The 51,935-nt window shown below is 39.3% G+C and overlaps 1 long non-coding RNA gene across 1 annotated transcript; it reads right to left on the minus strand.

The window, feature by feature from the left end:
- Nucleotides 1–347: 347 nt before the first annotated feature.
- LOC112981710 (uncharacterized) lies at nt 348–50,185 on the minus strand. Its single transcript, XR_003258785.2, has 2 exons — nt 49,951–50,185; nt 348–1,232 (listed from the first exon to the last, which is right to left on the minus strand). It is a non-coding gene; the product is annotated as an uncharacterized LOC112981710 (long non-coding RNA).
- Nucleotides 50,186–51,935: the final 1,750 nt, after the last annotated feature.

The raw sequence follows: 51,935 nt of genomic DNA on the forward strand, positions 1-51,935 counted from the left end.
CAGAAGGCCTGACAGTGTGCATGCCAGAAATGGCAAGAAGGGGAAGAAAAGAAGAGATATTCCAAAGATCTGTTAAATGGGGGGAACACTAAATACCTATTAGCCATAGGTATTGTGTGATTTACTGAAATAAACATTGCTTTCTTTCTGAAAAAAATGCAGAGCTGGATGAACGTGAAATATCAGCAGAATGTACCTGAAGTACATTCTGTACTTCTAGTACCTGAAGTGAAAGGTGTGATCAGGTCAAAAACAGAATGAGTGACACCAAAGCAATTTTTTTATTATTATTTCTGCAGTTTGTATTTTTGGACTTAGCACTTCATTTTTCCTGTTCGAGCATTGCAGCTAAGAGGGACTCTGCAGTGAGCCATAAAGCGAGGATCAAAACACCTGGCTGGATGGGAGGGCATGCATCATTGTGACAGATACCCAGAATGAAAACAGGTTTTCCTGTGCAAAGAAAAGTCTTATTGTCCTACAGTCTGTTGCATTAATAGCATAAACAAATGTCCACAATAGCCCTCTATTTTCTGCTTTGAAAGAAATAACGAAAGACCTTTATGAAGCTTCTAGGGAAACAGACAAGAAGGGCAGAATAGCTTCGCTCTCGCTTCTCTGACTGATGTCACAGTTCCTGTGGCCAAAACATGTTTGTTGCTAAGCAACTATGTATATATTACACTCTTCTGCTTCCATTTGGGATTTAACATATGCATTTTCACTTTCATCTCTGATGCATAGTTACATTTGTTTGCTGTGGGTGCCAGGATGAATGGAAGCTGTCCGGTATGGGATATGCATAAGAAGTGAAAGGCGCACAGAATGATTTACCAATGTGCATCATTGTTTTGCAGCATGGTTCAATGGGAAACCTACTGAGTGCCATTCACCAGTGGTTGGGCCAATTTTTTCATTCAGGAGTGATGCTGGTTGCTTTATAGCGGCTATTGGTTCAAGAAGTGCAGCAGCTCTTAGTTCTTAGATGTCATGAAGTAACATAGTGTGCAGGTAGTCTGACTAGTAATTATTGCAGATGGATTCTTTCTACGATGATAAAAGAGGTCCGTTCTTTCATCTGGAGTTTTGCGTTTTATGCATAAATCCACTTTTCCCTACACCTCTCCCACTTACTTGGCAGGCAATGAAAAAAATCACCTTTTCCTTTTGAATTGTGTGCAGAAGACCCAAATCAGTGGCGTGCATCGCTCGCATTTTTCTGTGAATCAAATCTAAAAAGAAATGAAAAGAGAGGATAAGGAGAAAAAGAAGGCAGGATGTGAGAGTTCATTTGTATAATAAACACTCTGTAACAGAGGAAAAAAATCAGTTTTAAAAAACACGTCTATTACCCTGTAATGAAATTATAAGAGAATGCTATTAGTCATGTCTGTACGTTTATTCACATTGTGAGTTCAACAATTAAATCAGAAGATCTGACATGGAGTTTACTATACAAAAATCCACGCTACACAAAAAAGAAAAAGAACAGGATATTGCTAGCTTCCTTTTGGGTTTAGTATTGTCTCTATTAATAAGCATTAAAGAATAAAACACTGGAGGAATTTTTGCAGTCTAGATGATTTGGGTTTTGTTATGCTTTTCAGTTTAGCTTAATTTCCCACTGGAAGCTTCTCTCTAAGTGCAGGCCTAGGATTACCATCACATAAAGGAAAAAAAGAAATCTTGCTACTGGAATCTGAGACAGGAGAGGGTGTGCAGAAAGGAGGCAAGGCAGTCTTTACACCAGCCACAGTTGTTACATAACTTTGGGGAAAATTGAAGGCTTTTTCTTTCCCCTGAAGCTCAAGAAAAATAAGCCTATAAAAAAGGATATTGTATGAAAGCAACTGGCTTGCCCATTTTCTCATGCATTGATTCATCGCTATCTCAGTTGAAAAAAAACCCTTATCTCTGGGTGTGCATTGGTACAATGAGTTAGGATAGTGTGTGGAAGAGAAAGCCACAAGAGAGAGTTACAAGACAGATGATGATAATTCAGGCAATGTTATTTTATGTGATGGCCCCCTTTGCTCTGTGAATTTTCTGCACCTTGGGATTGCATTAGGGCCACTGAAGGATCTGTGCAGACCCACCAGCTGTAGCACCAGTGGCAATGCCATTTCACTGGGACTTCCCTTTACACTGCTCAAATGCAGAAAAGCTGTAGTTTAAGCAAGAATCAGGCCGCCCAACAAAAAACAAAATTTGCTTTATAACTGTGATAATCAATTAGAAAAAACCACCAACTGCCCTACACCTTTAAATAGGCCCGTCAGGAACTATCTGCTGTTTGAAAACTGTTTTTATGTTAGAGAAGATGGATTTAGCACTTCCCTGCTAGTCTTAGTGCCACGTAACCAGCTATTGTCACCAGCATTTGTGAAACACCAAGGTTTGCCCTAAGCTATCACTTGCACAAGTTAAATTGTTATCTAGAACCACAGAAATGTAAATGCTTGCCCCTGCCATTGTGCACACATGCTCTCCAAATTTTGAAATTCACTGCACAGCTGAAGGACTGACAGCAGCTTCTACATTTAACTTTTGATCTCTGGATATTTTGCCATCCTTCAAAAAGCACTGCTTCTCTAATTCACATTCCTGTTGCATTTGAGTCTGCCCAGTTCTAAAAGAGAGTGTGGCTTATAGGACGGCTTATGATAATATGTACATCTATATTTCTGCCACTATCTGTAATAGGATGATCAAGAGTCCATTTATTAAAGTGAAATATATTATTGATCTTGCAAAATATTTTATATTCTTTAATCTTCTTTAAGATATAATAAACAAGAAGTAGCTTAAGTCCATTTTACATAATTCAATGATTATTTTTTAGCCAGCTGAGCTGTGTCTTAGAAAGCAAATTAAGTTGGTATCCACAGTGACATAACCAGCTTGCAGGACTAGTGCCTTTGGTCAGCAACTGAGGCAGCTATACCATAATGATCCTGAAAATACATCAAAAACTACCATCCACAGTTAGCGAACATATTCCCTCTCTTCTTTGAATTAGCACATCACCTGCTAATAAAATGTAAAAGTAATATTTAAAGCACTGGCATAGAGTACTATTTTTTCCATTTCAGAAGTCATCCTGAAATGCTCAGCTGAAGGGATGATTTTTCATTGTTTTCCCCCAGAGTCTACATTTGGAGAATATTATGAAAAGCTGAAGCTGAGACAGATGCACACATTCCAGGGATTCATACAGAGTCCTGCCACTGCAGGTCCAACTGAGGCGATGAACCTTTGTGGACCTTCCAGGAAGCTTGTGAATTTTGTTGCCAAGTTCAAACAGCTCTAAAATACATAAGGAAATGAGATCCCATGGTATTTATACAAATTCCCATGTCAGACATAAATGAATACCTTTGTCTACTGTTCAACAACAACAAAAAAAACTTGCATGAATCTTTCCCAAATGTAAAAGTGGTTATATCATTACTGTGCTAAATCTAGCAAAAGGTACATAAAGTATATGCACAGAGGTTTGTTTTGGGGGGCTTTCTGTTGTTGTTATACTGCCTGTCTTGGTCTGTTTTATCTGCTATTACCTTCATTTATTTTTATTGTAAATATTTTTAAATATAGTCACATGCAATTAATAACAACATATTGCTATAACACTAGTTGTAACTCACCAGACATGCAAAATAAATTTTTTTTATTGTTTCTTATGCTTAACTTCAAAAAAAAAAGCCAACAATCCATCCTGCCTTTAGGAAAATATTCATGAAGCAAAACTGGCAATAGAAAAATAATTATTTGAAAAACATTATATGAGGTGAGTTGTTGCTTCCCTACTGGATGCCAGTTTAAATTGAGCTAATTTGTTTTACCAGTAGCTTAAGAAAACCCCAGCACAGCAGCATGACAATTATATCCAGGTGCAAGGACTTAATTCAACAAATTCTAGGTGGATCCTTCCAGTCGGCTCTGTGGGCCCCATCCTCAGCTGTGGCTAAGAACAGATGCCCTTGAAAAAAAACTCTGTAATCATGATCCATTCAATCCTTGAATAGTGAAGCTGAAATGTGTCCAGAAAAAAAAAAGGAATATAAATGATATTTCTATGTCCAGAATATCAATTGAAGCATGATTGAGAAACAAGAACACTTGACATAAGAAGTAAATCTGAGTAAACACGTAGATACTTTTTGCACAGTTGTTACGCAGTACATGTAAAAACAATAGCTCATCGACAAAATATAAGCATATGTTTCACTGGTTCTCTAGGACTTAGTAATGGCACCTGAAAAATCAAAATCATAAACCTAGCATTCTTAATTTTGTGAACATATTAATAAAAAGATCAAATTGCAGGGTCTGGTTTTTAATTGGTCTATATCTTGATATAATAAAAGTTAAACCATTACCTTCAAAGCAAGAATTCAAGATAAACAAGCTCCATATATAGATTGTAATATGTAAACTTTAGATGCATCCTTTAAAGCCAATAATTACACAACTACAGTAATTTTCAAGCTACATTTCTTTGACAATCTGCAGTAAGACAAACATACTAGCCATCTGGTTCTGACTCAGGCAAAACTTATATTAATTTCAAACAGAAAAATATTTTTATAACACTTTTCTTATATATCATTTATTACAAATGTGTTAAGCCTAGGAAATAACTTATGTCTAAATGCAGTGGAAAGTGTCACGGGTTTATTTGATAATTGCTGAAATACTCCCAGATGTGTACACATTTTACTGATTTGTGCACAATGTACAGCTATAGTCAATTATTAGATTAGCAAGACCAACAACTAAAGTTGAAAAATGTGTCTATCTACACATACTATATACACAAGTATACATGTTTCAATATATGCTTTTACATATATATGCATGCCTAAAGGAACAAAGATTAGTCTTCATGGCATTTTTCAGGAACTTAGGCTTACATTGTAACCTTTGTGTTATTGTCCACATAACTCATGTATTCAAATTTTTGAATAATATTGCAAATGATATTTTCCCTCCTACAATTTTCCATTCAAGAGTTTACTTAATACCTCCCAAAAATGCAACATTTTGTGTTATTATGAATTTCAACTTTAACTAACACTAATTAGAGGTGTACCAGATGACTCTGATTAAACTAGTGGGTAGTGCTTATTCAGATTTAATGTGAGCAATCTGGACATTTTGAAAAACAGCCAAGCTGGGCTCAAATAAAAACCTGCCAAAAATCCAAACTCTGAATTCAGCCAGGCATGTAAGACTGGTTCCCATGAACATTAAAAATAAAATTAAAATCAGTTGGAAGTCTTGGTTTCCTTCAAACAAGCAAACATCCTCCCCATACCCTCAAGAAATATTTCTGCCTTATAGATGCTGCCCTTTTAAAGCCACCTCTCAGCACCCCAAACAAAACAAGGAAGATGAACCAAAGAGAGGTTATTGTTTTTGTTGAGAATATCAGCTCCTATGTCTCTGAATACTGGTTTCTTGGTGAGGGTGGAATAAAATAGGAAGAGGGCAGCTGCTGGTTGAAACATTTTCCAAGACTGTCATCCAGAAATCAAGAGACATGTTTTTCACTAGCTTTTAATTTAAAACACACTTTGCAGAGACATATCTTATTCATCTGAACCTTTGAACATCTGATGTAAGGTGAGATTTAGGAATCAAATATAGTGGGCTCAGTTTTCTGCTGGTGTAAGATAACATAACCACTTCAGATAATGGACTTGTGGCTGCTTATACCCACATTTGGATTTTATGGATTCCCCCCCCCCACCCCCATTTTGTTCACTCACAGAGAATGTTTTCCATTTACACTGGTGTTAACCTGGAAGGTAAAATCAGAATCTAACCCACTGTGAGATACCGTATCTTAAGACTGCAACTAGAACTAAATCCATTAATTTGGATGAATTTAAGCAACCTTCAGGTCAAAATTCAAATGGTCTCTGATTTTACCTCCAAGATTCATGTTTTTAAAGAGGAAAATACTAAAGGTTTAGGGAAAGGATTGCTCTCACACTGCCCATTGCTTTGTGGTACAAAGAGCCGCAGAACTCTTCCTGGGCAGCTTATTTTCAAAAGCCACATTTCTTCAAATCAAGATGTCCAGAGAAGTGTAAGGACAGTATGGATTTTAACTGAAACGACCCAGTTTTCTAAAAAGGAAATATGCATGGTAAGGCCAAAGACTCTAATATTTAAAATGTTTAAGATGTCTAAGTCCTTTTGGGGAACAGACAGATCATTGGGAGGAGGGGAACGGCTAGAGAGAAAAGTCCTCATTCCTTTACCATTGAGTTTCAACAAGACTTTCCCTAAACTACACTGGTTGGAAAAAAAAAAAGACTCACAATAGATTTAGGGGTTAAAAAAATTACTGGATTTTTTCTATTTTTAAACCAAATTGCATCTCTCAAAAAAAGTTTTTTTTAATGTATTTTATGCTTAGTTTGAACAGCAAAAGCATATTAGTCTACTGGAAACACACCTCCAATAGACCTTTCGGTTCTGTATACAAACATCAGTCCTTACATTGCTAAAATTGAACAGAAATGTGTGGTTTGTTTCATCTACAGTATTTTGTTTTACACAGTGAAATAGACCAAAATAATTTTGGATTTAAGCTTCTCAAAAACTCATGCTTACAATAGACTGAATTTAAGTTCTGATTTTGGTTTGAAAATTCATCTTTAAAATAAAAGCATTTAACAACAAGCTATAACATTTTAAAAGTAGATTTCTTCAAAAAATAGACTGTGTAGGATTTTTACTCCTCAGTGTAGCAGCCTGTTGAAGAAATGTTTTGGAAATAAAAAACGAAAAATGACTAGCATTAGCATATGGCTAGAAAAGAACATACTGTAGATTTTTCCGATCAGTTGCTAAAATAATTTTAGCATTGTTTAACAGCACAGTTTAACAGGTTTTTTTTTCCTATATTTCACAATAGATAATTACATCTATAACCATTATAGGTCATTGGTCATTAATTTATTTCAGACTATGTACCTCTGTGGGCAGTAATTACAGCACATCCTTCAAAAAGGATATCATTAACAAAATGAGAAGAACAGCAAAAATATGTTAATTACTATAAATGTTCTACTGGTTTCTCTGGAAAAAAACAAGCCTAGTGATTAAGATCCCACCTACTTTTTCCTAGACAATGTCACATAGCATAAAAACACATAAGAAAAATAAACAATGTTACAGGGGCAGGACTGAGAACTTATCCTGGTAGCTGCAAATTTCAGTTTAAAAACTTACAATAATCTTCATGAATCAAAATGAGAAAAGCCAGTACACATCATTGAGCCAATTTTCCAATACTTTCAGGCAAAACCCCTTTTAAATCAAAGTGTTGTAAAAGCAAGAATCTTCAAATACTTGTGTGCTCAGGTTTAATTTTGTTTGCATGATTAGTCCACCACCACAAGTACTTGCAGAATTGAGTCCTACATGCTTATGCGCCCTCTCCTCCCCACTGAATCCACTATATATACATTTATCTCTAACAAGTGGTATTGGGTTGAATGGTTAGCCATGATTAAGGGCCTTGGTTAGCTGTTTCCTATAGGTAGCGAGTTTGGTTCAATGGTCCAACAGGTCTCTGGCCAAAGCTGTTTATTCATAGAGCTTACAGTGAAAATCCTGTTTGCTGGAACACAACAAAAACAGCTTTCAAACCCAACTTTCCAGCAAACACTAAGATTCAGTGTGAAGCATCATTTGTAGCCGGCACATGAGGCATTGCTGTTGCATAGCTTCAAGTTCAGAGTTGGCTCTTTTCAAAAGGCTCAGAGCAGTTTTGGCAAAAAAACAAGGCTCATTACACTTCCTGACTCATTGAGTCTTAAATTCAAGATTTTTTTAGTCAATTATTACGAAAAGACAGGGAATATGTTTTCCTTATTCTCCTCTAAGATACAGCAATAGTTGTTTCAGTTCCTCCAGGAGTACTGTCCAAAATAGCTGAATAGTGAGGGAAATATTTTGACTTAAAGCTGAACTTCTCCAGGACAAAACACATGCACAAACCATGGTCTAACCAGGCTCTTTTCCTGCATGGACAAGAAAGGTCACGAGCAGCGAGGCAGGTGCCTTCATGCCACCAATGCCCTGCGTGCATTCTTCGCTCTTAGCATGGTGCACCAACTTGCATATTCATAACCAATAAGGCAAAAAACCTGCCTATTTAAAACATGTGGATATGTGTGGTGGGGGAGGGTGCTAAGAGAGAAAATAACAATATTCAGCTAAAGATCTGGTCATTGCCATGATCCTAAATCTCTTCAGGCTTCCCAAGGAAGATATTTATATGAAAATGTGTGGGGAAGCAGGGAGGGAGATCTGCTTTTACACGTGGTCAGGAGCACATCAGCAGGGACAGAAAGGCAGAGGGTGACCTTGCATTCACAATAAAGTCGGAGAAAAAAAACTAGAGTCATTCAAGATTTATGTCAGTGGGACTACACAGAAACTGGATGAGTGTGAATGTCCGTAGAAAAAAAGCAAAGTGTCATGATGACTGACATGTATGTGCAGGATTCATCTGAACCAACATTTGCCAATGTTGTTTTTGAGGTATTTACCCAGCTCTGTATGAGACACTACTGAGTGAATGAGCTAAACTGAAAAAAATAGTTTCCCATACAGCAAAGATAAATACTACATGGATATCTGACTAGAAAATATACCATGGCATAGCACATAATGTTTTGTAGGCCATTGTGACTCCCTTAATGCCCTTAACAAATTCATAAATTGACTACTTAACTGTAACCAAGATCAAAAATTTAACTTCATACTAAGAGTCTAACTTCTCTTCAAAACTGAAAAGATTAAGTACCATCCGCTGGTGTCCTTTCTGACAGCTCCACACTTGAGTGGATCATATTGACTAAACATCACAGGCTAGACAAATTCTCAGCTTTTGAAATAACTTCAGCTCAGTTTTTAAGCTCTCTGACACAGCAGTCAAAACTCTGCTAACATGATTTATGGTTAAATTAAACATAAAAACATCATCATTAAAATAACTGTGATAAGGTTAAGACCTAATGCCACATACGCTTTCTAAAGGCAGCCAAGGATATAAACATTTTGGTCTGCTGTGCCCAGTCAGCACAGAAACATAACCATGTACACTGTGCTTATGCAGCATCTATGAGTTGTAGGCTTTCAATATTTTATAAAATATTCCCTTTCTTCAGGTTGACTCTTTTTAGTACATCCACAATTATTCATGCACTTTATCTGTTAATGTTTTATTTCAAATGTAAAGCTCTGGTAATTTTTCTGTGCCATTTCTATGTAATAACATTACAAGAAAGATCAGTTGTAGTTTGATTTTTAGACTACTGTACAGCCAATAACATCAATCTATTTTAAGGGAGTGATAATACACCATCATTTGCAAAAACAAAAAAAACTTTCGTGCTTTTCACATAGCGAAAAACACTCCACTAAAAAAATTTCTTCTTCCAGACAGTTTTATCAAAAGGTGCATGGAGGACATTATAGTCTCCCATATTCACACCTCACCAGCCACCTGCATTATTACTAAGGCACCCGGTACTATAACCCTGATTAATCAGATCAAATTTTAGTGATCTGAAATCATTTTTAAAAAATACTTAATTGGCCCCACAGACATTTCAATCTCACCTCATGCACGAAGATTTCTAAAACAGAAAAGCAAAAGCCTTGAATACCCATTTACTGTCACAAATTATCTTTTCACTAATATCATCTCGACAATATCTTGCTTGTATCCTTTGCATCTGGTGAAAGTGTTTTTTCTCCACTTACACTTTGTCAACAAGTCCAGTACTTTGTATATCATTATTAAGCAAGAATGACCAGACTTGGAAATAAATTGCTTCTTCCTTCCTCATATCTCAAATCTTTGCCCATTTTCAATAGGTAAAGTGCCTGGAATGCTCACGGATATTATCAGCTAGAAAAATCTGTCATAATAATAAAATACTAACCTCTTGTATGTATTTTTCATCAAAGCATTTTACAGGTGTGTCATCATTCCCATTTCCTCTAACAGAGAAACCAAGATGCAGATACGATAAAGATGACCTTCTTATATCGAAGTATGCTAGCTGAGAATCTCAGATACCCTTTAACTTTTCTAAATAAAAGTGTAACTGGGAATCATCAGATGAGAATGAATGCTAAGACAAGCTCCATATAAGTAGGATTTGAGACAAGTACCAGTATTTCAAAGGAAACAATGAAGTCAGGGAAGCCTCTCCTGGAGAAAGTAAAGACAGGAAGAGAGAATATCTTCCATGGGGCTCTATTAATGAGTGATGAGGATGAGGACCAGTTCTGATCTGCCCTCGTGAGGAAGACAGATGATAGCTCTCTCCAACTCCCTCAAAAGCACTGACAGATGTTTTCCCACCTTTCCAGTAGTGCCCAGCTCATTGGCTGGACTTTCTAAAATGCCTGTCTTTACTAGCAGATAACATTTTTCTGGTCTCTCCAAATTTCCACAGCCTAACCTAAGCATCAGACCTTTCAGCATTAATATCATCGCAGTAATGTTGAAGGACCCCACACAATGAGAGGCACTATTTTAGTATGCTACATTTTTATGCTCTTATCTGTGCTTTGGAAGACTTGGAAAATACCTGAAAAATTATCCTAAATCTGCTTCCTTCCTGATCAAACCAAGAGGTATTACATCATCTTTCCCCACTTCTCATATTACAAATTCCCCTTCAAGTTCCTTCAACAGCTTCCCCTTCACCTTTTGTATCGTTTTTTAGTATTTCATCTTTACTTCAAGGCACTGCACTCCACCAGTCCTTCCTGTGTGTCAGCCCTCCTTTCCTCATAGTAAGCCTCCCGCTGGCTGTGCTCTTCTCATACTGCTCTTCCTAATGCCTCTTCATAACCTTCTCTCATGATTTTTCTTAAATGCTGCCACTTTTACACGGAAAATCTGTTCTAGCTCTTGAGCCCCAACTACCCTTTCTTCACTGAATTATTTCTATAAAAAAATTCCTTTTCAAAGCTTAGGATAAAGGATTAGATGTATACTGCAGAAGGACAGTTGGTTTTTTGTGTGTGTTGGTGAGAACTGGGCTTGATACACAGTTTAAAACAAGAAATTATGGAACTACTGAACTTATGAAATACACTGAAAATGAAAGGCAAAGAATGAAAGTCAGGGTAATACTTCAGGAAAAAGTAACTAGCAACTGTGAGGAACTGCACTGCTAGTATGTAGACAGAGGCGAACGAGTGCATGCAAGGAAAAAACAATCCTAGCTTCATATATAAAATGATTGGCTTTAAGCCATTACCACTCGGACATGAAATCTTGGAGTTAGGACAGTTCCATGAAAACATCAGCTGAATGCTTGGTAATAGTGAAAAAGTTCATTCAAATGTTAGAAATAATCAAGAATGGAACAGAAAAAAATGAGACATCCTTTATGTCACTGTGCAAATCCACGCTTCTCCTACGCCTTGTATATTGTGTGTACTTCTAAGCTCTCCACTTCAAAAAGGATGTTTTAAAATTGGAAGAGATTCAGAGAAAGACAATGAGGAAGAATGGTTTCCATATTAGGAACGGCTGAGCAGGCTAAGACTTTTGATCCTAGAAGAGAGACAGATTAGGGGAAAAAAATGATAGAGGGCTACAAAACCATGAGTGATCATGACAGCAATGCAGAGAGACTGGTGACTCATTGCCTTTTCCAGTACAAGAAACAGGCCATCAGATGAAGCTAGCTGATCCAAGTTCAATATCAACAAGTGGTTACTTATTCATGTATAGCAGAATTATATAAATCCTTGCCAAAAGGTGTAGAAGCAAAATTTACTGGGTTCAAGGGCAGACCTCATAAGTGCTTGGAAGGGAGATCTATGGAGGGTTACTAAACAGAGAAGCCACAACAGGCTCAGAGTCCCTTAGCTGGAATAGTTAGAGGCCAGAAAGGTACTCAGTGGAAATACTATATACAAGGCATGTATAAATGTATAAAAAGGGAAGAATTTATACTCTTCCACTGACACCCAATTCTGACCACTGTTAGGAACAGAGTGCTGGCTGAACAGGTCCTCAGCCTGAACTTGTACTAATTGCTTATGAAATGATTTCTGAACATTTTAACAAAAATACACAGGACACACCATGTTTCTGAGCAACATCAGCTCTTTAAAGAACATAATCACAAGGGGAGAAAAGAATGAGGGTGATACTTCATCAGGCTTTTCTATGATCCAAGGATGACTAAGATTTTAATAGCAGGAGGCAAACTCAGAATATAAGTCGGTTTAGAGATAATCTCACATGTACAAGACTGCTTATCTAAACCACTCCTGTATGTTAGATCCAATTTGGGTTTTACATACTTTAAAGCAGACTGGCTCTCTCTCAATTTTAAAATGGATTACATTTGGGATGATTCAGAAACATACTGAATCTAGGTGAACAATCCTTGGCTCTGAGGGGAAGCTGCAGGGCTCTGAGGGAAGGTCGGAGCCTCCACTTACCCTATGTCCTTAAAAGCATACCCAAGAGATGCTGGTATAATGAGGTGCTGTCAGTAACTTGAAAATCTTGACCAATAAACAAATACAGGTCATCAAGAGCCATGCCTTTTCTCAATGTTCTGTTTGCCACTTAAGTGAACAAGTACCATCTCGCTTTCTCATCACATACATCAGTGAGGCAGCCTGTCAGGGATTAATAAAGAATAATCCAGCGATAAATTATAGCCAGAGAATCTGGAACAGATTTCATGGAATGATGAGACTTTGGCTTGCGTACAACACACACAACACTTGGAACATCTCCTGTGTCAATGATTAACACTTCACTGAGTATTCTGAATACATAGAGTATTTCATAGGCAATAGCTGACCTTAATGAGGGCAAAAGATAAGTGAGCTTTTCAAATCTTAGGGGGGAAAAACAGCCTGGGAAGCTTTCAACCATGACAATATCCTGAGTCAACACATTGTCTCTACACAAGCAGGACTTCTTACAAAAATCCTTTGTGAAAGATGGCAAAAAAACACTAATAGCTAACTTGTATGTTCTTCCTTGACACACACTTAGAACAGGCTTGGAGCATTCATGTTGCTGTGGCAAGATGAACACATCCAGACCCTCACTGCGGTAAGTGAGGGGAACACACCTGTAATGCTAAAGGTGCTAACTGGAAGTTGTTCAAGTATGACACATTGCATCAGCCTCTGAATGTATTGCAGAACACACAGGTGAAGCTAATGGCTCTTTTCTACATTTGCTCAAAGCATCACAGAGACCCTTTATCACTTAGACAAGGGGCACATAACTACCAGAATGCAGCAATAAAAAAAATGGCATTGTTTTAACTATAAGCAATCCTTCCTTAGACACAGTGTGCTATTTGGATGGACACTGCTGAACGAAGCCTGTGACATCTTCTCTGGAGCGTGGTTCAGAGAACCTGATTCACACTGCAACAAGAGGGGAGTTATTGCCAGGGGAGAAATGAGTGGATGTAAATCATGGCTGAAATATGCAGACCATTTCTAAAGTACATTAGAAGCAGAACATGTAACAACTAAACATATTGCAATATTTGAAACGAGGTGCTGCTTTGTGTTACTATTTTACATTCATGTAGAACATCGTATCCAGACCAATCCCTACCTCCTCAGGTAAGTTATCATGCTGAAACCTGGAAAACCTTAGGGCAGATATCAGCAACCCAAAAGTGAGGGGAGAAAAAGATGTTTGAGGCTCAAATCAATGCAGTCAACACTAGTTCTTACAGAAGCTACTAAAACATCAGTGCTGTCCATGTGGAATGAGTTCTGGTTTTTAATCGCACAGAATTTTGACAAGAATACTCTGATTCAGAGATAGAGAAAGAGGAGGCAAACCCACCCTGAGGATAAGCCAGGCACTAATAAACCCTGTTAAAGACATTCAGGTGTCTAGAGAGAGTAACCAGTCCTTCTAGTTTCCAAACAGCCTTCAAATGAAAAATAAGCTTTTTAAAAAAAAAGAAAAACATATATTGCAGATATGAGAGCCAAATCTCCTTATTTAGTTGTCAAACCTGCCCTCCTGCATATACACAGACAATAAGATTTCCTCTGGCATCCCACATCCATCCACTGAACTTGATCTGTTGTGCTTGGCTAAAGCACATCTTCCATTCACTGCTTTCCCTCTTCAGGCCAACTAGATAAGCTTTTCTACTGCCCTGAGTAAAGATCCCAATGCCAGGAGAGAGCATAGCAAGGTTCTACTAAAAGTTAGAAAATAGAAAGAATAAAAAAAAAAGAAAGAACATCCCACTCCCTCAAAGAAACATAAAAGGCCTTCCTTTTCTCACTCAAAGCTCAGAAGAAAACAACAATATGCAGTATTTATTCCTTTCAAGTAGTTACCTCTGCTGAGATCTTCCCAGAGCTACAGTACCCACCCCAGTTTACCTCCCCCTCCCCAAATCACTACAGGATTTAGAGTTACCCTGTGGTACCCCCCTTTATAGGCTGGCGGGTGAATCAATTAAATCCCCACAGCTGGCTACCCTGAAAATCCCTGCACTCAGTTCAGGCAGCTGTGGCCCTCCTTCTAGCAAAAGGGAGAAAATTAACTCCTTCCCTACCCTCTCCTGGATGTAGTTTATACAACCCATTATGTACACCATACTCATCAACTGAGGACTCAAAGATCTTAACTCTTGAATAAAATAGAAGGGGAAAAAATATCCAAAACCCTATGTTATATCTAGAGGTTTTTTGTTTTGTCTTCTGTTTTTGTTTTTTTACTGCAAAGACCTAATCTATTAATTTCCATTAAGAAACTAAATTTGATAAATAGATAACATTATAAAAAGAAAATGTAATTAGCGTGTAGCCTTGGTAGATGTAAACTTACGGGTACCCAGGAGTAATAGCAGTTTATGTGAAAACGAGAATGTTACTATAATTATGAAAATGAATGTATAATTTATGCACAGAAGATGGAAAATATGCAAGGTGTGTAGAGGATATGATTATATTACATTTTCTTGTTTCTATTGATAGATGATAAATCTTTAGAATATGTTGAAACTGTGCATTAGTCTGCATGATTTTTGGAGGGCCGTGATTTCTGATAAAGTTTTTTTTCTTTTGTTTTTAATTAAACTCCATTTTACAACAGCAGCCCTTCCTCTGCTTTATTATGCCAAAGAAGCATATGGAAATATAAACTCTGAGATGTTACTGATTTATTTTGATGTTGGAGCATTTTGCTCTTGTGTAAACATTTCTTGTGACATGAATATGGATAGTTTCAAATCTTAGAAGAGTTCATTACTAAAGGTAGCATATGTTTTTGACTCCTGAACCATGAGGGAAATGAGAACACCCAGCTTGCCAAACAGTAAATTGTAAACAGTTGGTACACCCCTAAGCAAAAGACTGAAATAATTACTGTATCTGTGTTTTAGAGTAGCCAACTCATTTTTATGTCTCATTTTTGTTTGTTTTTTTTTTTTTCATTTTGCTGATTTAATGTTTTTCTGCGAGGTTTGTAGATGCAGACTAAATATATACTTTGGGCCTGCAGCATCGTGATTCTAAGTGTGCAGATGTCAGTGTGGATTCATGGATTCTCGGATACCCTATGACCATGTACAGCAGTCTATGCTGAAGGAGGCAGTCAGCTGTTTCACTCCCAGACCTACTCATAAAATATGTATTTGTTAACAACCATGGACTCCATCTTGTGATGTACCAGGCTTCTCCAACCCATTGAGGAGTTCTGAATACTTTCCCCAGTTTGACAGTCATCAGAAACTGAGGCCACTAACTATTCTGGCACACTTGCAGAACTTGCAAGAACATGGCCAGAGCTGAGTGACATGAATAGTTATTTCATGTGTCGTGTAAATTCTTACTGAGATTTTCCAAGGAGCCTGGCATGCCTGTGCTCCCGCCTCCTAGGGAGTTTCCCTAACAAATGGGGAATTCATGCTGGAATTGTTTCCCTGTTCTGCTGCAGCATCCAAGTCTTTTACTCTACTGTGCTTGGGGACACCCACACACAAATACCTGCCTCCTCTCTCCTCCACGAGGTGATGAAAAGCTGGGAGGGTAGAAAAACACAGAGGTAGTTCTTCCAAGACAGATAGACATGACAGCCACAGCCTTGAATACAGCCACAGGCTGGACCCCCAGGTTATCAAGGTAGTGGGGTGTCTAACTTGAGACTCCTCCTTCAGGGCTTCCAGTTCCCAGCCATAGTAGAATTATATCGTTTTTCTACATTCGCAGGAGAAATGTATGTGCCCTTTGGAACATGCACTATTTAAGGATTTAGATGTATCTGAAATGGTGGACTTGGAGGAAGCACGGATATGGATTTAAATGTAGGAGAGAAAGCTGCCCAGTCACCCAGCTGCTACTTTGTCATGTGACTGCTTATGGGTTGCACTCAGCAGTCCAGATAAGTCTGTCCTGGGCGTCAGTATTTAAAGAAGATCTTAGGTGCTTATCTGTCTTTGGGGATCTGGGTCAAGTGATTTGCCTAGGTCCAAGCAACGGGTTGACAGCATAGCCAAAATTAGAAACCCTGGGTCCTGAGTCATGGGTTGTTCCTCTCTCTAGTGTGTGGCACAGCCTCCTCAATGCAGAAACCAGAAACACCACATCCACAATATATGCTGGCCACAGACAAGGCTTGAATTTCAGGAGACGCTACTCTGTGCATAATGGAATAAGCATGTATGGGTGCATACAGTTAAGAAGAACAAAAACCCTTCCAAAAGCAAGACACTTCCTTATGCTTACTTCTCCCCCCGGAGAGAAGAGAACAAGCAGCATGCTACAGATGTGATTGACACTGTTTAGTACATTAAATGGAATTCAGTCAGACATTATGATAAAGAGCATAGTGTGAGAACAGGGACAGATTTACTGCTGAGACAAAAAGACTGTAGCCCACCTCCTCTGTTTACACTGGTTGATGCAACACACCCTCATGTCATGTGGCCTTGCCCGCCATCCATCTCCCCCATCCGTACCACAGCTGCGCTCAGCCCCAAGAACCTGTGCAGAGTCGAACAGATTCACGTCAGTGGTATTCACTGAATATTCCTCCTGGACAGGATCGGGGTGCATTTACCCAACTTTGTGTTTCCTTACAAATATCAAGAAGCACTTATCAGGAGGAATAAAACCTTGGCACACCCTCAGCACATGCATAATCAAATCACTTTTTCTTAAAATCAGCTTGATGGTCTAACACCTGGGCCTGGTTTCACATTAAGTACTTTTGAATAAAGGCAAATGGGCTCTAAGATTCAAGTTTGTAGCAATATACTGTCAGGCATGTATCATAAACCTTTCACACAGCTCTAGAAAGAATTCCTTTTGTCCCTACAAGAGTTATATATTTGGCAAATTCATCTCTTGTGTAACGTTATTGTCTTCCAGTGTAGTTACATGAAGGATGAATTTATCCTGTTACCAAATGATTTTTTACAAACAAATAACTGAGGCTTACTGAATGTGGAATAAATAGACTCTGCTATTTAAAAGCCAAAGCGAGACAAAAACTGCTTCCCATATTAACTCCTTTAAATCTGTGCAAAAAAAAAGTGTCAAAGGTCAGGAAATATAACACAACCCTGAACTGCAACGTTCCATGCTCTTTCAGCAAAAGAAGGAACTCAAGTACTAGTGAAGGACAAGGAATTGATCAAGCAGCAACAAGTTCATTCTTCTGACATATAAAGAGTAGAACATAGCCCCTTTGTTCCACATTTGTTCCATGCAGTTATCAACCAGAATTTACTTAGGCTTTCATTCAAGTGTCATTGTGTGGACTCATTCAAAGAGTCGGGACAGAGCAATGGCACAGAGATAACTGCCACATTTCTCTCTCTCATCCACACAACATATGGACTCCATTAAATGTGATCCATCTGAGATTTTAAGTAAAATAAAACGTCAAGTAGAAAAGAAGAGGTAAGAAACATTTTAAGAGAGATAAGGTGGGTGTAAAATGTCACGAAGTGAAGAGCAGTGAATGTTGCACTCTCTTAGGCACTGCAAGTTTGAAAAGTCCTCAGAAAATATCCAGCATGCTTGTGAATTATGTTGGAATTACCTGAGTACAACAGATTTTTATCATACTAGGTAACATTTGAGTGACAGCTCAGGCCAAAATTCATTCTACTTAATGGGTACAGAATAGGTATAGCATAAGGGGTGACCTTGAGAGAGCTCGTTCATCTCTGAACGTTTGATGAAGCTTTTTCCTTTGGTCATACAGCCTTCACCCTGCTTTAGCTCTTTTATTCTAGCTGCTCTTCTTGATAGCTTCAGTATCGTCTGTCTGTACATTTTAACACCTTGCAGAGAAAGCCTTTTCATTCCCACTTGCTAATTACATGGTACAAATTACATCACTGCCTTGTATATCACAAAGGTGTAGCACAGCTCTGGGGGCGCTGGCAAGGTCCTGTGCAAGCACTAGGGCAGGACTGCCCTGCTCTGAGCTCTCCACCAGGACAGGAGGAGAAAGTAATCTCAAGGGAGAATTGCGGAAGAGTCCGATCATTGCTTCTCATTTGTTCCTCATCATTTGTTCCTCATTATATTTCAGTCGTTCTGACAGTCTCAGGTACATCCCTCCCCGCACCATCCTTTTGTTTTCAAGCAATACAGACCACACTGTGGAACACGTCTCTCATACAGCTCTTTTATAGAAAGATTTTTTTTTCTGTGGAAAATGCGTTCTGGAGAAAGATGATAAAAGCTGGCATAGCACAAGGCTACATTTGGCCAGTGGCTTTGGTATGCTTTTCTTCCAGTTAGAATAGAGGTTATCTATCCAGTCCCCTTGTTTCTGTCTTGAAGGAAGTTTTCATCTTCATTAAAATTCATTGTTCCCTATTCTCCCTCCAGGGTTTCTTATTGTTAATTCTATCTTCAGTATATACTCAGTATAGGATATATATTCTATATATACTATAATTACCCAATGTCCTCCCCGTGTCTGTCTTGACTTGGTCACAGCCACTGCCTACTACTTACGTTTTGCTGCCGACCAACTTTAAAGAACATTTCAGCATTTGTATCTCCCTGGGGAAAAAGAACAGGACCATGGCCTTATCCTACTTTTATTGACCTTTATTCAGATGCTCCACGGTCCCTTCCAGCCTCTTCGCTCAGAATTCTCTTGCATCTAGACCCTCGTGCCTCATCACCTCACTTTCTGTTAAGTAGTTTTCCATTTTACAGATAGGAAAGTCCAGGGAGGGCAAGCGACTCGCCCAAAAGCACACAGAGAGCTGAAACCAGGTTTTTCTAAATCCTTGGTCTGTTGACTATAAACTAAACCACTCTTCTTTCCTTTCTGATATCCTATACCATAAAGATGTTCTTCCCCTTGTCTATACACCCACATTCTCACCCTTCTTCTGAAACGCTTCTGTTCTTAAATCTCAACTGAAAACTTTTCTATTCCCTTTCCCTTTTTTCATTGCTACACAACTCATTTCCTTTTCATTCTTTCCTTTTTCTATTCTTCCCTAGCCCTTACACTGGATCTCAGTTTCAAGAATAATTTTGTTGGTATTTCTTCCTTACTTCTGATTTTCTTACATTCAGAGTACTCTGTCTTCAGAGATAGTTTTTCATTTTTGCCTCTTTGAGAATCACTGTGGCAATCTGTGTAAAACATTCCTTCTTTTCTTTATCTTTCTCTCTGCAAAGCATTTTGCACTACTTTTCATGGAGGATGCTTTTATATAAATAAATTAGATTCTGATTGTATAGAAAATGAAGAGACTATAGCAAGCAAGCTCTGAGGGCACTGGAAGCCTCATAAGTAGCAAAATTTATTCTTTAGCCATCCTAATTAAAAAAAAAAAACAGAGATAACACACACTTTAAAATTTTGGTATACAGAATATAATTTGTGCCTCCTCATTATACTTAGTGTTAATTCAATTTTATAACTAGGTGGCCCACTTTGGGAAACCACTCAGAACAAGTACTTAAATAAGGAAATTCAGGGAGAGAGAGAGAGAGAGAGAGTACCATCTGCAGTTAAAATCCAAGTCTGTACTTTCAGAAAATTCAGTATTTTTCCTTGTCCTCATACAGATTTTAGCTTCCATATTATGCCTTATTACATCCTGTCTTTAACATATAACCTTTCAGGTATAGGTGCTCAGTTGCTTCAGTGTCACTAACAGGAAAAGAAAATAATACTTAAATCTATAACAGCTGCATAAACCTCCCCTTAAACGGAATGCACTGTAGATGTGCAAGACTTCACTATTAAATATTTTCAGCTGCTTATGTGATGTACACATGCGGCAAGTTAGCAAAGCGTTAGCTTGCAATGCTTCCAGCCAGTCATATATCTTTTTTCCGCATGTGTTGTTGTCTTCTATCTTATGCACATCAATATAATCTTTACTACCCATCTCCACTTTTTATAATGTTCCTAATATAAATCTACCTGAATGTTTGCATAATAGGGAAAAAGATGTAGCTTAATATGTAGAGTTAGACAATTAGATGGGGAAATCCATTTTATGAAATTTCCCTTCAATGAAGAAAGGTGTATGGCGTCCATTTGGTTTTTGAAGGAAAGGAATATTTTTGTCCCTTATGATGATTTCTGATAGTTGAGAAATGAGCCAGCCCTGCCAGCTCTCACACTTAAAAAAATAAAACTCGCGTTAGTGTCTTCCAGATCGTAAAACCTACTCACCCTGGCTGCAGCACCTCGCGCTGGGGAGGGTGATGGGCTGCTCGAGGGAGGCAGAGCTTCTAACCACTTGGGCAGGAGGGACACACCTCGCACAGCACTCCTTCCTGCAGTGCACGGATACAGTCTCTAGCATCCTCGGAGCCATCATCCTGTCTGCCTTGCACCCCTTCACTTCACTATGCATAAACTCCAGAAGACAGAGCTTGTTCTGAGCAAAGACTTACAATCTTCACTCCAGAAGCACTAACATCCGCAAACGTCCACAGCAGTCATTCATACTTGTCTTCTTGTCGTCTGGACAGCCGCAACCCACTCGTTGTTGCTATACAGTGCCTACAGGAGTACTGTGGGTTAGGATGATGGTTTAAGGATATGAACAAGGAAAAGGAAGGACAGTAATCTTCTTTTTGTCAATCCGGCATAGTTGATTAAGGCTGATTAAGGCTGACAAGCCATTGGCACACAAGCCTTTCTCAGTTCTTACAGAAGAACAGAAACGCCTATGTTTTTCCTCATGCTGTTATTCAGTCTAATAAGCAATATTACTTTTTTCTCCAGACCCGATCTCAATAATTTATGGTGCTTCTACATAAAAAACTTCATTTGTCAGTATCCCCCCATGTACAAAGATCCCTCAGAAATGATCACAGCAGTTTAGTAGCTTTATATGCAGGGAGCAATGAAGGACTTTCACTCGGGGGCTGGTCTGCTCACAGAGCTGATGACATGGGCACACTGGCCTGTCCTATTCCTTTGTGCCTATTAGCACTCACAGGACTGACTGTGTTTCTTGACACAGTACAGCAATTATCAAGTTCTGCTCTTCTTATGTGGAACACAGTAAATTTGAACCAACTCCAGCAAAACATGAAGAAAGTTACTCTGGATTTCCATTTGTGATGGAATATAATTTGACTTGTGTGGCCCACAACTTCTACTCCTTAATCATGAAAATCCCTTGAAAAAGTCAATGTGTGAAGTTATATGCAGACCCATTAGTTTTTTGCCCCCATTATTACACCAACAGACAAATTCAGTCTTCAACAGGTACAAATAATTGAAGAACAGTGTGTCCTATAGATAGCTACTTGTATTATTTCATGTATGACTATAGTTAGAAAATTTACTGTTCCCTGTGAGAAGACCCCAGGTTAGCCAGAGCTTTGAGGTAGCCTTGTCTAGACCTATTTCTTACAGTGAGCCCTCAGAATAAGACAAGAGAGCCTTTAAATGAAAAAGGCAGATGTTATTACAATATAAATTAGAAAACTTAACTTTTCATATGGAGAAACATGCAAATAAAACAAACACAATCATAGATGCCTAAGGTAGTAAGACTATTATATTCAGACTCAGGCTTCTATATAAAATTGACTGACTGTTCACAGGCAGGGACCAAATGGAACCTCTGACTTCGGCAGAAAATTATGAGTATTGGGTACAAAGCCATTTATAATTAGGAAACATAATGTCAATTGAGGATCTAATTTTCATCTTAAACATTTGAAAATTTTAGTCTGCATGTGCGAATATACTGATTTTTCTTGTGTGGCTTTGTTCCAGTTTGTCCAGATACATATCTTCAACAGTTCTGCAAAAATGTAATTTCAGCCATGTCCCAGTGGCTTACCATGTTTCTCCTGTTAATAACAAACAGTTTTAAGAGTTACCCATATGTTTTTTGTCAATCTTCAGCTTTCTAGGATTACCTGTGTACCACATCTTGAATGACAGAAATATCATGATCTCGTAATTTATACATTGTTGAGTCACTATGTATTGTGCCCATGTGAAGCACCTTAAAAACTGGTATTTATGTATTAAAACAAAGCAGATCTATCTTGTGTCGTTCTCCAGATGTAGAAATCTGAAGGGAGATGGCAGTATTAGTACAGATGTACAAAAAAGCAACACTGCTGCTGGTCAGAGAAAGTCACAATTATACATCGTAGGTAGTTTTGTACCTAACCTTAGGTTACCCCGCTTACCCAAACTTATCAGTGCTATGGCATTGAGAATGGACTTTTCGTCGTTTGTTTTTTAGGTGCTACTGGTTTGTATAACAGCAGTTAAATGTACAGATTTAGTAAAATCATAAAAGCTGTACAGGTAGTATTGAGATAACGTTTACCTTTTTGCCTGTTAACTCAGTCAACCGTCTGTTGTTGACTTCAAAGTGAAAAAGATGTGGTCATAAATGTGAAATTAGTGCAGTTCAGCACTAAAACTAATACACTATAAACATGCTTCTCCATCTTTAAAAGTCACAAGGATGCTTTCTCTATTACCTGTTAGGGCTCCTAACTAAATCTCTCCATTCATTTCCAAAAGGGCTTTAGTTCTGTGCTATATATCGAGAGATAATGTTTAATGTCAGAAAAGTGCCATTGTCAAGGGATGAAAATGTGATGGAAATATTGCTATTACTTATACAATAAGAAAGAAACGTTCTATAAAAGTATATAAATTCTTCTAATGAGCCAGGTATAGATCATATTTTCATATAATTGTTCCCTAGTGTGAACTCACTGAACTAGCATTTTCATTAAACATTTGTGCTAAATTTAGGTCAACATTTTCAAAACCAAGTAGTGCTTATCAATGATTTTGAACCACGTCAGAAGGCTCAAAAAATGTCTGCTCCCAAACCCCTTCAATGGATCTTAGCTTGGTCACCCCAGAACTTCAGGATCATGCAACTTTAATCAGTGTTTTACAATCTTGGGAAAAGTGATATGATTACAAGCCAGTTCTGACTTTTTGAAATGTATTCAGTCTTCTTAGCATTCGTAAGTACCAGTGCTAGGGGTTTTGCACATAACTTATGGATTGCATGCACAGTGTTTACATTTTTCATATTCATTGTTGGCTTTCTGTGACGAGAGTCCTAATTCACATAGCATCATCTCTGTCCCATGACTGGTTGACTAAAATCTTTTTGAAGGGGTTAAAATCAGTTGTTCTATACATAGTAAGTAACATATATTGAAACTTTTAAATGTAATTTCATATTCTGCCAGTACCATTTTTGAAACATTTGGATTTCACGTAAGTCTTCACACATTTTTGCAGAACCTGTAAATATTCAAGCATAATGAATAAAATAAGCTCCAAATCATATTAGGCCAGTCCACGATTATTTGCAGTTGAATTCATTCTTTGCTTTGAAATGTTTTTCACCTGATATCATTAGAAATGATTATTGTTCTTCTAAGCTGCAGTCAAAATCAAGGTTTCATTGTGTTAAGTACTGAATATCCAGAAGAGACAGTCCCTGCTCCAAGGAGTCTGCTAGTTTAAGAGATAAAAAACCAAAATCCAAATGGGGAAATGTGATATAACATATAAGCACAGTAGTTAAGGTGATGATAGCTTCACATCTTAGCCAAGAGCCTACAAACTGCATAGAACTGGTTGATACCCACACCCCTACAGCAACCCATTGATTCCAGTGGGGCTCTGACAGGCAGCTAGAGCTTCCTTTAAAGCACTGATGCCAAAATGAGGGTGCACTAATTCCTTTGCTAAGGCTTTTTTTACCCTTCTATTTTATTAATTCTATTTTTTTGTTGTTACTTTTTCTTATTTAATTTTAGCCCTCTGCCTATTCTTGTAATCAACCAAGACTGCTTCTGTTTTCATATATAATTAAAACTATTTGATTTAACCTCACTTTTTTAATTAAAAAATAAACTCTGGCCATTTTCACTTTTAATTTTCAAACATTTCTTTCATTCTTTTAATTAATCCCTTTTCAGTTGAATAAACTTATGCCTTTGACAGTCTTCTTTTACTACTTAACTCCCTCCCTCCCTCCTCCCCCAGTCTCAGAGTTACTGTAAACTTTTAGTTCTTGTTCCCTCCTACTCACCAAATTCTTAAAGAATCAAGTCACTTCTTCTACAGTCAGCACAATGTCTTGATTATCATTATGTTGTCTAATTTGATCTTTACTAACCCATTCAGCAATATGAATTTCAAAATATAGCACTATATGAAAAATAGTGTGAAAATAAACTATCTAGTAATGATTAGAACTCCTGCTGATTGCCTGGCTTGATGTGAAATGATGGCAATCACATGTTCAAAGCATGCCAACTGAAGTGTGGCTACCATACTTAGCAGTTCAGTTTCTTATGTGACAGTAGTATGAAATACGAAAAATAACCTTTCTGGGGCTGTAATGACTGATATGGTGCTTAATGAGAAAGCTGTGTCAGAACTTACGGCTAAGATGGATCTTTCCTCTAACAGCAGGTAAACTAATAAATGTGAGAGGAAAAGGTTTTGTGGTGAAAAGCAAGCAAGTTGTTTGTTCCTATAAGAAAACTTGCTATTTAATGGGGCCTGGTTAAACTAGACTGTTCCAGGGTTATTGCATTTCAGTCCAAGACTGGAAGGGTCAGAAACCTTTTCAATGATGATTCAACAAAATATAAGTTGCAGAAATTAAATGGGTGTATATTTAAAAGGTGCAAACGTCTGTATCAGGTTGACCACAGATACCTCAAAGGGAAGAGTTAACATTCTGGATGTCAGTAACTCTAACTCAGGTCCTACTCTTCTGTATGTCTTTCAACACCCTTCTTAACATTCAAGGAGATTTAGGTGGTGTAGCGTGGACGGGGGTCCATATCAGCTGGCTCTGCTCTATCCCTTCCTCCACTACAAGGAAAGGACCAGGTGAAGTGCAGGATTTTGGTTTGGGGGCTTTTGCTTTTCTCTGACTTTACATGGCCAAGTGCTCAGTGTTAGGCATTTATAGGAACAAAGACTAGGAAAAGAGGTACCTCTTACTCTTGGAAGGGGAAGTACATTTGTGGAGCTTCCTACTTCCAGTATGAGCTCACAGAAAAGTTAAGACATTTTGTCTTAACATTTTGTGCTGTATCTCCATCAGACTGGAGTTGTAATTTTGGTGGTACTATACTGGCAAACATTCCTGTTGTCAAAAAATGTCCTTTTGTCAGCATAATTTTTCCACTTGGGGAACTAGTATAAATTATGCTGACAAAAGGACATTTTTGCTGGTATACAGTGAATCTACCGGAGGAAAGTCTGCTGATAAAGCTACTCTAACAAACATTGTAAGGGTAGTCTAAGCCTTGAACTGATTCTCAAGAAATTTTTGCCTTCTTACAAATGGGTTTCCTCTCCTAGATGATACTTTTGTTGCTCCTCAAGAGTCACAGCAGATACAACTTTCATCCCAGAAATTAAAACAGTCTAACTGAACTCTGAATTTGGACTAATGATAAAATACCTACCAGATGAGTGCATTTCAGAGTTTCTGTAGTCTAGTCAGGAAACAAGAAGCAGAAAAAAAAAAAAAAGAAAAAAACCCTCAAATGATATAGGTGATTGCAGTGTGTTTACAACTTGATATTGAAGTACCATACACTGTGTTGAACGCTGTCCCTGTACAAACCACAGTTTGTTCACCCATATACACTAAGCTTCAGAAGTTGCCATTTTTGCATGTTAGAGGGTCCCTTGAAATTCTCAAGGAGCCTCTTCCCGGAGGTTGTCCACGCAATGATTTGCAGGATCAGGGCCTAAGGATACCGAGAGGAATTCATACTTATACAATGCATCTTATAGCTGTTCTTAGGTAATTCAGTGGTAAACCATTTCTAAAGCAAGTATAAATATCATGGTACAAAGAGAAAGATGAGAAAAGTTATATAAAGAGCATTTGACATGTGCCATTTTGAAAGGTTATTTGAACCGCCTAGAATTTCAGTTTGTTTTACCCATGTAATTAAACATTCTTGACCATTTGTTTATACCATACTTAAAATCAGCTTTCCAGCTTCCTTATTAGAGGACTGCATCCTGCTTATGGGTTGGGAACGACACAACATCTAACGGATCACCTCTGACTTACAACTCTGAGACAATGCTTTAGTTGTTAGCATAATTATTGGTTACATACAAAGATCTTAAAGAACAGCCTAGGCTTTAGCTATGCGACTTGCATTAAAAGCAGCTGGAAGAGTAAATCTTGTCTGACTAAAATGTAAGGATACATGTTTGCTAGTAACATGCCTCTCAGTCTTTGTGACTAATCAGTCTCATCTGTGACAGCATGACACAGTGAACTGTGAGGGGCACACTTTCATTTTACTGTGATTCCTTATGCTGTAAATTGATCACCTTTTTGGAAAGTGACACTGTGATAGTGGCATATAAGAGTGCTACCTCAGATGCCCCCAAAGCACTCACGCTACAACCCCATTTCACACAGTCCACATAGAGGTTATACCCTGTCCTCAAGCTGTACAGAAAGTCTTAACCATCCTGAAGCTCTTCCCATGCTCAGAGGAGGAACCACAGGGAGAGAATTAAATGAGAAGGTGGAAGGAATGGTTTCTGTTGTATTTTATTTTCAGTGGGGTGTCCCTCCTTTAAGTCACAGAAGTCCTGGGAGATGCTTCACAAGGGGTAAGACTCCAAGATCACCCATCATGTAGTGTCTGTCGCAGAAAATCAAACCTTGGCTCAGCTAGTGCGTGAAAGTACAATGGGTAATGTTATTGCAGTCCTTACAGAGTGGGGACTGGCATCCTTACAGAATAATCACCAGAAAAAAGTGTCAATAAAAAAAAAAAGATGAATGACAATTATTTGAAATGACTGTTTAAACCCAGAATTTCTTGACGCTCAAAGTCTGACAAGCACATACACCTTTGCAGAACTAAGTGGAGATTTTGACTTCAACAGCACAAATATGCTGCAATTGTATGAGTGCTTCAGTACAGAGCACAAATGGTCAATTTTTAAAGGTATTTAGGAGTTTTGATTTAGGAAGGGAGTTAAGAGGCTAAGTACCTTTAAAAAACTGCCCTGAGTTCTAAAACACCAGCACTTGTGGGTTCATTCACCCATTTGAAATGTATGCATGGCTCTAATTGAGTTAAGTTCTACCAGGGTAGAATTTGGGCTTGACTACATCAGGGATGAAGCTTTTCAATATTCTGAAAGTGGTATCAGTCTCTTCACATCAGGCATTTTGCCAAGATCATTGAACCAATATATTTTTTCAAATGTAATAATCCTATTGTTGGACATTTGTATCATTTTCTGTGTCCATTTTCCCAAAACATAGATTTGCAACCTGAAAAGTTATAAATAATTAACATGATTTAATTTTCAATACCACTGAGAAGGATATAGTATCTATACCTTTACTAAGGTACATTACAGCAAAGTGAACATATGAGATTTGACTGAACAGAAGGTTAAGATACCCTGTAATATTTTCCAAATGTCTAAACAAAATGTATTGGTTGCCTAGTTAGAGTTGTATAGTGTAGCTATTAATTTCAGTGGGATTATGGCACAATAGAATTGACTCAGCAATTTTAAATATGTTTGCACACAATGACCCCAGCAGCTGAAAGAATGAATCATATTTTGTTCCTATAAAATCTAGTCCAAAATTAATATCTATGTATAAGTGATTGTACTCATCAAATTTTGGAATTTATGTACATAGTCATAAATATTTAAATATATGTTTCTATTTGTAATTTCCAGTGTATTATAAAATTACATAAAGTCAAATGTCCATAATTATGACTGATATAAGTTGGGTAGTTTCATCAAAATCCATAGTTATGCTGATTAACACCAGCTGAGGATCTGGCCCAATAAATAGCAAACTACATAATGAGCAAAATAATCCACTCTGCTATTAATTAGAAGAAAGAGCTGACAAATACTTAATCCAAATGTTGGGGTTTACAGAGGGTGTTCCAAAGCACGTAGGCAGTTGTGGGCAATTTGGGAGCGGATCAATGTGTCAAGATGTGGAGTTCCCACATTTCTCTTCTCAGCTCTAAACCCCTTGCATATTTTGGAAGTAAAGAGGACTCTACATTTTTTACAGATGCTGGAACCATGCCAGATCCTCCTATTACAAATATTTCTATATACTGCCAAATATTCCCATTGGGCATACTCCTTGTATCCCCATAACTACTGGTTTTGCTCAGTCCATTACTCAATAAAACTAGCCACTAGTCCAGCTGGAATAATCTGGTCAGAGAAACAGGGCATCAGAAACACAGACACATCAGGCTGAAGAAACTAGGCTGTTAATAAATCCAGTATGTAGAGATTTATTGTGTAATTTTTGCATGAGAAGAAAATATAAAGCACTGCCTCACAGGTGCAAATATGTTTTACTAAGGATCATGTAATGACATGACTTGAAATGATAACAGTATTTAAAAGTATGATGTGAGAGAAACAGTCTAGTGATAATAGCTATAAATTTCTTTTAGACCTGTATTTTCCACTCATTCATCTATCACTGACTTCAGTGGGGCCAAGAGTTCAACCCTGATGTCCTAATGATTTGGGAAAATTTGAAAGCATCTCAGCTTTAAAAATTTTTATTTTCCACCTATAAGCAGTACCTGAGATCAAGCATGTTTTCCCTGGTGAATCTGAAAAAAAGGGAATTCATGTATTTGCTACCTTCTACATGCAATTTTTCTATTTTCTTATCATTCTGTAACAATGAAAGATGCCACATTAGTGCACAGAGCCTTAATCTTAACCTGTCAGATGCATTCATTCCTTTCACTATAAAAAATTGCGTTTCACATTTTCTTTCCTTAGACCCCAAATTTGCAAACACTTAAGCATGTGCTTAATATTAAGTCTCATTTGGTACAGAATGGGAAAGCAATGAACTGTACTTAAGAGACATCAGTGCTCTACAGATATATTTTAGAGCTGTTTTTCTAGACTACATTTAATTATTTTAATGCCAAATTGAACTGTTTCATCTCTTCTGCAATATACGAGAGAAATCTTGAGGCTGCTCTTTAGACTTCTTTTGATCTGGTGAATATTTTCTGTGTTTTTGAGAATTTCTTCGAACAACCCAATGATTTAATTGCAGTCTTTTTCCTCTAGTCCAGCAACTAAGCCAGAGTTATCCCACATTAAACGCAAGGAAAATAGACTAGATTGATTTACAATAAAAATATTTATATTTAATATTAGTGTTCCTATAGTAGGTCACTAAAGGAATAATAAAAATGGTAGACTGTTGTTACTGCTTTAAAAAAAGGGATTTTTATTTAAGCAAATCATGTCAGTGTCTGAAGCCTACTGGATTATCTTCTAACATATGGTAAGTATTGGTTATGTGGTGTGCTGGCTTGCATTTCATTGTTGGAAAAGCATAGAAAACTGATTTTAGTATGCCTTTGCTCTTAGCAGCAGGGTATAATCATTTTTAAAAGAAATTATGGAATCAAGCATTAGCATACTGTGTAAATTTAGGATTTATGGAAGGATGTCATATATCACACACATATATTGCTTTGGGATGCTTAGGAAATCTCCAGTACCACATGTCACTGTTTTGTAGTTGTTTAAAATGGCAACTAAGCACATGCAAAAAGATAGCAGTGCTAGGATAGTCCTCTAAAAATTGCATTGTTAGGTATTTAATAAACATACTGAAATGTTAATATATTATCCATTTATATTATCCATTATATTATCCATCCACTGAACTTTAAAGAATTTTTTTCTGCTAATATGTCAGTTATTATTATCCCTGAGGGTATTAGTTAAGCTTCAGATATTTAGCACCTTGCAGCCTTGTGGTTTTTATAGGCACCTTCAGGTGCCTAGAGGTGGGAGATCCATGTAGCTGGAAGTGGGGCCTCGCACCCACAGAAGAGAGAATTGGGCTCTCAAGAAGAGCTGCAGACAACCCAATTCTCTTTTCTCAGCACAAAGCAAACAAACCCTTGCCTTTCCCAGCCTTCCTTCCCAGTGATCCCTTCTTTTGTGCTCCCGCTCTCTGGCACTGCTGCGAACGGGAATGAGCAGAGCCAGCCATCACAATTTGTGCTTCTTCCCATCCCCTCAGCATTAGCTCCTGGCTTCCTTCAGTAACTTCTGCAAAAGCTTCGTCCTCTGAGCCCTTGACTCTGCTACTGCTGCAGGCACCTCCCGCTGCCTCCCTCGCCCTCACCCTGGGTGTCACCCCGCGGACGCTCGCATTAGCTCTTGAGTGCAGTGGGAAACTTCCCACGGGCTTTGGATCAGGCCATGGTGCCACTCCCCTGCTGATGGCCTCACGCCTTTTCTTTCATGCCACCCCTGGAGTCCACCCTGTTTCAAGAAGTGATATTGTCTTGGTGGCCACCTTCATACACCACCTGCTGCCCTCAGCCCTACATGGTGCAGAGCGAACACACAGGCCTTCTACCCAGCAAAGCACTGGAAAACATCAGTGGTTTTTGACCACATGCTGTAAGACCCATACAGCAGATTAAACAGCTTGCAAATTTTCATTCTAGATAGGAAAACAAATGTGTAATTAAAAGGTGAGAGAAAAGTACACATTAGATACTTGCAAGCTCACACTCACTGCTAATGGTGGACTTCATTTTAGATTTCAGTGGCATAATTAATCTACTAATGTAAAAAATAATAATAATCTGTTTCAAGCATCTGTTCTAAATACTTGGTAAATACTTCTGGGTTCTCTGAAACTTTGTTTCCAAATCCATCTCACCTCTATCAAAACAAATGTACAATTCAAAAGACAGACAAAAAAAGAATCTTGTCTCGTGACCTTTCACTACTGCACCTTTTGGGCCATTGAATCTCTGCAAGTTATCCCATTCAATCATTGGTATTTGTTCTGTTGGTATATCTAAACAAGGCTATAGGTATGTTCTTTATCCACACAGTGAAAGCTGAGCTGCAAAACCCCAAAACTAAGGGGATTTATCCTACTCTGTTGGATTATGGCTATATGGAGGTTTGTAGTGAAGCCACTATGGTGGAGGGTCCTGGCAGCAGGCTACAAAGAGAGGGCAGAAAGTCAGGATATGCCCCTCTTTGCTCGTTGCATCATGACCCATGTTGTACTAATGAGAATGAGCTGCCTGTTTTAGACACTCGGCAGTGAGGGACCAAAGTCCTTTGAAATACGAGACTAACACACCTCTTGGTTGTCAAGTGATAGGCAGAAAATGATGTCGTATGAATAAAAGCACTACCAATGCCTGGAGGACAGGTCACAAACACTGAGAATCTAGGATGAGAGAGCAGGGAATTTGGTTGTATAAGGCTGTTCCATTCAGAAACAGAAAAGACGATATTGGTGGAGATGTTATTGATGCCAGTGTAGCCATGTAGGAAAGACCAGGAGCTGTTGTGTTCAGATAATGACTGCCCGAAGGCGATTGCTTAAGGGTGACGAATCTCAACATTTCACTATGTGTCAGCCCTAGTCTCCTGCCCTCAGCTAGGCACTTGCTTGGTGTAAGGTAGAAAGATAAATCAAGAACCAAAATGCTCTCCTGTTGGATCTCTTAAGCTTTAAACTGCTAACTGCTTGTGGAAGAAACTGGCACAGCCAGAAGTAGTATCAATTATTTTAAATTATAACATGCAATGCCAGAATCGGCGATCACATTGGCCACTTGTCTGAGCTGCTTGAAATTCCAGAGGTAAATGTTTAAGGGTGAAATCTTCTCTAATGTCTCATCCTGCACAATACTAGCCCACCAGGTTTACAGTGACCGTAGCTCAAATCCCCTAAACAGCGATCAGCAGACTTACACATTTAAAATAGTATTAGCATCAGGATATTGAAAACCGTTGGTCCTTCTGGGACACTAAAAGGTGCTTTTACCTCTAATCTTGTAGGCAGTGAAAGAGGAAAAAATCTGTTTCCAGTAACTGCTATTTTGCTGAATTGCCTTTTTTGCTGCTTCATAGGTAGTTATCTTTGTATGTGTCCAGTAGGTACCAAATCTAAAGAATTGGATCAGCCCTTAGATATAAGCCATCAGATGACAGAATCACCAGGCTCTGCATAAAGGCTGGTCTAGTGAAATTCCCTACTGGGCTAGAGAGGGAACATTTAGTTCTCTAACTGCCTTTGCTCTTATTCCCTGTTGCTGTTTCTCTCCTTTCCTGTGTCCAGGCATGGATCTTGTGTCCTGCACATGGTTTCCTCCTTGGGAATGAGGAGGGAACATTTAGTCCCTTCACTGCCAGATTTGACCAATGGTGTTCAATAATTACTGAAGTTAGCCGTAAGGATCACTGCTGATAAGAAATCCTGTAAACGTGTATGATACATGAACTATCTGTATGTATTAGATCTAATTACTGTTCAAAATAATTACTCCGTTCAGTAATATTTTCTAGAATGGTAATTTCTATACTGTGGTCTTCCAATGAAAGGTGATTCATTAATTTGCGGTCTGTGGAGATGCCAGGAGGTAGTTACATTTCTTTGCATTAAAGCACAGCATTTTGTTCCTGTTATTCCTCAAATGCCTTCTAGAGTTTTTGACTAACATCATCTAATTGTTACACTTTGTTAATTATGCCAGGCTTTGGCACTTCAGTGTCCATTTCAAGTCTTTATCTGACTTATCTGTGGTGTATGTTCAAATGAATTTCATTTACTCAATTTTGTTAGGCGACACCAGTATTAGACAGTTGGGTATCTCGTGAAGAGGAAGACTTGGCCTGCAAATTCACTCTCACAGACCTACAGATTTACATCTATGGTCAAAAAGGAAAAAAGAAACACTATGAAACCATTTTGAATTCTACAGCTATAAAGCCAAACTCAGCAGGGCAGTGGAGGCAGCAAATACAAAAACACAGTGAAAGCAGTCAAAGCCATTTCACAATATGCATGTGTTTTCAGTTTTTCTTTTACATGTCATATTTTTTAAACAGCAAAGTGCCACAGCTGCCACAGAAGAGGTACAAAATCCTGTCTGTGGAGGAGAAGGGAGGAAAAATGTCCCAGAGCAGAGTCTGGATCAGATGAAGGAGTCCACCATCTGCTCTTTAAGATGGAGATTTCTGGGTGAATATCCAATGTTATGCAGCCCTAACATAGCCTGTGACCTACCACCCAGCAATGTCCCTGCATTTACATTGTCGCATATGACATTAATTTGTAATAACCTAAAGAAGTCCCAACCTCTGCTGTTGCTCCATGGCCCAGCATCACACCTCCCCAGCCAGATTCCCTGATAACACAGCTCTCCAGATATAGCCATGCAGGACCATGCAGGACATTGACCCAGTTGCAAGAAAGGGGACCCCCAACTTGCAGCTAAAGGAAATCCACCTCTGGAGTCAGATGTGTACCTCCAATGTCTGCTGCTCACGAGAAGGGGTTTGCTTTCTCCTTGTGTCCCTGAAGTAGCCCCTGGCTCCTCAGGCACATTTTGCAAAGTCCTGCTGGTCTGAGGGCAAGTTGACAGTGTCTGTCCAGGAGGGTAGTGCCAGTGCATGGCTCTCTGATCCATTAAATCATTTTGAAAATGCAATTATATCTAATTTGTGTTTAGCGTTGGCTGTCTTCAGTGTTTACACTGGTTTGTTTCCATGAAGTGAGATTTCAGGGTTATTTATTACTGCTACTATGTTATGTCCTGCTTTGACGGTCACCTTATGTTCACCCGTTTTTTTTTTTTTTTTTTTGTCAATTATCCAATTATCCTAATTTCATGTATGACTCCTGATCTTTATCTACACATTCTCTTCACTGAGTCCTCTCAGGACAAGAGTTTGTCCTTGCTGCTGGATGGGTTATACAGGCTGGACCACAGAATAACTGCACAAGAAGTAAGGAATAAGCTCAACAGGGTAAGTTTGCTCAAGCACACAAGCTGTCCAAATTTCACATAAAACAGACCTCTTACTTGAAGGAGAGTAAAGAAAAGCTGTGGCTCATGGTTGGGTTTATAGTTGCATTTTCCATCAAGGGGAATATCTGATCCTCTTTGCAGGGAGCAATTACTTGAAAGATGGGTCTCAGCCACAAAGTGTAATTCAATTTTACCCTTCCAAAAAGTTTGGGGTTATTCAGAACTCCCAAGTTTTGATCCTAGTCCATTCCAAACTTGGTTTAGGGAACAAGAGCTGTCTTCCTTTACATTTCAGCTGTCTCTTTAATATACAGTCCTCTCCTTCACTGTTAATCATGTCTCAGCCTCTTGCTGGCATGTGACAACATCAGCTCAAGCATATGCAACAAACTCATAATTCAAAATTACTTGGCTCCACAACACAAGATAATCCTGAGGAACAACAACTGCAAATTATATACTGTAATAGAGTATTCATATATATGTTATCCAATGGTATACACTGTGATTTAATCCTACTACTGTCAAATTATTTGAATCATTAAACTGATGATAACCAATGGATAGCCCATTCATTTTCAAAATGTTTTGATATTTTGGATCAAAACAGTGTTTAGTGTGGTTAGTTAACTTCTTTAGAAATTGTTTTATGGTATGCTGCATAAACTAAGAACACTTTATCCATTAAAGTGAAATCCAATTTTTAATTCAGGACTATTGGAGTATTTTAAAAAATACATATTTAACAGTGGCAGTTCTCTAGAAAAGGATAACTTTTACAATTCATTAAAAACTTATGATTGTTGTATCTTGACATTATGGAAGGCTGAGATATTATGATTTCAACCTTTCTCAAAAAAACCTTTTTTTTCTATTAGAATGAAGTAAAAAAACCAGATTTGGCTTCATGAAGCTACCAAGGTTGCGGATATTCCAATGTTGAGTGAGCTGTACAGCTGGATTAGATCAATTAGCACCAAAACAGAACATTAAATAAGCTTTTATTAATATTAGTTCATGCAATTGCATTCTGTTACATAAGCAATATTTTAAGGGTGAACAGCAACACATTTTCAATTTCCTTGTAGACACTGAGTACAAAGTCAGAATCTCGAGCGTAACACATTTAGTAGTGCAATCAGTTCATCCTGCTTATTTTCCTGAAGCTCTAGTAACACTTTATTCTTACTTTTTTATATCCTTACCTAGTAATGGTTGCTTAACTGCTGTTATATCATCTACAGCCAACACTTCGAAGGGATGAGATGAGGAGAGGTGTGAAAAAATTGCAGTTTTATCGTAGTTGTGTAGGTAACAGTTGTATTATCAAATATTTTCTTTACCCTTTTTATTAAAGCCTGCTAATGGTGCAAATGTGCATTCACCCATATGTTATGAATTCAGGACAACCTCCCAACATGGCTGTTTTTATTTAAATATAGGCTGATGGAGCCAGCTACAGTCTGGACCCTGCACCCCACGCTGGTTCACTTTTGAAAGTGGGCACACCGGGTTCTGCCTTACTGTCTTTGAAAATAAATGAGAACTACAACTGATGTAAATGTGAGCAGAACTGGATTTTGTAAGGCGAGCACAGCTGGCATCTGCAAAGATCAAGAAAGAGGGATAGGGCGGTCAAGATTCTGCAAGATAGACCATGGTTTCGGCCACATTCTGCTAAAGTTTAAATAGTCTTCTTCTGTCTCAGCAAAACTCCTTTCTGCACCAGGGAGATATTTGTTTACAGGTAGACTGCAAGACTAAAGATTTTAATAGTAAAGGTTGTTTTTCAGGAAAGACTGAGACAATACTGATGTTTTAATGGATATTTCTTTTCTCCCATATATATTTACATTGTGCCTCGCATTTCAGTGACTTTTATTCAAACTTGCTACAGCTGAGTTGCAAAATGTTGTCTTTGTCCTTAAGACCATGACAGAGAACTTTATCTGCATTCAGATGCCTACTGGTTTGTGGTATTTCAATAATAAAACAGCAGGATTGAAGGCTCATGATGAGAAATCTGACTAATTACCTGTTAGATGATAGATGGTTGTAACTCGGCAGTGCCAGTCACTGAAAACAAAACACTTCTAGATATCAATCAGCTTCCTGACAAATTCAATTTCCATCACATTCAGTGGACAATAAATGTGAATTTTACCTCAGCAGCTCTATGGCTTTGACTTTTAACTTTCCAATATGCATAATGATGTTTTAATAAAGTAGAGATTTTTTAAAGTAAATTAGTATTTAAATACCTGACATATTCATATTTCAGGCTCAAAGCTGGTGGAAATAATTAATGTTGCAAATCTGTCTTGTGTTCTACTGAAGACAGCAAAGGTGCATTTAATAGCAGTTTTTCTGCTTTCCCCATATATTTTTATTTAAGAGCAATTATTTACAATGCCTGTAATGGGTGTATTCACCCCCTTTTTCCAGCATCTTTATCTGTATGTCAACGAGTTGGGTGTATATTCTACATATGACTTGAAAACGAAAATGTCCAATTATGACCATGACATACCAGCATGTGGGCAAAGTTAAAACAAAGCAGGATTGAGGCATAGAAATTGAATACGGGCTTGGAGAAACACCTCTCTTTCTTTCCACATCGGGCCAAATTGCGTTGTCAACATCTGGAAGGCATGGATAAGCTTGTCCAAGTCGGAATGAATCTGAGTCCACTTACACTGTTATAAATCAGGAGAGGTCAATTACAGGGTGTTTAATATCCAGATGAACTACATGAGATGAGAATTAGGCTCCAGAGGTCCTCGACCTCTTTGTTACATTAGACACAGTAAACTGAAAGCTGAGAGGAAACATTAATGTTGCCTCACACTGCTATTTGCATCCTAGTATCCTCACAACAAATCACCTGGATCAGAGATCCTCTGCCCCGTGCATCATACACAGGTCAAGTAGACATGACAGGCTCTGTCCCAAACTTCAGCAATCTTCACATATGAGAAGATACAAATTCAAATTAAATCATTACCACTGCTTTATTATGAGTGGCATCAATGCAACAGAAAGAGCAGCAAAATCCCCATTTTAGAGCGCTGTGGCTCCCCCATTCTATTTTATCTAGTAAGAATCAGCAAAAAATAAAAACAACCCATTGTGCAGTGGCATTTCCTGGAGGTGGGGACGTTAGGTGCAGTTTTAATGCGCTACCTCCACTGCCAGTGGCGAAGCGTGGTTCAAAGGAAAAACAGCATAGGTGCCTCGCCAGCCCTTGGTGCAGGGGCTGCAGGAAGCTTTATCCTTGGGAAATAGGCTAGTTATTAACTAGGCAACATCTGGGACTGGCTTCTCTCAAAGAACATAGGGGAAAGATAACTATGTTAGTGTAAATGCCTGCCGAGGGTTTCCAGGGCTCGCCGTTTGTCTGCATATCCCATTTGATTGATTGGTGGGCTCCAGAAGAAGCCTTGTCTGCTCATTTCCCCCTACCAGGAACAGCCTCATCCTTCATCCCAAGCTTCCATCGACAGTCCCCACTCCGCATGGGAGTCTTGGGTGGCTGCAGGGCCAGGTACCAGCGGGCAGGCAGCCGCACGCACAACCTCCCACGGGCCCAAAACAGGCAGCCCAGTGGGAAGAGTGCTCTGGACGCAGGCGGGATCAGGCTGCGGGGAGGCCCATGTTCGAGGTAAGCCTCACTGGAAGATGCGAAAAAACAGAGGAAATGGTTGAGAATTTTTCACTGAAGTGAGAGTTTAATCAAGAAAGACCCCCCATGGCGCAGCCACTGCTCCTGGGCAGGGGTCTCTGTTTCTCTTCCAGGGCCACCTTGCTGTGGTGCCATGAGCACCCCATCCCTGAGCAGGTCCTGAGCCTTGAGGACTCACTGCAAAGGCAAAATTTCCTTCAACTTCAGTGGGCAAGGCCAGGGTGCCAGCCCTCAAGCCCATCCAAAGCACGCACCATAACTTCTGGTTTCCCAGGACCTTGCAGGTTGCACACATATGGAGCCGATTTGGCTCCCTCAAGTTATGTTTGGTTTGAATGGTTTTACAGTGGAAGCTGTGGCCAATTTGCCCTCCAAACCACATCCCTCTCTGGAGCTGCAGCCTGGGATTTTGCAAATAACTGTTATTTTCCAATTTGCAATAATGCATGTTGCTGTTTCTGAATATTCAAAAACTATTTCTACTTTCTGTTGAGAAAGATCCTTACTAGTGCTATCAGGGTTTTGTCTCTTTTTGTACCTAGTCTGGCTATCGCTCTAGAAGGCACCAATATATCTCTTAAATAAGAGATTTAGTGCATCAATGAGACATGATATTCACAAATGGAGATTATTAAAGACTATGGCACCAAACTGTGTACTTTTATATATATATGCGTGTGTGTGTGTGTGTGTGTGTGTGTGTATCAGGTAATCAAATTACTATATCTTATATAATATTGTCTGGAAAACAGTGATGGTTGTACTAACAAACACTTCTGTTTCTGATATCAGTCATAAATCACTAGGTTCATATACTACATTTAATTATATATTTATACAAGATTTTGCAGCGATTTTTTCTTGATCAAACTGCTCAACAGAGAAAGTCTACTTAGGCTTTTTTTAAACAAGCCTGACCTTAAAAGATTTCAAGAGGACAAATATCGATCTAAAAAGCTAAAATACTATTTATGATTTTAAATGGCTGAGATATCACTTAGTCTGTTTTATTACAGATGCTATAAGTGATGTTTCATATAAGAATATTATTCTCTCATTGCTTTCCAGGTAGAATTTCCCCCGGTTTCATTGAAAGACCTGAATGTAAAAGAGCTGTGGAACTATGAATTGGGTCCTGGCAAGTGAAACCACTGCATTTTTATATCAGATCATTTGACGTGGCAATGTGGCAGCTATTTAATTACAGACATGCAAGAACAATAAATAAAAGTCACATGGCCTATGTTTCAATAAAATAAAATCCACTTATTCTCTTTAACTAAAATGTCATTTCCCATTTATTTTCCTGTGATACGGTTGCCAATGTCCAATTTTTAGGCTCAATGCACAACAGTGATAAGGTCAAAACCTGAGACACAGTGATGTGATTAGCCCTGTCCTAGGCTACCTCATAAAACTGTCTTCCAGACCGCACATGCTCTGTCATGCAAGAAAAATTGTTTACCAAAGAGTTCAACTGAACAGAGAGAAGTACGAAAATGCAGATAGTGCTACCCTTAGTTTTAACAGTTTCCTCTCGATTGGTTTATACAAGGAGATGTGAAGGAAAAAAAAAGATTTTAAGATGGGTAAATAGAAAAGAAAACTAGACTCTCAGAGAATCAAAAACTGAGGTGGGTGGTCTGGCAGCTCAAATAACAGTTGCAGATGACCTTATGAAGAAGAGGTGTGATTCATCAATCCCATAATACTTGTGATATGCGATATATTCTCTACTTCAGAACAGGCAATAACCCAAGCAAAACCTGGCCTGATGAGGTTTCGTTCGCAGGGGTCCCATCTCTCCATGAGAATAGGTGGAGTTACAAGCATCAGTACCAAACACTAATATGGTACCACAGACGGAGACTTTATTTATCACGCAGAGAGTGAAAACAAAGCTTTATAATAGATTTATTAGTAAAAGAGAACAGAAGAATCTAGTATGGACAAACTGCATGTTCCCCACGTCTCAGCTGCCAGGACTTCCTGCCCTCAGGCTTAGATATATTTATCTGGTTATAATTCAGTAAAGTTGTGTGATTTCAAGCCATTCCAAACAAACAATACATCTAGGATATTATTCAAGGATGTCCTGACAATGCAATATTTCACATTTCAATTTAAAATAAAAAATGGAGATGCTAATTGAATGTTCTTGCAAAGATGAGTTGCTCTTCTGAGAAATTGTTTTTATTAATTTTATTTTTTTAACAGTTTAAGGACTGTAAAAATTAAAATGATGACAGTTTTAGCTGCATGAAATTACTGTAACATGTACATCACTGGGAGACAGAGAAAAGCATATGGAATATATATATATTCAGAGCTTGATTGTGCTGTTTCATTGTATTCAAAAGCCTCTTTGACTTCACTGGAAATTTTACATATGTGACAGTTGCAGAAATGAGTCCTCAAATTGTACAGAAATCAAATTTCCATGTTAAAGAGACCTCGTTTCTAATTTTACTTGGAAAATCAGTTTTTCATATATTACCCTTGTCCCCCCAAATCTCCTTATTTTTTAGCCTTTCTAAACATTGGGGCTTTTCATAAGTAAGGGACACTGAAAAAAAAAAAATCACTTTGTATTTACTAGGGATGAATATGCCACTGGAACAAGTGTTTGGTGTCAAGAGTAGTGTCAAGAGTAGAGAGAAAAACAGGTAATATCATTTGTGCCCCAGTGCTCAAAATAAAATATTAATGGCAGCATTTCTTGAGAAATTAAATTACTAGGAAAGAAATTCTAAAAAATATGCATTCTGCTGTCTGGTTGAAAACCCTTGCACAAATTATGGTCAAATTAATGTCCTTTTGTCTTTGGCATACATACTTTATGACCTTGAGAGAAGTTCCCATGTAAACGTCTGATGTTTTCTTATTTAAAAGGAGTCATATTTTACATGTACTCACTGGCCTATTAAAAAAAATATGACCGTCAGCAAGGTCTGAATAGTGAAAGTCAGTTGTTTGCAGGAGTCACGAGAAAGTCCATGTTCTGTTTAGGCTCCACTCAGACCTCCAATACAATCTGAATTTTAGTGAATCTTGAAATGATGTTAAGTGCACTGATGCCAAAGGGTTAAGTTTGATCAGCTAAGCCAGTTTGTCTCTTTTTATTCCACCTCTTCACAATTCTTTTAAATCCGTCGGTTTCTCTCCTCATTCTTACTTTCTTCTTTCTTATCTTTTTTCCTCCTATAAGGTTTAGCCCATGCTTTCTGAAAGAAGACCCTACTTATGAGTCAAAGAAGACTTGTCTCCATTCCTGCTCAACTATTAGCAGTGGTTATTAGATAACTTCAGTTCTCACTACCCTGAAAATAAAAAAATCAAGGTCCATTCTAATATAATTTCTCCATATGGGATAAATTGTAGCTGCTATGCCTCTAAGAAGAGTATAATTATCTTAAGTATAATCCATTATCTCAAGTTTCTGGTATACACTGTATGATCAACATGAGTCCAAAATAAAAAGCAAGTTTCTATATTACTACTGTTTCAAAAAGACAATCATGAATTAAAGGAAGGGAATATTATGATTCATCTATCAATTTTCTGTTAGTCATATTCAATTCTATCTGAACAATTTTTCATTAAAAAATTCAATGACCTGCCAATAAATTTAAAATGTTAACATATTTTAGATACATTTAAATCATGTTTCAAGCAGGTTAATAATATCCCACAAGCCTCATAAGCAGTGAAGGAAGCAGTCTTCATTTGATACCTTGACTGTGTGACTCTATAAACAGGCCTACTCCAGCTGGGGCTATGAGGAGGCTAAAATGTTTCTTTCTCTCATAATAAGGTCACCAAGAAACACAGACATTTTGGACTTAAAACAGCAATTGGACGAGTGCTATTAAATGAGGAAATTCAGTGTTCCTCACATGGTGCTTAGATCTTGCAAGACGCTAGTACACTGACTTAAGGTCAGACCATGAGGCTATCTCTTACTCCTGTCTTTACCACAAGGTCACCCATCTCTACCACTGTTCCTATTAAAATGATATAAATAAATGTCTTCCATAGCCATAAATATTTTTTCCTAGCAAGCTTTTTAGCTATTGTCCCACATTTGCAGATATAACCCACTCCGGTAAATTTTAAGGACAGTTTTCCAGAATTGAGGCAAACATGGTTAAATCCAAGATCCCACAGCAATATAATAAATATTCATCAGTACTGCCTTTGATTTTATATACTTCCCAAGCTTCAAAATAGCTAAATGACACAAATTTATTACAGTGGTAGCAACAACACAATGATGGTTAGTGGCCTGTCGCTGCTACCATCCAAACTTTGGCTCACAATAATATGAAACTCTTGACAGGCCATTCATGGATCAAACTTAAAATATAAAGAAAAAAGAGAAATGATTTTAACAACTGAAAATTTAAGAAACTGTCAGATGACAAACCAACATATGGAACAGAAAAAGAAATGTACAATGAGAAAAAAAGAATATGTGCATTGCATGTAGGTTTTCTACTTATACGTATAGTTATCTTGACACTTCTGAAAAAGAGCACGTTTCTTAAAGGAATGGTAAGAACCAAAGAACCTGAGGGAGTGTCCTTCTACATGTCACCAGCTCAAACTGAGCTCGGGAGAGAGAGGTCAGTCCAGCCTGATGGCACATTTGGTGGCTGATCAGCAGGCAACACCTGGGGCTTCAGTGGACATCTCAGAGGAGGATCTGGGCACGCGGTAGGCAGCTAACGCTACTCTCCTCGCCAGGACCAGAGCTGCCTACTAGGGTAGAGAAGCTTGTCCTCCCTCATTTGTTATTAAACATTACACTCGAAACAAAATGGGTAGAAAGATACAACTTGGGGTTATTCATGCTACTCCCTCTAGTCACCTAGTCCAGCTAGGCTTGCTCTACAGACAGGGAAAGGAGGAAGAAGGTGGGGGAGAGAGAAAGAGAAGCAGAGGCAGAAATTTCCTTCAGAAAGTGCCTTACAGCACCCAAGTTAGGCTCCTGCTCGAACTTGCACGGGGTAAGTTTCTATCTCTGCCTCAGCTCTCAGGAGGTCAGCGAAGGTGGGCCCAGCTGTGCAGACCTTCCCGAGGTGACGAAACCTTCCCCAGGGTTTCCCCTAGGTTGGATCAAGCTGACCCTGAGCACTCAAGGATGTTTCAGGGACTATCTGTGAATCAAGGGCCCCCACTAAAGGAAAAACAACTCACCCACCTTCTCACAAAGGATTTAGTATCAGAGTGCTACAACAGGAGGTTGGGTTACTAAAATTTAATTTCTTTAAAAAATGCATTCCATACTTCCATCACCCAATGAATTATTAACACAAATAATTAAAACTAATATATGGTTGCAAAAATAAATGAATAAAGTATATTTCATTATGCAGTATCCTTGATTTTTATGATGTTTGTTTGATTACTCACTAATTTGCAAAATGTGGTAATCTGCAGTATGCATCCCAGTCATTAATGAAATCATACTGTACTTTAGTCAACAGGCTGATGAACTGACGTGTTGCACCAGCAACCAATACCCCTTATAAAAAAGAAGAAACAAATTCAAGGGACTGATTCTTGTTTTATATAAAAACTAGCTTACAACATTCAGACAATGAAGAGTAACCCCTGAGTTGCTCAAGAGAGGCCTTCAGTATGATATGGTGATATAAATGAACATTTAAGCAAATAATAATCTGATCAAAGTCTATTCTGAATTTTTTTGCACATATTTTATATTTTAGAATCTCTGATTAAAACTGGTGAGAAAATCTAGGTGACACCCAGAGGGTAAATATAACTCAGTATGGATCAACAGCCTAAGTTCCAACACCCAGTTTTAAGAAACATGTTCTCTTCAACAGATGTACGAGTGTTATCATTGGCATGGCTATAAATAAACATTAAATCCTCATCAGTCAAAATAAGGAGCACTCTAACGTTTCACTTTCATTAGATAACAATAACACCTCTGGAAAAACATTAAGTCTAAATAATAGCATATTTATTATTTGACAAAAACTATCTCACAAAATATTTTGTTTTAATTCCCAGATGATTTACATAATAGATTATAACAGCTACTATAACAATTTCAAAGGGTTTTTTTTTCCTGAGAACTCTTTGAATCCTCTCACACTAAAGTGTTTTTCCACATCTTATTTTTTTAATTAGCATGTCATGAGAAAATACTTACACATATTTTCCTATAACCACGCTAGCCCAACAAAAGTGGAAGAATTCATAGGTCACTTCTAAGTCACCTGTTGCATTACAGTTCAAGGCAGAAATATTTCTTCCTCACCAGCCTGGGACCTGCCAGAGGGCAGTACAAAGGCTTTGCAGAGCGCGCATGAGTCGCAGCGCACGGCCGGAGCAGAGCGTCGTGGCAGATACAGCTGGATTTCAGAATTTTAGTCAGAGCCCTAAAATAAATGGGCCTATGCTTAATTCATTGTCAGGCAAAGCTCCTCTTGAAGCAGCATAGGGCCTTCTGTTTAATTCTGCTCACGCGCAAATTTATTTGGGGATGAACAAATAATTAATGTATCAAAAGGTTCCTTGGGACATTCCGAAAGTTGCCATGTAAAATTACTGTCAGGGCAGAGCTGAGACGCTGCATTATAGAATTAACTCATAAAATAATATCATGTGTAATTGCATTCATGTTGTCACTGTCTCTTGGTAAATCTCTAGAGATTTACAGCACCACACACTGGAGCAAGACTATCTAATATTTATAATGTTTCATTATTTTCATCTACTTGGAGCAAAACCTATAGACTTATATCAAATCCAGCATGATGTGTCAGAAATAGCAGTGTCCACTCGCAGGATTTATAGGAGTACACAGAATGCAGGCAGACAATACCACAGTAATTGCAAGCTACCAAACAGCTGCATGGCATTTACTCAAAATACTTTATGCATTTAGCACACTTATTGAGTGGAACTTGAAATAGGCTCCTTGTTTATTGGGCATGGCAGAGGGGAAATTTTGTTTCTTTACTAGACCTTCAGAATATAAACAGATCTGGATTGTAAAACCCTTTCATCGTACTTCTACAGGTAAAAATAATATTTTAACTAATGGCAGCTTTGGCTGGGGAAAAGTTAAAAGACTCCAGAACTTTTCCTACAGTTTAACTCAAAGTCCTTTTTGGAAGAGGACAGCCAAATTGTTCTTGCATAGCTTTCATATCAGAAGTAAATTGTTTACAGCGTTTTGAAATGTTTAGGATTTCATATTAGTATTTTCTAATTTATGACCAGAAAAACTATGAGCTTGTAGCTTTCTGATTGCTATTGTCAGTCAGCATGCAAACACTGCACTAATAGTAAAACAATTTCCTTGTGATTGGTGTGACCTTAAAGTATGTGTCCAAGCTTCGTAAAGAACATAGCATTGATGTCAATGGGAGTTTTGCCAGAACAAGAAATGAAGAATCTGGCCCTTTCTCTGCGACTGCTGACAACACTGTACCATATTATGGTGGTAGGATTTTTAAATTAAATGTGCTATCGGACTAAGTACACGAAGAACCTGAAAGTAGTGAGTATCTAAATATTGGGCTAAGTTTGTAAAGGAGTCTGTAAGTCCTGTGTGACAGAGGGGAGAAAATTAGAAATTCTAGCGATAGGAAGACATGCTAGATGAGCAAGTTGATATATTTTTAAGTGGTGTGTTTGGTTTGTTTGTTTTTTAATAGCTGTGCTTTTTACTACAGACAATAAATATCGTGAGAAGGAGAAATATGATATTAAACAGGGTTTGTTCCTAAGCTTATGACTCCAGTAGGAACAGACTAAAAGCCATTTATAGCATTTCCCAACAGAAATACTCCATTTGCTATAGGAGTGTTTACTGCACCTGAATTTTCCTAGCAGAAAACATCATTTTCGCAGTCAAATTCCAGTATTAGCAGAGAAGTAATTATTAAGTGATATTTGTGAAAGAGTGATAAGCCGGGGGGGGGGGGGGTGCCCTCATTGCTGTTACTCCTTCACAAATAAGAAATTAGGTTCGATAATCTGGTCAATTTTCGACTTTCAGTCATGTGCCTGAAAGAACCATTTTACTGGAAAGGACCTGACCAACTCTTTTAGGCAGCTGCTACACGCATACGAAAGCACACCTTTATCTAAAAGAGCATGAATTTAAGAAATGTCCTAAAAACAATCTGTGCCCAGATAAGATGAGCCTTGCTTATATTTCCAGCAACTCCACACCACCAGCCCAGACTCGCTATGGGTACTTATATCTAAATAGAGATCTCTTTACCCTGAGATGAATCAGTACATTTTAATCTAGCTCAGGAATGCTAGCTGCCTGTAAATAATGTGCTGTAAACCAAAGCAAAACTGGAAAGAGATTAAAAGTGCTGTACCTGTAAAGTCCTTTATACTGTGCCTGAAGCCTGTTCCAGCTCAACAGGAGCCTCCCATTGATTTCAATGGATATTGGTTCAAACCCTTCTTTCAGAGCTCATGTGTTTCACCAGTTTAATATAGTTACATCTCCTGGTAGCCTTTTTCCATTGCTGTTTATAGGCGCATTCGACAATTTGCTGTATGATAAAAAAAGTCTGTGGAAGCACAAACCGTGTTGTATACAGATCAAATGTACAGACTAAAGAGCTGCTACAAATAACAGTGGAAAACTGCTCCAGCATCAGAAAAATTATTTTTCTTTTGGTTTTAAAAATTTTCCTAAGTTTTCTAAGCCAACTAGCCAGGCAGTTCTAGGTGCTCCTATTAGGAATACTCACCTCAGTGGAGGTCTTCCTATAAGCAGAAATGGTAAATAAAAATAAATAACTTAATCTATACAGATCTGAAAATGTGACTGACACTAAAATTGCTATAAGTTAATAACCTGCTTCACTCATCCACATAAAAGATAATGATTTTGATTTAAATGGAGACACTAAAATTAGGTATGTAACTGCCTGTATTATAGCCTCACTTCCTAAACCAAACCCATCAATAATCCAAAGTCTAAGGGTTCAACAGCTTTCAATAAAGCGTGAAGTCAAGACAAGGAAAACCTAGACTTGCATAATAAAATATATTATTTTGCAGATATGAAAAGCTATCTTAAGTATCATGATGCTGACACTGTATTTACAAATTATTGATTTATCAATAGTACCAAATATTTGTAATGTGTCTTGATTTGTATTGCAGAGTAGGGGGAAATGAATTTCTCTTCAGTGCTTATGTTATCTGGTAGATGATTGTTTTCAGGATATTTCTTTTAAATAATAAGCAGAAACTACACTTGCTCTTTTAGGACTATTTTTCTAATTCATGATACTTTAAAACCTAAAATTCCAATGTAATCGCCCTCCCTTACAATACTTCGTGCTGACGGTGGTGTAAATTTTCGCTGTCCAAGTATCAAAGAAAGGTGAAATCTTACATTCAAAATAATAGCTGTTTCCAGAAAAACATTCTTCTTTCAGAGACCTTACATCTAGCCCGAGTTTACTTCTAATGTGTGAGCTATTCGAGGTCTGTTGGCCTGCAACCTGCAAAGGTATACTATTAGGGTAGCTCTTCCATTTTTTGCTATGAATTGTAAGTAAAACGTACTCGAAATAAAATGGAGGAAGAGATATTCAGTCACATCTGTGTGGGATTTTTTTAATCGATATCTGAGGTGACCATTTTATGTTCTGACTGTAAATTGTGGACAGAAAACGGGCCTTATAAGGAATTCCGAACCTCACACCATTTGGTTTATGTTTTTTGAATGGATGTTAAGTGTCTGGCACATCACTCATTCCCTTCTGGAAGGTGCAGATTTGAGGACATGCTCAACCCTGCTCTAAGTTTAGAAAGTTTCAAAATAAAAGAGGAGTATTCCCGAAGTCCCTGCCCTCTAGTCTGTCCTTTAGATAACGAAGTTTCTGAAGGTATTGCTCAACACAGACCAACTGAGGAGGGGAAAAAAAAGGAGGGGAGGAAATGACAGAAAAGCATATGTTGTTGCATTTCTTCCGAGTTTATTCAGAATTATATCCATCTGGGTGAAACAGCCAATTCCCCAGTAAATTAATGGTCTGATGATTCAGGGAAATGTAGAGCTAGGTTCTTAGCTGTAAAATACATGTAAATGAAGGAAAGGAGTACGCAGAGGTGAATCTAGTTTGGTAGAACGCACACTTTCCATAGATTCAAGTATTGATTTGGAAACAGGAACCTCCAAATAAAATGCCAACCTTACGGCACTTTTATCAGAACCCACCTTCAATGCAAGCTCAAATTCGGACCCTCAGCGGCGGAGCGCTGGGGAACCTGAGCGGAGGCACCATTTACGAGCAGGGGCGGCTCGTTAGGGGGGCAGATTGCTGCCGGCTCGGCGCTCGCTCCCGCTTGGCGTGGGAGCCGCAGCCCGGGGAGCCCGGGATCGGGCCCGCCGCTTTGCCCCTTCTTCCTTCCCGTCCCCGCCGCAGGGAGGGTCTGTCCGTCCCCCCCTCCGGCAGGGAGAAAAGGACATTAGGCTGCACTTGGGAGACGCTCCGCTGTCTCTAAAACAGCAGCCCCCTGGCCCGCCTGCGCGAGCAGAAAGGCGATGTCAGCAGATGCTCAGCAACAGAGCGGTTAAAACCTGCAACGCGCTTTGAGGGGGGGGGGGGTGTCTTTTTTTTTTTTTTTTTTTTTTTTGGACAGCAAGTCCTGGGGATTGAGCCCTCTCCGGAGTTTGCCCGCGCCTTGTCATGAGCGCAGCGTCCCGCGCGGCTCGCCGAGCTCGTTGGCCGGCGCCGGGCCGGGGCAGGCGGCGGAGCGGCCGCGGAGCGCCCCGGGCTGCGGGCGGCGGCGGGCCGCGCTTGGCCGCTGCCGGGCGGGAGGGCGGCTCTGCGGCCGGCGCTCATTAGCGTGCGATTATCGGGCTTATTTATAAGGGGCGCAGCGCGGCGGGCGCGGAGCGCCGTGAACTTGGAGGTGCCAAGCGGCTCGCGGCGCCTCCGCCGGGACCTGCCGCCGCCCCCTGCGCTTCGCGGGGCTCCCGGGGCTGCGGGGGCAGCTCTTGCCCCGGCTCCTTTCAGCGGAATCTAGACGCCGGGGATCGGTTTACTCGGACAACTCTAGTGTCTAATTTATCCAGTCCTCATTTGCAAACAGTCTCCTGCTAAATTATGTCAGCCAAAGGTCAGCCGGACTCAGCAGTTCTCTTCATTTTCTTAATTTTAAAACAAAAAAGGGGAGGGGGAAGGGTGGTGGGGGAGGGCGGGGGAAAGAAACCAGCAAGTTATTCAAATTCAACCTCATCTGAATAATCGTGAATTTGATCCAGTCAGAGCTGCAGACTGTACATTAAAAATAAATGTCCAGGAGGCATTTACTGTAGTTGATTCTTTTTTTAAAATACAGAGGTTTCAAAACTGCAACGTTTCTCCAACCCCTCCCCCCAAACATGGAGTGAGTTTTCAGGTGCTGCACAAACCTTGCAGAGTGGTATCAGCGTGTTTGCAACGCTCACGTTAAATGCACGAACCCCAATCATAATTGTATGTTCACAAAGCACATATGGCAGCTGCATTCTTTGTATAGTTTGTTATGGTCTAGTGTGTAATGTAAATATAAAGATCAGACTCAAAACATAGGCTCACTCTCCCCATAACAACCAAAAAAAAAAAAGTTGCTTTGCAAACTTAGAAAGAATGACATTAGTGCCGTGCTACTGTCTGAGCCAGCAATGACTATTTGGTCTGTTTGCTCCCATTCAGAGTTAATACACGACAATAGTTTTACTCCGCGCTGCTTGACGTGAAACCACTGGGGTTGGGCAGTTCTGCTCCAAACAAATACAACTTCTACACCCGTCCCTGGAACAGCGAGCCGAGAGCTGAGCGAGTTTTGCAATGGAGAAAAGCATCACTTACCACGGCGGGGTCTAGATCTCGGCAAATGCTGCCAGTAGGTCTGAGAAGTGAAAAACTGGAAGGGAAGCGCAAAAGGCAGAAAGTTGGAAAGGGGGATTTGTATGTGTGTGTGTGTGTGTGTGTGTGTGTGTGTGTGTAAGCCAGAGGGAAATGCGAGCACAGCGCTCCCTGCTCTCCCTGGTCGCCACCAAAACAAAGATCCAGGAGTTAAGGGAGCAAAGCTGTGCCAGATCTACACACACAGCTACTCAGGGCCAAACCTCAGCTTCTCGCTCACTCCAGCTAGCGACAAGGGTTAATGCTCCGGAGGGACAGGCTAGCCTGCCCCTGCCACTATTGGCTAGGAAAGGAAGCAGGTTTAAGGTAAATTTGCAGGCGCTTTGCAAGTCACGAAGGAATAATTTTAAATTGAACGTAATAGTAATAATAATAATAGTAATAATCATAGCGTCCGTCTTCGTCCAGTTGGCTAAAAAATAAAAGCGTCTCCTGCCTTCTCCTGCCTCAGCATCGGGCGAAGGCTTCCCGGCGCGATCACCCCCGAACAAACCCCGCAGCCGCGACCGCCCGAGACCGGGAGGCGTTTGGGAATCCCTGGGAAACAAACACGAAACGCACATGAACTCGGCAAGGAGCACGGGGAAAGGGGGCGACGCAGCCCTGAGCGCTAACGACGGAGGTTCAGCATCCCGCTTGGAGGAGATCAACAGTTTTCTGGGGAGTTAAATGAGCCGAGCGGGTTTCCACAGAAATGCAGTGGTTCAGGTGTGTGCCTGAGCACACGTGTTTCGTCCTCCCTCCGCACCGCATGGAAATACCGGAGCGCTTCCCATTTGGCTAGAAAAAAATAATGAAAAAAATTCTGGCTGGAGTAAAACATATATATGCGTTTATATACAATATATATATGCGTTTATAGACATTCATACACATCTATGTAATCGCTGGAATAAGTGATGCCCACGGGGAGACCCTGAGCCAAGCTCCCACTTGGGGAACCGAGGTCAGGATCTGCCCTTCCTGCGGGTTTCCGAAATGAACAGGCGACATGATGGACACCGGCTTTATTGTCGCCTCTTGTAGTTGGCTGGGGCGAGCGGCGAGTCGCGGGGAGCGGGGGGCGAGAGGCCCCCAAGGTGTGGGGCTGGGGCGGCTTCCCAGCACCGCCCCCGCGCACCCACCGCGTGTGCGTGTTTCCCGGCTCTGGCCGAGGAGGCGATGGAGGGGGGTGGGCTGCGGCGGAGGAGGGGAAGGAGAGGCTTCAGAGAGGGACTTGTCGCTGGGTGATTTCAGACCAGCGTCGCTCCACCCATAGTGGCCATTCGGCAACTTTGGAAGCGGCCGCTGCCGGCGGAGCGCGCAGCGCGGGGCGGCCCCTGCGCGGGAGCGCGGCGCGCCGCCGCCCAGGTGCGCCCGGCCCCTGCGCGGGCCGCGGAGAGCCCCTTCCTCCGCTCCCTGCTACTCCGCACCGCGCTCTGGAGGAAGGAAAAAAAAAATCCCGCCTCATTAGCAAGATTGAGAAGCACATTTCTGATAACATGGGATGTAATTTTGCCATCATACAAAAGGCTTTAAAATCACTTTGTGCCGCCGAACAATGAGTGCGGAGAATTATTACTATTTGCTTAAAAAAAACCCTGCAGCCTACAAACGGAAAAAATGCCAAGACCGTGTATTTGTTACTCGGATCTATCATGTGATGTCGATATATCAGCAATAAAATATGATGGGCCATATACAGTATAATGAGATTTTACTAAGGGGAGAAATGCAGGAAAGGAATCCATTACAACAACCTTTCTCTCTTCCCACGAGACTGTACTTTTCTGACGAACGCGCCAGTAACGTTTTGCCACATAATACCATGAAAAGCAACTCAGCTAGCGGACATCTGAGCTGAAAATTATTATATCGCAGGACGCGGCGATTTGCTAAAGTATCCGTTAAATTAAAGATGTTGCGTTATCCCAACACGCCGGAGAAGG

This window comes from Dromaius novaehollandiae, chromosome 9 (assembly GCF_036370855.1).
Source record: "Dromaius novaehollandiae isolate bDroNov1 chromosome 9, bDroNov1.hap1, whole genome shotgun sequence".
Lineage (NCBI taxonomy): Eukaryota > Metazoa > Chordata > Aves > Casuariiformes > Dromaiidae > Dromaius > Dromaius novaehollandiae.